Consider the following 71,489-nt stretch of genomic DNA (forward strand, 5'->3'; position numbering starts at 1 on the left):
GGTGGTGACTTACACCATCAGGGCAACAAACCAACCCATTAAGAAGGAACAAGCATGAAATAGTAGGGCCCAAATAAAGCAAAATTTTAGCTTAAATACTTGCTGGAAAAGTCCAATTTTTTCTAATACCATTCTCCCCAGAGTTAGAATGTAGAAGCAGATATATTTGGGTTTAAAAAAACAACAAACAACCAACCCCAAACCAACCAACCAACCAACAAAAAACCCCAAATAACAACCATAAAAATCCCTCAAAACTAGATCTTTCACAGTATTGAAACAGCTAATGACACTTGTTTGTGGAAAATAGCTGAAGTGCCCACAGGGAGGAATTCACTATTGAAAAAGTTGACTAGCAAATGTCAACTGAGCTGTATTTAGTCCTTTCCACACAAAAGCCATGTCAGGCAAAACAAGCCAAGTGGGAGGAGCAGGGACCATGAATTAGTACTGAGCAGAGGTAGAGCCAGATGTATTTATTTTTTCCCAAGAATGCACAGTGATGAAACACAGATTTGGGGTTAAGGGTGGCTTTTTTTTTTTTCCTATTAAAATCCTGTCTATCTGCATCTGTCCCTAAGATGACAAGTGTTTGACCCAGCCACTGGCAGATGCATGCAGAGCCAAACTGCACATAGTGGTTCCATCTAAGAAAAGCAAACCCATTATCCTACTAGGAACAAGATGCCTGGGGAACATTCCTCCAGCACAGCCTGTGTAACGGACTGGGGGAAGAAGCTGGTTGAGCTCATTTCAAAAGCCAGATAAATGCATCATGAGTGGTGGACCAGTCACTAATCCACTCAAGTCCTTCTAAATGCCACAGGTCAATGCCATATGCACTTTTTCTATCAGTTAAAATAAGGGATGCAGGTGAAATAGCACATGAAGTCACAATGGCAAGGAGACTTTTCCTAAACAGGGCATCATTTTGTGGCTTCTGACCTTAGCCAAGGATGCTGAGGTCAATAGAAATTGAGGGCTCTTCCCATTTTGCAGTATGGAGGTTGATCTGGAAAAAGATTCCTGTCCAAGGATAAGGATTTTATTTTCTTTTTAAAGAAAAGGATGGAGGGAGTGGAATACTGGCTAAAGAATGGAGTATGACAGCAATCAGTAGAGAATGTGTTATTTTGTCACATCAGATTTCCTCAGCAAAAGCGGCTCATGATGGTTTTGTGATGGAAGTTAAGTTAGAGAAAAACTGACAGAACTGTGATTTCCCAAAGGAAACAAAGCAAACATAATCTACTTTGAAAAAAATCTGATTTTATTTTTGTATTGAAAAGACCTGTCAATTTAAATAGATGTTTATTTCCATTCATGGTCTCAACCAGTGTTGTGTGTTAACATTATTCAGAACTGTATAAAAAGCCATCTGTGTTACATTGGTTAACATCCTAGAACACTGGGGGAGGGGAGGGTTTGAAGCAGCTTAACATTAAAAATAGGATGTTCCCAAAAAACTTACAACTGATGCGGCATCTTCTATTCTAATTTTATAGGAGCTGAAGCATTTTGCAAATACAATTCAAGTTATTTGGTCTTCAAAAAGACTTTAAAACCAGATTGCTTTCATAGCAGTATTGAAGCTGTCAGCTGAGAGAACACACACACAACACTCTTGTGTGTGCAAACACATACATGGAGAACCACACTGAGCACAACTGGAACACCCCATTCAGTATCTGGATTACGAATGTGTTCCTCTGAATCCATGGTCACAGTTAATATAAAATGCTAGTTGCTTTTTTTAATATATACATGGTTTCCATGGAAACCCAAGATTCTGCACAATCAACTGACATTTATTACTCATGGTGCTGTGAAGTTCTCTAGTGAAGGGGCCAAATTCCAAAACCTTTACTCAAACATGCACATACCTCACTGAAGCCAGTGGACAGGGGAGAAGATGGTTTAGAAAAGGGGTTGCAGGATCAAGGTCTAGATTTGAAAAATCACATGACAGATTGTCATTTAAAAAAGTTTTTAAGTCATTCTTTGGTTTATTTCCATGATTCCCAACACTGCCTGAAAAGCCCAGAGACAGTCACATGAGAAATCATAGCTCTAAAGCAAGCCCACAGCATTTTTAAGTCTTGTGTATTAAATGTTTAGAAGACTACAGGAATTCGGAGTACCCCTTACATTCATGTCCCCAAAAATCTAGTAACTGCTTAAGTGCATGCACTGAGGCATGACCGGCATGCCTGTAAATTCATATTGTTCAAGTTAAGAGTAAATATAGCTGCAAAAAACCCCACCCACCTATAATTAAATGGTCATTACTAGCAATACTACAGTGACTTGTCTTGTTATTAAAGAAATGCAGACATGGTTTCTGCCCCTTTGGCTCGCTCAGCCAAAGGAAGCTGTCTGCTCAATTTAGAAAGGAAGCACATTTTAAGAATCCAAGGGAGTTTAATATTTCCATGTTCCTGGGGTCAATTATTAATGTAAAGATGTAGACAAATGGCAAGTATATGAAAGCATCTCTCATACATTCCAAGGTTTGGAAGTCAAGAGCAGATCTTGACTTCCTTATGCTTAAATGTTATGGTAGGCTTTGAAAACCAGTCTATTTCTATGGAAAGCAAAGTAGAACTAAGTCTAGCTAGCATTTGTATGCAAGCAGTTTTTGCTATGCTTAATGTAAGGCAGATTTTATTGCAAAGAGTTACCAGTCTGCTAGTAGGAAAAAAATACAGGCAACTATACTCAGAAAAGGTGGCTGATACTTACTAGTGACAACTTCCATTTTTTTAGAACAACTCAGCTTTAATGTACTTTCTGGAAACAGCATTTTCATCACTGGTTTTCACTTCCTTTCCCATCGCATGTTAAGTATCAAAAATCAAGACTGGATAAAATGAATTGTGGCTATTTACCAACCAACATCTTGTATTTCAATATTATTCTTAACTGGAACAAATATAAGTAATTCTTTAAAACCTACTGCCACTGGTTGTTTATAAATATCAGCTTGCTGCAATAAACACTGGTCATTGAAATATTCATTTGCAGTAACTACTTGGCACTAGGTTAATATACCTGTAAAGTTTAATGGAAGTGCTTCTGATGTACATACAAGCACTTAAAACATCAGACTTTTTAAAACTTAGTTCTGGGGGTTTTAATCTCTATAGTTACAGTTTTCACAAGCATTTCTGAAAGTATTAAATCTCTTCAATAAGTTTAGAGGCTCCTGTCTCAGCATATCTAAATTTCTTCAACAATTACAGAATAGCTAATTTAACCTTCTTGCTTCCTATGCCAAGACAACACAATACCAAAATTTAGTTATGAAAAGAGGCATTTTTGGTCAGGCTGACCCCCCAGCTGTCCCTTAACAAAAAAGAAAAACAGCTCAAACCTGTCTCCTCTCTCCAGAAAAAAGACACCTAAGGCCACAAATGTACGTTTGCCAGAACATCAGGTGTTTCTCCATTTGTGGCAACTGTACATTCCCACTTAGAGAAATACAGTCTGAAGGCCCCACCACCACCTTTAAGGATGAACCACCTCAGAAGCCAGTTTAGGCAGCAGTGCATACGAAACCACATTACATCGAAACAGTGTGTTAAAGTCATTCCAGCTACTTCAACTAGTTTTTAACAATGTTTAATCAAAATTCCTAATTGCAGGAAAGAAAAAAGCAAACTTAATGTAGAGAGAGGCATAAAGATGCAAAGATAACCACCACAATGATCCAATAGCAAAAACTCTTGTTTAAAGGTTTTCTTATGCTAAAAAAGGCACACAACCCCTTGTGAACTAGAGACAAAAGCTAGCAGGACTACAGCAATAAACCCAGAAGAAAAAGCCTACCAGAATTACCCAATTGCCTACTGGGAGGGAACAATGAAGTAGACAGGCTGCTCTTGCTCCGTTTTGTTTGCAGGGAAGTGGTCAGATTTAATAGTCAAATTTAGCCACATTAAGAAACATTTAACAAAAGCTACCCCAAGAAACCAGAACAAAACCTGACGTTTGGGTCAAAAGGCCACAGACAGGCCCTTCCATAGCATGTAGCTGAGTGAGTTCAGAGATTGGCAATGAAAGAAAAAAGCTTTAGACATGTGACGGGAACGAGCTTTGGGATTTATCGAACAGTCACACCAAGCTTCTCCAGCACACGCACTCCCTTTTCCTGGTACTCTTGTCGGGTCATCCAGAAGTTGTCTTTGTCTTTCATGATGTCTGCTAGAACGGCGCCCCCCAGAAACACCATGTGCTTCCGACGAGGGGGATCTTCGATTCGGATCTTAAATTTCTGAGAAAAAGAACAGAAACTGTTACTAGGATTCTTGAAACAAAGCCTTGCAAAATAAAATTGGGCTTTCCACCAGAACAATGAAGTGGAAACTGTCTTGTGAGAAAAATGCAACTAAAACACTGAAATGTTAGCATAGGGCACTCTGTGCGAGCTTCCAGCTTGCGCAACCAAAGTAAAATAACGACTTTGCACTGGAAATTAGACACAACTACTGACACTTGCCCAAAAATTGTACTTTCAGTATATTGACAAAAAGCCCAGGCATCAGAATACTGACAAAAAATTAAAGACCCAATTTTTGCATTTCAGGAACACTGTAAAGAGTGAAATAATTCCTAATCTTTGATGGCTAAAATTATCAGAAGTTGCCAGATCATCAAATCATGAATATTTTAGAATTATACCAATCTACACAATCTAAACCAGCTTAACTAATTAATATTCCCTTAAGTTCTTCAGTGCTAAAGCTCTAATTTCAAGAGCAAAAATGAGTACAAAGCTATGACTGAAATACTGTCTCAGATGTAAAACATTCTGTACAACTGACTCATTCCACAGAAGATCTTCAGAGAACACTGTATTAAGAATGAGGGAAGTTCAATTCAGTTCACCATTAGAAACTCCACTCAAAGGAATTTTCAGTACAACACGCTGTTACCTCTGTAAAGTGTGCAGCTGTTGCCTGCTTATCACAGTAACCAATGGAAAAGGGAAACTTACTCCACCTGAAAGCGTGTTAGAACTCTAGCCTCTCACTTTTGAAAAAAAAATTTTTTTTTTTCTCTATGACAACTTTAAGGCACAGAAATTCCTTAGCTCTGTTTAACCAACACTACAATTTGTGTCCTGGCATTTATCAGCCTGTTTTACATTCGAACGAACCCAAGACTTCAGGAATTATTTGCTACTAGCAGGGTCTAGAAGGTAACTTCATTGCAAGTATGTACAAAGCAAACGCAGGGTGTGAGGAAGGAGAGGCAGCGATTTTGCAAGTTGCAGAGGGCCACCCGCAGCCTCTGTCATTTCTGACCACTTGGTTCCCTCTAGTGGGGATTCAGGGGAAGCCTCTGCACCCTCCGGATGCAGCAGCCACCCGATACCCACCGAGAGTTTTTCCACATCTCCTTTCAGAACTCGTTCCAGGTAGAGCTGTTTCAGTTCCCGCTCCAGTCGTGAAGGCAGCCCGGGATACATGGTAGACCCTCCAGACAGCACAATGTGCTTGTAGAATTCAGACCTGACCCAAAAAAAAAAAGTCTTTGTAGTGTTGTAATAGTGTACTCAGTACTACTGTAGGTACCTTACAGACAGGGGAGTAAATACAAATCTAAAAAACAGTCACTACACAAAGACAGACTGCACAAGCTCAGGAGACTTGCTCGTGCTTTCCCAGAAAGCAGAAATAAAAAAATATTGTGCTTTCAAGATTTTATCTTTGCTCGTTCTTACCCAAATAGTTTCCAGACAACCTGTTAAGCTTCAAAAGCTCAGCCTGAGCCCCACTCCCAGCATACACCCTCCCTAAGGAGCACACATTAGAGTGTCTAAAGCAAAAGGTGTTACTTTGAAGACATTAGTTCTTGCATCAGCCCTGCACCCAGACCGAGAATTTTAAACGTTCTGCTCTTACCTGGTATCAATGTCAGCAGCCTGGATGGTGTTGAACAGCAATTCAGCCACACCAACCCCTTCGACATTGATTAAGTGAGGCTGGAAGAGAGCCTCTGGTGCCTCAAACCGTTCTCCACCAACTTTGATAATCCTGCCATCTGGGAGCTAGGGAAGAAACAACACCATTGTAAAGACTACTTTTAGCCACTTGAATACTAAAAAAAACCAAGAGGAAATGACCTACATTGCTCCCAAATGTTTTAACACAGGAAATTGTTGATAATTCTCAGCACTGCAAGAAGTCATTCAGTAGTACTGAAAGAATATACAAATTCTTTAATCACTCTGCAATTCACTTTGAGACATCAGGAACCAGATACATCGATATTGACCTACCGAATATTTCCTTGCAACACCAACTCCTAATATCAATTTAAAAAATTATCTTACAGCAAGAATAATGCTTTTCTGCAAATTTTTCCAACTGTGATCACAAAGCATCCACTAGGAGCAAGTCTACCTTTCCTGACACCAGATATCATTCTCATGTCTCACTGCTGGATGGATGAAGATGAAACAATTTCATATGCTAGAATAAGTCCATTTTCTCTACAAATTCCTGAACATTCAAATTTCAAAGATCTACAATGACAAAAATGAGTACAAAGTCTTACAGAAAATCTGAAAAAAGCCTGTAGAAGATTTCCGCAGAACCAATTAATCTGATTCTACAGGCTGAGAAGTGAGCTATTGCCAAGAAAAATTGTAAAGGAATCAAAGCTAAATGCTACCTGAATTTTAACCTAGAAGTCTAGGACAAGAAAAGCTGTCCTGAGACACTTACCGTGTAGGATTCAACTAGAACTGTGGTCTCTAGTGCCAGCTTCTGCTCCTGTTCAATGTTGTATCCCACGTAACACAGCTTCTCCTTGATCATGCGAACTGTCTCGAAATCAGCAGAATGGTTGAAAGCGTAACCTCGCAGCAAGAGGAGCTGGAGGGAGCACAGCAGGTTAGCAGGAAATGAGAAGAACAGTCCAGATCTCTCAGTAGAGGGGTATTTAAACACGTATCTCTGTTCATCTCCCTTTTTTAGCTGCAAATGTGGGTATTAAAACAAATCCATCCCAGCGTATCCATTATCCCCAGAAAGGCAGCAGCATTACTCCAAATGGGAGATTCTCTTCATCATTACAACTTTCAGCATAACCAGCACAAAGACAAATGAAAAAAACCTAAAATAATTCTTATCTTTAGAACTTCACTTCAGAACATTCCCGCGTTCCAGTTTAACCATAAAGTTTGTCAGTCCAGGATGTTGCTTATATTTAAAACACCCAAACAAATGAATTGTCTATCAAACATGCTCTCTTATTTAATAATCGGGGAAGAATCACTACACCATTTTCCACACTAAGAAAGCCTTTCTGAAAATAGATGAGTAGAACTGAAAGAACACAATTTAGCTTTCACTTTAGGTATCGAGAAAGCCAACTTTCAAGTTTTTCCTTCCCAAATATGGAATAAATTCCCTTCCTACAAGACTGCCACTAAGAAAATGTGATGTCTGTGAATAACATCAATATCTTCACATGTGATTTAGATGAGGAAACACAGTAAGAATAGACTGAAGCAATACAGAGAATACAGGAGTTCTTTATGTAATTAACATATGAATAATAAAGGGAAAACACAGAGTGGTTTCTTGCTGTCAAGGGATTTTGACTTGAACCAACATACCATAGATACCAGCCACAACCTTAAACCCTCTTCCCAGCTTACCTTAATGAGGTACCTAGTGATATCCCTGCCAGCGATATCTAACCGTCTCGTGAGGTGAGGGAGAGAGAAACCTTCATAAACTGGGCAAATGTGAGTCACACCATCTCCAGAGTCCACAACAACACCAGTCAACAAACCTAAAAGAATGGGGGGGCAGTACAACTTTTATTAGCACTTTCATAAATAGAGCAGAACAGTAGTGAGTTTAAGATAGGATTTTTCACTGTAACCTGACACAACCCCTCTTCCCTCAGTCATCAGTGGATTTTAAACTTTAGGATGTCATAGTAACAAATGTTTTCATATATTTTTTTTAGAAGCATTACTTTTACTTTTACCTAGATGTTTAGAACTCTACCGCTCACAATTATATCTGGTGTTTTGACATTTTAAATTCCACTCTAATTAAAGGGAATATCTATGCTCATTAAATGCTTATTGGGGCACAAATTCCTCCACAGATTCAGTTGTGCAGCCTTATATTAATTTCTGAAATATGAAGAAACCTAGAGATGTTCAAGCCACAAGTTTACCTTGTTAAATTCTTAGGACTTGTTGATTTTTACTGATATTCAGAAAACCAAATACTTTTTTAAGGTAGAGAATATTTGGACTATACAGCACACACCCAGTATTTCCTCACAGAGGTGGCATTAGGCTGAATGAGATCCACCTTCACAGAATAAAAAAAAATCAACTCTCACGAAAAAAGTTTACCACAAACTATTAAATCCTAAGGTATACAAAACAGGTATCATGAATGTGTAGAAACCGAAGTTTCTATAGTTAAGAGGCAAAAATCAATGGTGAAAGTTGATCAGAAAACAGTTTTATAGTTTCTCACAAGCCACCTAAAGCAAGAAAACATATTTTAAGGAGATACCTTAAAAGTGCAGTACACTGAAATGAGGCACATCTCTATATAACTTTAGCCACTACTTCAATCTTTGAAATAACATAAATACGTAGGATGTTTTAAAGGAGGTTTTTTTATTTTCAAAATCAAATGTTTGATTTATGTGCCCCTGGATTTTTACATCTTAGAAGGTCTTCAGCTTTGTTTTAGATGATGGTTTGTAGAAACACTGCAGGCTGCTCTAAGTTGTCTCACATTCTGTTATTCACAAAGTAATTGAGTACTACACAGTAAGGTACATGTACAATTACAGCAGAATTTAAGATTGTAAATGTCAGTTAATTAAATATTTATAAGGAATCAAACCAAAGAAAACCAAGGGGAAAAATGTAATAGCACACATTGCAGCAAATAAAATTAATATTCAGGTCTGAAAAAGTGGTTTTGGTTCAAGTGGTTATAATGACTTGCATGGCAGAACCACCCTTCCAGAACCCCACTGCTTTTGGTCTTGGACATAGGCACTACAGTGACGTGTTAATGGACTCAGATATTTATGTCCTGTCATGTGACAGGTAAATACACCAAATCACTGACAAACAGATGCCAGGAGTCATGGTATTAGAACTGATGTGCTTGAGTAACTTCCTAAAATCCTAGATGGACTGAAGTTGATGGTAGAATTTCCACTGAATTCAGACAATCCATAATTGTCTGCTCAGGCTGAGGACCATTTCAATCTAGTTTATCTACAGCAGAAGACTCAACATTTAATTATTTTTTCCCCTGAAAACAGTACAGAAGTCACATGATCATCTTGAAATTACTCTCTTACTCATGGTAAAAAGTTCTTCGTTTTCCAGAAAATCCAAAGCAAGCCATTAAGACTTGATGCCAAAGGCAAAATGATTGCACCCTGGAACAGTAACAGTTTTGAGGAACCAGGTTTTTGCATTTATCCATGCAAAATCCAAGTAACACCGACAGTGGTACCTAAAAATAGTTCCTCAAAACAAAAAGCAAGCGTGCCAGTCAGAAACAAATTTCCTTAGAAAACAGCATAGAATTAAGCCCAAGACTCCAAGACCCAGTGATGCCATATTAGTTCTTCGGCTCAGCAACACATTTGTAAACTAAAGAAATTTTAGGTTAATTTTGCCTACCTTGAGCATACAGAGTAAGAACAGCCTGGATGGCTACATACACCCCAGAAAACTGGTACGTCTCAAACATAACCTGTAAGATGAAGGCAAAAATCAGCTTCCAAAATAGACCAAATACCTCAAAGAAATTTCATCGGTGTTTGAAAACTGTATTTCTAGAATTTCGTATTTTTACTAATCAAAAACGCTTCCCAAGAAATTTCATCACACAGATTCTACACAAACATTAGAGCCCTATGTGCTTTAGGACACTATGGAGTACATTCAGTTCTGTACCTTGCCTGTTCACACCAGACAAGCCAGATGAAATATTCCACATCCATTTAGCAACAAAAGAAACCCACACACCAATTTCTGCAGCTTTACACAAATTTTCACTTTTCCAAAGTGCCTAATGAGTGGGAGGCAGTACTTGTAGACCAGCTGAACAATTCATTACTGAAGTGTGACTCGGGAATAAAATGTTTGTTTAAGGTGTATGCTTTAAAACAAAGTTCAGGCATTTTTCATTCTTCATATTAAGCCATACGGACTTTGTACTACTGCAGACTATGTCAAATAAAGACTAGACTCCTGCATATCTTAGTCTAGAATAAGCCCAGGATTACAGGTGGTTCTCTGGATCTGAACCACCTTCTTCCCTTCTTTAAAGGGCAATCAATGACAAACTTTTAAAATTAGTGCAAAATCCACTACAGAGAGAAAACTGCAGGTTTGCAGAATTCACACTGAAACAGGAAAAGTAACTGCTTGTCTTGTACACTAGGTTTCCCTAATCACTGAACTAGTTTCAGTTAAGAAACAGGCCAAGATTAAAGGATTTATAGTTTATAAGATCTTGTCTTCTTTCTAAACACACAAGAAAAGGCCAAGTAGATAAATCATGCTGTACAGCAGTTTTCTCCTCTAAAAGCTTTACCAGGAAAAATGGATGAATTCTGATTATTCCAACACATACAGAGGTTTTGCTTTTGCTACTCTGCAGCCTTGTGAACCCTTCTGCAACTTCTAGGATTAGAAACTGATTGAATCCTAAGTACTCCCACAGCCCAAGTAAAAGATATCTAAATATTTTTGAAGCAAAAAGCTGATGCCTGACAATTTTAGAATTCTGAACTATTTAAAGAACCTCCTCCGTTAGAACAGTGTGAAAAGGAACAGAAAGGGAACAGCTGAAAGGGCAGCAACTCAAAATAGAACCACTTTCAGCAGTCGTTGTCTAAACCCAAGACTATTCCAATGGATATTTTCAAGCAACCTGAGTGCTTATTAAATGAAAAAATAATATAAGAAAAATCTAGATTATCACCTTCATACAACAAAATCAATATTCAAATGGCATTAGTTACTGCCTTCACATGTACCAAACCCTAAAAGCCTCTACAAAACCTTTTATAACCTTTGGGGGTGTTGTCATTCATTCTTCCAAGATATACTTGACATGGAAATCGCCTTGACACTGGACACGTATGTGAACGAATCTTAAGATGTAAATACTGAGCAAGATGTTTCCCTGAAAAGATTCTTTTTCACATGACAGCAGATATTTGATTACCTACCGAGTGATGTTCTAACTGGGTATAGAAAGGAAGAATAATTAAAAACTGAGGAAAAATATAAGGAATCATAGGTTGGATTAGATGAAGTGACTGTGCTCAAGCGTCTCTACAGTTTCTTGATTTGCCACTACAGTCTGGCTGCTTCTGAGGGTGTTACACAATGGGAGTGCAGCAGATAGAGACAAACAACAAACACGCTGTCAAGCTGAGGAGCAACCAGGGTCTTGTACATGCTATGGAAGGAAAAGCACTTTTCTAATATATATTTTACAAAATAGCTGACATGTGAACACTTGCTGCCTTACTATTGCAGGTGGGTCTGATAAAGCAATGAAGTGAGGAAAGAAAATTACTGGAAACAGAATGAAGGATAGCATATATAATTATCTATCATTTTTATATGGTCCAGATGACTAAGCTTTTCTTCTCAAATGCTCTGCACTGTATCCCAAAATACAGAGACATTATTATATTTACTGCAGGCTTTAGGAATTATCTTCATTCAGTCCTCTGCCTCACACTGGGCTTGCCTCCCTGGAAAGGAGGAGGCTATGTCAAAAATGGAAGGAGTATAAATATGTTGCAGTTAAACTAAATATTGTAAGTTCTCATAACATTGTGCTCCATTAAAAACATTAATAGAAACAATGAGCTTCTGTGTACTCAAATTTAAATTTACAAAAATGGATTCTAGTTCTCACTAATCTGCATCATGATTAAGTATCTATGATCTCTGGGGTGGTGTTAAAGAGGCAAATGGAGCAATGCAAATATTCTACCAGAATTCAGAGGCCACACTAGACTCTTGAATTTCTGGTATAAAATTACTTGGCACCAGATCAACTAAAATCCATCCTTTTGTATTTATCAGGAAAACAGAAACAAGAACACTATTGTTGACAACTGAAAAGCAAAGAAGCCTGGACAGGAAGTGGAGCCATTCCTGCTATGAGGAGGCCACCGAGAATAATCTGCTCTGCCTATCACACCACAGCTGGCTGATACACAGTACATGATATTACTAGTGTTGCACTACCTGATACTCAGGTTATAGATCCCTAATTTCCACAATTGCTTAAAAAATGCAATTTTTTAGATTTTAAATTTTAAAAATTTAGATTGCAGAGTCTGATTTTTTTCACTTAAGTTTTCCCAACTTTGCCAGACTTCATTTGCTCCCTGGTCACTGAAAGAAAGGATTAGTGCAAATGTATTCACTGCCACACTGCAGAAAGCACTACTGCAGCTGTGACATCAAAAGGATTTTAAAGAAAAGGCAAGGATAAATGTAAATTCTTAACAGACTAAGCAATGAATTTGTGGAAATATATATACCAGCTTTGATATTCAAACTTGCATTAATTGAAAATATGTATGATGCTTATGAGAAAAAAAAATGCAACAAACAGAAAACGAAACATTTTGTTCTCATCAAACATTACTGCTCTTCAAAACTGAGTCTTCATCACATAGTACAGGAGCTAAACAATATATATCTGACAACCTACACTGAACACAACATTCAGCTGGAGCTTAGATCATCAGGGCAGCACTCTGAGATTGAGGATGCAAGAACCAGGCTTTCCTTCTTAGAAGGCTTTCATTGATGATCCCTAGCACTAATTAAAGATTAGTGCACTGGTTGTCATCACACTTTCCTCTCAACTACCTCCAACAACACTGCTCTGTCTGCTAAGCATCATCTAACTCCAATCTCCTCTGCATTACTGGCTTATACAAGTCCAAGTCGTTTAAAGTAATTAACATTCATCCAACAGCTAGTAATCAACGTATCCTGGGTATGTGAAGACAGACATGTATTTCCAATTCTGTGTTTTAATGCTGCTGCTAATGCTTGAGACAAGATGCCTGCTTACAGCTTGTGAATGAGATCAGCTGGTTTGAATTCAAGCACAGTAGCATTCATGCCTATGGCTGAGAATGAGTTTTGGTTAGAGAACAGAACTGCTTTGCTTCAGACAGTCACTGCGTGTTGCTGGAACAAGGAATCTCTTAGCAATGCTCCAATGACTGTATATCAGCTTCTACTAGACAGACATACCTCCACAATCTTCTCCCTATTTTTAGTCGGATTCATGGGAGGCTCTGTGAGTAGTATTTTACAATTTTTTGTGTCAATATTTAGTTTTTCTGGTCCAAACGTGTAATCCCAAAGGTGCTTCATATCATCCCAGTTTCGAACTATGCCATTCTCCATCGGATAATTCACTTCCAGCATTGATCGTAATTCACTGGCTTCATCACCAACCATGAGATCCTGTAAAATTTTAATACAAAAACATGTCAGTGTTTACAAAGTTTGCTAAACACCAAACTCCTCAAAAATGACAGTGAACTGCTTCAGCCTGTGTCCAGATGTGTTCTTAAACAATGCCCACATTTTTGAACCATTTGCAGGTACTTAGGAGAGAAGTAAAGGATATTTCATGTAATATTTAAATTTGGCTGTTACCCATCCTAAATCTTTTCCAAAATAAGTATTATTGATTTGATTTTTTCAATTAACCTTAAAGAAACCAATAACCCCTGTTAGAGCTAGAGACTACAAAGACCTTTGTAAGTACGGATGTTTCTCCAGTGGCACCTCCCAAATTATTTTATCAAATACTAATTTCTAAGAGCCAAGATGCAAAACAGCACATAAGGGTAGTAGGTGGGATTGGCAGAATATTTTTCCATGCATGTTGCAAATTTCTGTGCACAATACCAAAAAAGGAATAATGAGTGGTGAATAAGCGTACCGAACAGGAGCAAAAGCAAATAAGAGATTATAAGTTCCACACCAGACATTAAAAGAAACAATGGTTTACATATTGCCTGTGTCAATAGGGTGTGAAGAGACATATCTAAATATACAATATAACCTCGTCTGTTCCTTGCCAAAAGTCCCATGCCAGAAACCCCAGTAATGTGTTCTTGCACAAACACAACCAACTAATGCAATTTGTATAGTCATTTCACACTGATTAAGCAATCTGTTTATTAACGTTAGTTATGCAAACATTGCACATTCAAATTAGTAGCATTGCATCTTCTCCTTTCCCACGTATTTCCCACAGGAAGTATGCACAGTAACATCTTATCTTTGCTCCTCATTATATCCCATACTTTTCTAAAGAACCCCAAACTGACTCACTTGTACTTAGGCTGTAAGAACATATTTCTAGGTATCATTAGCTCTGTGCCCACAATAATATTAATTGGGGGGAAAAAAAAAAAAAAAAAAAAAAGCCAGCTGCTTCATCCAAACCTATGCCACGACAGCTCGCAGTTACTGTGGCACAGCAAACTTGGAAGTGAGGGTTACTCAACCTACTATTCAGTGCCAGAGAAAAAAAGATGCACAAGAAAAAATCCAGCATCCGGTTTTATAATGCATGTTTTAGAAGTAACCTAAGCAGTTATTGTTAACTATATAAAAAGGAAGTGAATTGGAAATAGTTTAAGTGAAACCACTCCTCTTTCACCTTCTCTCCCTGACAAGGTGTTTTACTTGTTTTCCTTGCACAGCAGATCTTCACTTGCACTTTTCTTGCACTTCAGCTCTTGACTGTACAGAAGACAAAAGTCAAGACTCCAACACTTTCAATCAAAAGCACTCTAGTGAAACCATACTCTGAGAACTCCACCATGCAGCCACATTACTCATGAGAATTTAAGACGACACAAACTCCACCAGTTAGAAGAATTGGAAGATCAGAAGCCTTTTTTGTGCACTGCTCTGTGAGGCTCTAAGCTGCCCAACAGGACATAGCCCAGGAAAAACCGCTATTCAAAGGTGCAAAGTGAAAGTTGTACAGAACTTTCACATCCTTTTAAAACAAAGCTAAAGGGAAGAACAATTGTTCTCTCTTGAGAACATCAGCACTAGCACACTAACAAACACGTACACTTGGCAGTTGAAGAAGGACAACACAACCAAATTTGCAGAGACGAATCAGTATTGTGGCATCCAATGTTTCCACCACTTCAGTACTCAGTAATATCTGTCTACTGAAAATCTGAATGTTTCTTCAAACTCTTGGTTTGTAATGTTAAGTAATTTCTACTGTTAAAGATGCTGAGTTCACACTGATCTTTCAATGTTATTCTTGCATCTTGCAAAACTACAGGTTATGTAGCATTTAAAAGCAATACATAAAATATTCCCATTAATTAGTTGCCAGTAAACCAAAGCAATGAACAATGTCCAAAATAAGTATGTATTCAAATGTAAAATGTAAGACAAGACAAAACAATGAATAGCATTTAAAAAATAACATAACAGCTACTAGGTCTCATCAAGCAAAAATGGTGAACAAAAAGCACAGGGGCACCTCACTTACCATCATTTTGTTATTCTACTTCAACAGGTCAAGAAAGGTGAAGAAAAGGTAGAAGCAAGAAAGTCAGAAAACGCCTAAATGAAATTCTCAAATTATTTTAAGTACACAGTAGAATTAGGCTGAAAAGAGATGCATGTACAGCAGGAAATGATCTGAGTTAGTTTAGTTAGGGCCAAACTAACATTATCAGGACACCAGATTAAATTGTCTCTTTAAAGGAAGCTATTGCTACATGTAAGTGGCAAGTCATGTTTAGGCTTCTTAGGCTGCAAACAAGATTGGTGTATCTGCCTATCTGTCATAAATAGGATTCTGTGCATAAATATTCTATAACAGTGGAGTTTTGCCCTGGGCAAGGTGTATATCTGAACTAGACAAGACTCTGCACAAGACAATTGATCATAACTAGCTCTGACAATTGCTAAATCTAAATTTTTTTTTAAAAATCACTTAATATATCCAAGAACTGAAAACTACTCCTTAGTACTGACTTACTAATACCCCCAAACCTGCTGCAAAGACTTGTAGGTCAGTAAAAACCAAGAGCAGCATCTATGCTTCTGGTTTTACTTGCAATTTTAAGCAAAATAATCCCAGTAATAACTGAACTCCTGAGTAAGAGAAAAAACTATATCCCTGCTGCTAGCTGAAATGAGAATCCATAAGGAAAATATGGCCAAAGCAACTTGAAAGTGGTAACTCAATGGATGATAACCACTGTTTTGATCAGCTTCCAGGCTCCTTTCACAGAGTTTCTGAATTTCACAGGAGTGCAGCTTTCCTGAATAGTTTTGAAAAGTTAAACTGATAATCTTCTTGCCAGCTTCCTTTATTCGGTTTTAAACTTATCCTGTAAGAACTCACAGTGTATGCCCAGAATTAAATTTTGGCATAAAACTCATCCACTAAAATACATTTTTTTAGGAAATCTGCAAGATTCTCACAAAGAAAAACAGCACTCATGCTTAACAAGTCTTTCTACTGTATTATCCTACTGGGATATCCAAAGTATCTGTGGCAGGGATTTCTTCTCTTGATACACTGCTTCCTTAAGAAAGGGTGACAAGCTGTTATAGGCAGATGATATAAAACTTCTAGAAAGACTCTAGACACAGTTTGTACTCTTTGAAACACACCCACATGACCCATGCTCAAGCAGAAGACCAGCAATGCATGCAAAATGATAGTTTACAGGTTCTTTTGCTGATATCATAGCAATAACCCACTTCTACCTCCTATCTTTTCAACCTAACACTGTTATTTGTAACAATATTAAATTAAGGTATCAGATAATCAGAGGATACCAAAACTGGCAGGACAGGCTGTATTGAATCAGCTGGAAATAAAACATTACTTCAACAATGAGATTTCATGCAAGAAAGTTTGGGGGGGGGGAGTTCAGACTCATAAATCACTGCATAATTTCATAAAACTTTACCAGGACCTCCTTTAAGGAGGCTTCTCACATTAAGTTCAAAGAAATACCTCTCCCCAAGTCTTACTAGAGAAAGGATCATGTTTTCCTTCTCCTTACAAAAAAATCCTCTCTACTGTGAAAGGGAAAGATTTCTATCCTCTCAACCAAATTGTCCTAGCTGACACAAAGTAAAGCATTACTGAGATAGCAACAAGACAAACCCACAACCATATCTTGGGAAGCTCTAGTGTCTTTCAGCCTTTTGACTTCTTTGTATGGCCTGCTGACGCTACAACCATTTTACAGGCAGAAGCAGAAACCCAACAACTCAAGTTCTCCTTGTCAGCTACAGGGTTCTGAAAATAAGGAACAAGACTGGACTGATTTTTTTCTCCTCTTCCTAAACTGCTGCTCCGAAGCAAATAAGGAAAGTAAAATTGAATGCCTGTATATGTGTGGTCCTACTTAACCTTCACTGGCTAAGTGGGCACTTCTACAGTTCTGCATTGCCACCTGCTTCTCCCTCGCTCTCCAACTGGAGTTTGCACGACGGTCTAGTGAGGCAGTCAGAACTTCACCTGACCAAGAAATCCCTCTTTTTCAGCTGAATCAGCTCACTGAAGCGGCTCACAACATGCCTGCACAAGCAGCATGACCAGCACAAGGTGAGAATTGTGTGGTTAGAAGCAAGAAGGGAGGATGTGACCACAGCAGGGCCAAGACATTTACCAAAGCCTGTATTGAAGAAGCAACTAATAACATTTGAAGTATTACTCTAATTACAAAATAAGTGAAAAATTATAGCTCCCTGGACTTCAGAAAATGAATTCTCCAACAGTAGTTCTCCCCCCATGTCTTGGAATAATGTCCCAAGACAAAGCAGCCTGAACAGAGCCTCTCCATCTCTAACTGGTGTGGAGCACCTACATCCATCAACAGCAAAAGGAAAACAAAAACCATAGAAACAATGAAACGCAAACACAACCAAGGTTAAACATCTCATACAAGATCACAGATGATCAACTCTGAGTAGAAAGCAAACCATACAGAAAAACCTGGAAACTCCAGCAGTTCTTCAGCATTGTCTCAAAATCCCACAGTACGGCTCGGTGACAGTCAGTCACTTCTGTCTGAGTGCTGCTTTCTAATCTTGGCATCATTTGCATATTGGCATTTGAAGCCCCTTTTTGCCCAGAACCACTCGAGCCCTACCTGCTGCCTCCTCAGGTGTACTATCTGAAGGCCTCCAGTGCTTTAGATTACCCTCTTCTTAACTTTGTAGTTTGTGACAGGCTAAAATCCAATACAGAAACAAATCAAGAAATACTGAAACAGCATAAAAGGGAGTTAAGGAAAAAAACACTTCCAAACATTACACAACTCAAAAGCTGCCCTAAATATTTTTATATGTCAGAAAGAAATAACAATCAAAACATTTACCTTGATTTCAATGTTTCCTACTTTAGCAGTTGATCTTATAATGGGTCTTCCAACCAAAGCTGGAAAAATGTGCTCTGGAAAATTTGAGCCTGCATAGCCACATTTCACAAACTGAAAAAGAAGAAATAATTTTATTAGAATATGCATTATTTTTTTTTTACCAATACAAACCTGGTTTGGGGTAAAAAATTAGAAGTCGAAATTTAAGCGCCATGTGCCCCACTGGAAACCAATTTGATTTATACTTTCAAATCAATTTTACACATTTTAGACGATGCATAGGTCTTTAAAACTGAAAAAATTATTTTCCAGAATGTTTTCTGAATCAAGACTGTCATATTTTTGAGAAACAGTATTAAAATTAATAAGTACATTGCAAGGTGTAAAAGAGTCCGGTGTCTGAATTTGGATTTCCTGCCACTCTGTTAAAAAGTGCTCTAGCAACCTGAAATCTGTAATTTTGTAATGGATCACTTTACAATGAGTACCAATGAAACCTAGTTAAATCACGTCTCCAATTAGAGCACACAGCAGCGTAATAAACTATGCACCAGAAAAAAAAAAACCAAAACCTTGCAAATTCAAGTTTTATGCCCTTATAAAAAGTGCTCAAATGTGAACTAGCAATTCAGATGGATTTCTCAAAGTGTCATAATTTTTAGGGTTTCCTTTAAGGATAAAGTTTGCAGCAAGCACTTCTAAAACCAACAGCACAACTAAAACCTCAGATGATGGCAGTTCACACCAAACAGGATGCTCTGAAAGACTGTTTGTTACCCCAATATATACAAAAGGAAGCTTTATACCACTGGGTTCCAAGATAGTATATACACTAAGAAAACAATGACAATTTACTGAACAATAAAAAAATAGTTACTAGAGGAAGTTCAGGTGTAAAATATAAACTTTAAATGTGCCAGCAAGAAGTTACAAGTTTAGTACATGGGAATCAGCAAATTCTGCTCTTCAGCTATACTACTTTGATAGGATATTTCCATGTATCATACTCTGAGGTTCTGCCTGCAGCTCATACAGAGCAGACTCCTCTTTTATTCTGATGCACAGTTCACCTACTGGACTATATCAACATGCCAGAACAAAAACATTTTCATCTGCAAAATTACCCAACCACTGAGGTGCAGCAGCGGTAACCCAGCACCATGGGACCCCTCAGGTTGGAGGGAACCTCAGGAGCTGTCTCATCCAACCCTGGGCTCAAACCAGTCACCGCTGAATTCTGAGCAGGTTGCTCAGGGCTGGGACCAGCTGGGTGCTGGGAGCCTCCAAGAACAGGCAATTCACAGTCTCCTCGGCACCCTGTCCCAAAACGTTATTATCCACTGCAGGTTGTATTAAAAGCCATCTGCTAGAATTTTCCAAACGTTCACTGAGCTTTCTGAAGCAAGGTCTGAAGACTGCCACTGGAACAATTATCCAAGCAAAGAGTACAGTTAATTGCAGCTGACACGAATTCTGTCATTACACTAACGGTAACATGAAAAGTCACTTGTGCTGTTGCTCGTAATTATTCACCTTACTGCAGTAAAAAAGGGCACCTGTTGTGGAAAGAAATTTAGACAGCCAATTACAGAAAGAGCCAAGAGATATTTTAATTATAGCTGGGGTAATAGAGGGGAGAAAGGATTTTTATTTTGCTCTTTTGCGACCCTAGTTTCTTTCACTCCTTCAGTGTTTGCTCTCCAAAGGCAGAACTGTTTGGAACACCTGAAGAACGACATTGTGTACACAACTCATTTCACTCATTCTACTTCAAACCCAGAGTACTCTAAAAAAGGCAAGTATTTACCAATTCTTTCGGTTACACTAAGGCCAGGCGTACCTAGGAGTTATACAGATCTTATCTGTGTATTCAAGAATTCAGGGCTGCTATGAGAAAGCAAAGAGCAGCCACAAGCACTTCTGGATCACATACCTGAACACACCAGAAGGCTTTAACAGAAGTTTTAAATTTGAGGAAACGTATGTGATATTTTGAAGAGCTGAGCTCAGTCCAAACAACAGTGTCCATATTAAAAATAAATAAATAAATAAAAGCTCCCTTTCAGGCTTAGCGAATTACTGCATTAAAGGCAATCACACAGTTTTTGTTGCTGCTACAGTGTGCACGTATGCTTGTTATAAAATTCATTGTGCAGGACCTGGTCAAGAAGGTTTCCTAAGAAGGAAGTTCTATGAAACAGCCCATACAATCCCATCCTCCAGCTTAGGGTTTCCTAAATTGTTCTAAGCACGACCATAAGCACCTCCATGCATCTTTACAACCGTGTATTTGTGTACAGCTTTTTCCTCCTTTTCTGTTCCCCAGCATGAAGCAACTTCCCTAACAGTCACCACCAGCCATGCTGGCCAACAGAAGTAACAGGATAAGTAATATTTAAATAAATCCTTAGAACTTACACTCCTGAAACGCTCCCCTCAAGAAGCTCCACTACTCAAACTTTTAAACCCTGCTAAACCCCCAGTATTTATATAGCAACCCTGATGTATGCAACCAAAACAACTACTGCACAAAAATCAGTGCCCCTTGGCCAACCTTTAAAACACCTCTCAAAATCACATACAACTATACTGACCTAAAAACTGGTGACCTACAAAACCACAAAAATTCTTACTATTTGATATGAATAGCAACTTCCAGCCTCTTTTTGCATTAAGACCTTGATGCATCTTCCCAGGAAATTAACTATGTTGGCAATTAACAAATCCTAGATTTTAAAAACAGACTGTCATTTCTCCAACCAGCCTAAAACACAATCAAAACCAGATTTAATCAATGCGAACTACAATGAGTGAGATTAAGCTTGGACATTCAGTCTGTTTCCCACTTCTTTCTGGCCAGAACAGAGAGGCTTAAAAATGACATTTTACAAATTTTGATAGACTCAGCCATAGACAGAAAGGACAGAATTTTAATTTGCCTTCAAATTTGAAATTTCCCCCTCCAGTCTACATAAAAATTTGGTGAAGATAAGGACAAGTGAGCCTTGTTTGTCAGCTTCCCTATCAATGGGAGCATCCCCACTGTAGTACTCTCCCTGATACAATCCTGAGTATTCAGCTGGTTCAGTAGGTTTATGATGGCCTAACACTGGCTATTATGGCTGAAGAACCAGACTTGGTAAAACTACCAACAGGTAAATGCACAGATCTGTATAACAATAGATTTTGGACTGGTTTAGATTTTTTGAAGGGGTACAGGAAACATAAGATACCTCTCCCTCCTGTCCCTTATAGGAAATCCTCCAAAATCTTCAAGTAAATGTCATGAAGTGCAGTAATCTGGAACAGCTTCTCTTTCCAAAGCCCACTTTCCAAATGCTCACTGTTCCTGCCACTCTCAATTTGAAACTCTCTAATTTAAGTACACTGCACTTGCTTCTCTTCCACCTCTTGCTGTGCACACCCCTCACAATAATTATTGAACAATTTCAGTATAATGCTCATGTCTCCAACAGTAACATGAGCACTCCATGAATTTACCCATTTCTGCAAGGACTTCATCATCATTTGTTTTTGCACACATTTGCTATACATTCTGCATGTTTTAAGAATAGCTACTTAGCTTGCCTGTGTGCAAGCCTATGTATGTAAGAATTTTTACCATATATAGTTTCTTCTCCATTTCACTGTGGTTTATACTGAGTCTTTCACTTCCTACTGAGTCATCAAACACTAAGAACTTGCATGTATAAGTGTTCTTTCAAACTAAAAGAATGAGGAAGCTTGCAAACAGGTCACGTGACTGGTTTTAAAATGAATACTAATACTCTTATCAGATCTCTGAGCTTGATCCTTTCCACTGATGCAACTCTCAAACAAAAACCCTAAATACAGTTACAGCAATTTTACAGGCCAAGAAGCAACTTTCTGTTTGGCCTCTAACAATAAGAACATCCACCTCTAATGCTTTAGACCTTTGAGGTGCCACTGCCTGCCTCCCACACTACATGTTGCAATAACTTCCTTCTAGTCCCTCACCTCTTCCTCAAAGATAAGCTGCAGCCTGATACATCAGAAGTCCTACTGCAGCCTAACAAGAACAGTAAATTTCAAAGACAAGCCTAATGTTAAAAATTCACCTGATTTTTCCAAAGATATTCTCCATTTTTTATCTAAGATTTCTGACGCCTGGCAGGAGATTTCATTTCAATCATGCTTTTATAAGTATGAGGTATCTTAAATCACTCTGACCTAAAACATCTCTTGTCACATAGGAAAAATATTATTATCAAAATACTGGTTTGATGATATAGAACTACTTGATATCTTCACATGCAGTTGAGACTCAAAAGTTTTACTGAATGGAATTTTCTTCCAGCTTAGTTATCCCAATCCTTGTTCAATTATCCCAATTCAATCTAAATATTTCGAGTTGACTGATTTAACAACTACTTCTGATACTCTGCTCTCCCACCCAAGGAGGTCCGTAGCCAGGGTACTTCCAGACACGTTGTTCTGCCCAAAGGCCAAGCACAGCCCAAAGCCACACCAGCTGAAGTGACACAGGCCCCTCCTCTTGCACCATAAAGGCACTTTCCACTCCTGCGGTTATTTATATCCTGCTGGTACAACTCACAAAGGGAAAAAATGTATTGATCCAAGATGTCTCTGGAATTAACAGCAGGCACAGATGCCTTAGGTTGTAAAGAAATCTGTGTGGCACACCCAGTTTGTGAAATTTGATTGGAACAACTGCTTCTACCCCATGTGTCACACCTGAGACCAGCCAAGGCACAACACTGCTGTCACCACCAATACACTAAACATTTTACTACCCAGTGATTATTGCCATATAAAGGATCGCACCAATGGATGAAGCTCCAAATTATTTTTTTTAAATCTGGGCCTCACAGTAGGAATATTAAAGAAAAAGAAAACAAAAACAAACCCACAGAACCCCAACAAGCAAACAAACAAAAATTTAAAGCAGCTTCCATATGCCTTTGTAAGAAGAAAATGCTAAATGCTATCTTTTCTTCTTTCCTTTTTCTAAATGATAGTGTAAAAAATGCCCAAAGGCTAAGAACCCTAGCCCTATTAAAGATAATTTTTGCTATATGAGGGTAAATGAAGACATCAAAACTGTCAAATCCCTGAACTGTCAAATATGTTCTTCCTCCTGAACCATTCCAACAATTTCAGATGCTAACTGGAAAACCTTCTAATTTAAGATGCTAAATCTCTAGTAACATCATCCTTTGTCTCAACTATTCTTTCCTAGGCTTATCAAAAAAAACCCCTCTTCTTTATTGCAAATGTCCACATAAAAAAACCCCAACAACCTGCTTTTTTTGCCATTCAGAAGATCTTAATGTACCACCAGCTATGTTAACTCTTCACACAATACTGATTTACTAGGGGAAACCCTAGATTGCTAAAAAAAATTACCAAGGGGAAATATCAACCGACAGCATCTGATTTCTTCTTGCTTTAAAATGGTATCTTTTTCACTTCCTGCCAGGGTGCCTCACAGCCTGACAAAAGGATGGATCTCCAGCGGGTGCCTGCACGCTCATGGAGGCAGGAAAAGGTGAAAAGGATGGGAAGAAAACCTTTCGTTTAAAAAATGCCGATTTGGAGGCACGTGGCAGATCAGAGAGGTATTAAGGAAAGGATGATGCTCTGTTTTGAACAGCAGCTGCCAAAAAAAAAAAAAAAATCGAACAAATCCCCCCCCAAAACCCCAACAACAAAACCCCCAAACATTTTTCTAAAGTAATTATCCTGCAGAGAGAGGACATATCCTGATTGCTCGATGTATAATGCGCTCATTCAGAATTTTTGAAAATCGGTATTTTTGTCTAAACGCTCGTTGCTACAGAGAGACTCGCTCAGATCACGTAGAGAAATCACGATACTGACGGTAAAAGCAGAGCGCCGAGGAGATGGGGGCGGGCACGGCAGACGCAGCACCGCAGACCCCCGGCGGCTCCCCCCTGGTTTGGGGACACGGGGACACCCGGCCGAGGGCCGGCAGCCCCCCCCGCCCATTCATTCCGCGGGCCCGCGCCAGCGCCGGGATGGCGGCCGGGCCCGGTGGCGGCAGCAGGGCCGGGCGGGCGCGGCCCGCGGGCGGTGCCGGCAGGAAGCCGGGCCGGCTCCGGGGGGAGTCGCCCGGCTTCCCCTTCCCCTCCGCCCCGGCAGCAGGGCGGGTCCCAGCGCCGCCCGGAGAGACTCACCCCGGTGCCGTTGTCGCACACCACCACCTTCCTGCCCAGCGTGTCCATCGCTGCGACACCGACACGGCTCCGCACCGGGACCGACACCGACGGCCGCACCGACACCGCCCCGACCTCCGCCGGGCCCCCCGAGCGCGCCGCCCGCCGCGCGCGCACGCCGGAAGCCGTCAGCGCGCGCCACCGCCCCGCCCACCGCCGGCCCCGCCCCCGTTGCCATGGCGGCGGCGGCGGCGGCGGCGGAGGCCGGACCCGGGCGGCAAAGCGGCCCCGAAACCGAGTCCCCGAGGCGCCCCAAGCGTCCCCGAGTTACCCCAAGTTACCAGGTCGGCTCTTTATTTTCGTCTCCTACCGATGCCGAGGCGGGGACGGGTCTCCTGAGGGGCTGCTCGCCTTCCCCCCTCAGGCCTTCCCCTCCCCGCGGGGGTCTGTCTGCCCGCTATCCTCGCACTGAGCCAAATCAGGCAGCTCTTAAAAGATTCTGTTTGCCATGAATATTGTGTTATTCCATAGCTAGACATCCTGGAAGAACTTTTACTCCTTCCAGGAGGCCTTGCCCAGGTCTGCTTGGTGAACAGTTTGCATTTGCGGGATGGGCTCTGAATAAAGGAAAAGATAAGTGTGATCTCCTGGCTCCTCTCTGGCAGCCCAATATTTGTAAAGGATAAGTATGACCTCCTGCATTGTCTCGGGCAGCCCAATATATGTAAAGGATAAGTATGACTTCCTCCATTGTCTCAGGCAGCCCAATATTTGTTTATTGTGTTGCCCCAAATTCCACCGACTTCTACGAGAAGCCCAGGTTTTTCCTGTCATGCCATGAGCTATGTCAGTCCGCTGTGAACAGCAGCCTGTTACAATTAGGTATCACCCAAAGAATATTACCACGAGGGGGGTTGGATAGTTAAGAGAGTTACATATTGTGTGGAAAATCATGCTGCAAAAGGCCAGTGTCCACAATGGAGACAGAGGAGTCCTGCAAAAATCAACTTTATTTGAATAAAGGGAGAGAGCCCACTGGGCCATACCCCTGTGGGGTTTCTCTCGACTTTTTGGAGGATGCATATTGCCCTCCTCGTTTCCGAACCACGTACTACATATTCCCCTTTGAACATGTATCCCCCCCTTATCATGCATTGCATGACCATTAAAATTAGCTTTTAGCCCACTCTGGGTGGAGAAGCTAATACTCATGAGTCTATTAAGTCTGTGCATTTTTCCCTGAAGTTCAGAAGTTCAGGCTGTGCTTGGCTCTGCAACAAACTAGCGTGGCTTGATGTTGGTAATGACCCCCACACCCATTCTTCCAGAACCTCACGGGTCCGTTCACATCAAATCTTTTGTAAAGACCTTAAACCCATTTCTCCTATCACATAGGGATAGATGTATAAGTTTATGGCTATAATTTTTTTTCTACCTTTAATTTTACAGAATAGTGGGAACAATCAGAAATTTTAAAAATACCAGAATATAGGCCATAATATTTGACCTTTTTTAAACTTTAATCACATCCAGATGTTGACAATGAGGAAACAACAGGGTTGTCATACCTAGTAGGACAAAGAGGCTATGGAAACAAACATGGACTAATCCAGTGGCACGCAGCTGTGATGGAAGGACATCCTGGTCAGCTGCACAGCTTTTCCTGGGTATGGATTGCTTTCTAACATACATATGATAAATGTTCATATGTTAATCTGCTTTTCAGAGCATGGCATGGTTTACGTTGCTGGTTGAAGACAGAGGCATAAAGCAATTGCCTTAAAAGCAATTGTCCAGAAAAATTAATTGATCTGTATGTTTTAAATCCCTCAGCTTGTTGAACCCAGCACAGAGGGCTCTAGGAAACGACACCCTGTTTCCTACTCTGCTGTTGGACTTGTTGGGTAATTCTGGACACAGCACTTAACCCACCTGTGTCTTAGTCCCACAAAGCTGGATATGGTACCATGCCACATCATACTAATGCTCATGGATAAAGCATCTGCAATCTCTGAGTGAGAAATGTTTTATTTTGGGTTCAAATTATTTGTCAGGCAGAATGCTTCAGCTATGCCTCCTCATGTGATGGCAACATTTACTCTGCTCCAAGGCAAACTTTCTTTTAATATCACAGACATGAAGTAAAAAAAGAGCAAACTTCCTTCACTCACTTTTCTGAGGTTAGATATTCACTAGATCCTTAAATAGGTTATATATAACATGCAACTCCTTTTTAATAACGTTTTGTAACTTTTATCAGATGAGCCTTTTCCTGCCAGGAATTTAGGCTAGCAGTTCAAGAAAACTCTGTATGACAAAGGGTTAGTTTGATATTTGCCATCAGAATTTATAGCGTAATTGAAGTCTCTCAAGAAATACTGATGCTGAAGTCTGCCCAATATAAATGGTTAAGTTGCTGTTTATAGCCCAGCATAAAGATTCCATAACAAAGGGATACAAGTTCTGTACCAGAAGTACCAGAACTTGCATCCTGCATGGTATAGTCAATAAATTCACCACTGTTCTTACTACCAACTGTTGTTGCTGTTAGCTGTTGGATAGCCTTAAAAGATTTTTCTATTTTACTAAATGTCATGTACAGTGCAGGAGATGAAATATAATGTGGTTTGAACAGACATCTCTTTTAAAACTTATTTTACTGATTTAGTTGAACTGAGATTTTTCTTTAACAGGAAAGGAACTTTTATTGTGGTCTGCACTCATCAGTGTTATTTGCTGTGAGCAGGGTAACAGAGAATAAGATTTGTTTTAACTACACCCCAAGTACACAGGAGTTGGTATTTCTTTCTTAGGTCATTCATACAATGCAAAGAAATGGAAAAGCTTAAAAATCAATTAATTGATGGGTGCTATATACGTTTGAATTATCTTCTTTGTGTATATATTGCACATATTTCAGTTAGTGCAATTTGCTTAGAAGGTTGTAAAGAAATAAGCAAACAGAAGAAAAAAAATCCAATTGTTTCCTATCTTCAGAGTCATTTTGTAAATACACTTCATAACTTAGAGTTTTTGCAGTAAGTTGAAAAGTGATCTTTGTATAATATTGTGTAAATAAAAGATTTGTCCTCCAAAAACCTACTGTCTACTAGCTGCTGCTCCTTGTTAAAGCCATGGAGAGAACTATCCACAGTTTTCCTACCAGGAGAAGGTGTTGTGACTTGCTGTGACTTTTGTGAGAGATCAATATGTCGTGATAGAAGATAATAAAAGTATGATGACTAAGCAGAGTGCTGAAGCTTATCAGAGAAAGTACTACCTCTGTCTTATACTGAGTTTGATAGACTTTTATGAAATTGCCAGTTAAGTGCTCTGTGCTTATCCTAATGTGCAGGCATACAAAGAGAGGCAGGAAATACTCAGAATTAAAAGGGAAAATGGGTTATTGGAACAGCTGTCCCGTAGCTCTGCTCAGTATGGAAGAGTAAGGAGGGTCTAGGAGGAACCAGTGATATCTTGCTCACAGCAAAGCAAACAGTGTGTTCCTTAGTCTTACTTCCACTCCCCACAGAGCCCTCTCTCCCAGTGTAGGTGTATGGAATTTGGACCTGCAAACTCTGGCTGGCTGTAGAAACTGAGGCCAGTTCCTATGCTGATGAGGCTGGTTCCAATGTTGTATTGGCAGGGCAGGAGAAAGACACTCTACCTGAAAACTAGCATTGGTCTTTTCTCTTCAATAATCTGTTTGGTTTCTTATTGAGGCATTTTACCTTTGTCTTGGATTTATTTCATTACTTTACCAAAAATAGAAGGCTAGAAATATTCACAGAAAGTGTCCCCTGACTAAACGCTGATTGTTTTCTGGATTTATCACACTGTGGATGAAGTAAGCTAAAAACTGTCTGGATACTTCTGAATAGATCATGGTTTAAAGGGGAGGTGAGCCCTCAGCAGACACACCTTCAACATTGTATGACTACCTCATTAGCATTAAGGGACTCTGACCTTCACCAAATCCTGAATATCTCACTTTCCTTGTTATCAAAGCCAACCGCACTTAGGTGCCAGAGGCGGCGTGGCCATGGGGGCCAAAGCAGGATAATTCTCCTGCTAAGAAAAGACAGCTTGGTTGTCAAAATGCACCAGACCGAGAGTGTTGAGCAGGCCTGGATTTCTGTGAAGGACAAAAGGGTCTGGATTCTCCTCCCTCTAAGCACCACCCATTCTGAGTCATCTGAGCTGGAAGTACTGGCATAATTGCAAAACATCTTCACACAGATGGTATGATCCAGTGAAGGTTACATGAGGATTCTTGAGTGAGATATTTGGCTGTTTAATTAAAATACAATGAGGACAAGTTTTTATTGTTGGGTACTTTTCACAAACATTTCTTTACAAGGCGGAGGAAATGTTTTTCCTTTTTAGCGTCACAGGAGTACAGAGTATGAACTTCTATTTTTGTTAGCTCATTTCCAGATAAACATGAGAACACATTGTAAAGGTCACTTTGTGTTTTAAATTCAACAAAACTTCCATTTCATGTGGTATCTCTAGCATATGTCCCATCTGCCATTCAAAACTTTTAAAACTGCATTTCAAACAAAGTTATCCTATAGAGTTCAGGCACTGCAAATCATCATGAATTTTGACCACTGTAGATGTGATGATACTTTGTCACAAAAGCCCAGATCCGTGCAGGGCATATACTTGTGTTGATTTCACTGAAATTTAGGAGCCACAAATAGTTTTACAGTAAAGAAAATCTGCCTTTACAGCTATGCTTCTTATTTGAAACAGTTTAATTTCTGAGGCCTTAAGATGAAGCAGTGAAATGTGCAGATGAGATTTGTTGGACACTGGACTCATGGGAAACCCCTGGATGCTCTCTCTGGACCCTGTTCTCCATTGCCCTAAATATTTTGTAGTTGCTTAGGCATGTGCAGCAGATGCAAAGTATTAATAAATCTGAATTCTCCACTTACAACACTGGTAACATTTTGAGGCCACTTTCCACAGATATAAATGACAACCAATGGAATGTCAGAGTTTCAGAAACCTGATTTCCAGAGATTTCGAATTCTTTTTATACCAGCTGAAGTGAATTAAACCATTTTCTGAAAACTGGGTTCCAGATATTAAAGTCTGGCAGGCAAAGCTGGGTTATCCAAAATTAGATGCCAATTCTGAAAAGATAATTGTAAGTGATGATCTCATAGGGGAAGTCTGAGACAGAGCCAAGACTAGAATCTAAATCATCTGATACCCAGTCCTGTGCATTAACCACACCACTGATTTTTTAACACTCTGAGCTTGAATACTGAGTTCTTAAATAAATGCAGTTTTCAAAACTCATCCACAGCACATGTAAAATAGCATTTTGATGTAGTTTGCTTAATTCTGGTAGCTGAAGTCAATTTGCATCTCAGATTTTCAAAGAAAGTGGTTTCAAATAAATTCATTCTTTATGGTGGTGAACTTAAGCCCTACATGGATTTTTTTTTTACCATTCTTTATGTGTTTTCTGCACTTGTAAAATCAGTCCTTACCAAATACTTTTACCTGAGTGTATCTGTGGTTGCTGTAAAATACTATACATATTAGAAGCTAGAAAGCAGTGAGATTTTCCATTTTTCCTATGAAGACAGGCTGATTGAGCTAGGGTTGTTCAGCCTGGAGAAGAGAAGGTTCTGGGGAGACTTTATTTTGGCTTTTCAGTACTAGAAGAGGGCTTTATAGGAAAAGCAGCAGAAGACTTTTTACCAAGGCCTGCAGTGACAGGACAAGGGACAATGTTTTAAACTGAGAGGGCAGGTTTAGATTGGACATAAGAAAGACATTTTTTATAACAAAGGTGGTTAGACACTGGCACAGACTGCCCAGAGACGCTGTGGATGTCCCGTCTCTGTGAGTGTTAAGGATCAGGTTGGATGAGGCTTGTGGCCACCTGGTCTGGTGGGAGGTGTCCCTGCCCATGGCAGGAGGTTGGACAGGATGATCTTTAAGGTCCCTTCCAACCCAAACCATTCTGTGATTCTGTGATTTTATGAGTTGCAATGACTGAAGCAAGTTGAGGTGCAACAAAAATTTCAGAGCAGAGAGCACCACTGAAGTAGGACATGTGGGCTTAGTAAATAGGCCACGTGCAAGGATATTGGAGAGATTCAATCCCGATGGATTCAATCCTGCGAGTATTCCACATGCAAGAAGTTTGGAGATGGAAACACCTGTTGGTTGGTTCCCTGGTCTGTGGGATGCAGGAAGGCCTATGGTGCCGCTGTTCTGCAGGGGTTTTCAAGCTCTCCTGCTCAGGGTCCTGCAATGCTTGGAGAGCTCTATACAATATTTTGAAGACCAGGGAGGTTTGAATAAATGAGAGAGACATTTTTGAATGAAGTGCAGTGTCTTTCATAAAGTAGTTTTTCCAGAAGGCATACAAATTATCAATATCTGTTAGTGCTGGGAGTTTGAATTGCACCTTTCACTTTTTCTCAAAAGACTTGGTATTTTTAAAGCCTTTTGTTTTTAACCAAGTCCAAAGACTTACTAAGACTGAGAATGAAAATGGGGAAACAGCTCAAATTTGTGGGTGCATCACTACCTTAAAATAAGGAAAACCTCTCTTCTCCTGTCACACTCAATATCACAAATGTTCAACTAGCAATTCTCTAGAGATTATTTGCCCTGAATTTCAAATTGAATAAGACAAACAAGAAGGAAAGGAAATACAGATTTTCTGGCTGTTTTGTTTTGTTTGGGTTTTTTGTATTTTGCGGGTGAACATTGGATGTACGTAAAACTTTTGTATGAGAATTTTTATGCTTCTTGGTTAGGGAGATATTGATGTCTCAGACTAGATAGTAAGAGAGGAATGTGCATTTACTTGGATTCCAGTAGACAGGCTCATGAAGAGAAAGTCTCAGATGCGAATAAAAAACTGTGAGGTTGTTGCCTAATTGATTAGAAGCAGAGAACTGCCAGACATCTGGAGTGTGCAAAGTGTAAGATTGTCCTCTGATTTCTCAGCGTTGGCAGTTTTGATGCCACTTGTACTTTAAATTAGTATTAATACTCGGGGAAAAAATGCAACCTTTCTCTCTTTAATCTTTCTCTCTTTAATCAACAGTTTATAAATGCAGTAGCACATTTCAGATGTGAGTAATGTATTTTTTTCTGGCAATTGATTAATGTGCATAATAAGATGGATAGGCCTGTCTGCTGAGATGCAGAACAGTGACACACAGCACAGTGCTGCTTGAGAAGGAAATAATATTTTATTTTTTCATTAGGTCTCAAAGCTTTGGATATCCATGGAAATCAATAGCTGCTTGTAAGATGAATACGACATATTGCATGGTTGCTCTGGTTCCTGTAACTTATGTAAATATTCGTTTCTGATTATTTTTGAGGAAACATCCTTTCTACACAGAATTAGCTTTACCATCAAAGCCGGTGTTGGGAGAACACCCTGATCAGGTTACTAATCAGCCCGTAAGGGAGTGGAGATTTAAGACAGGAGGTGGCAGCCTTGAGTAGTAATTCATTGCTGTCTCTGCTTAGTTAAGCTTGGATCCAAATGGAGTCAGAGCTGGGCATAAATAACTCAGCATCTCAGCCCTTTTTCTTAAACATCACAACGACAAGCAGCCTGCATAGTGAAGATGGCAACAACTAGTTTTGTCCTTTTTGCCTAGTAATTAAAAATGTAGTTAATTAATTTAATACTTTTAATGTGAAGCTTGTTTGAGTTTTCCTGGATTTTTTTTAACATTTGGATCAGCAGTTGTAGCAGGAAAGACTGCAGCACACTGCAGAGGCTGAATTTAATCTGTCTCATTCTCATCTGGGTATCAGATCATGTTGCAAACAAGAATAACTAACAAAATATGGAGTTGATTTATTCAAATAAAAGTTGTGCCTAATTCTGGTCTCCTTTTTGATATCCTGGAATGTTGGGTGTTTCTTCATCCCCTAACTGTGGTGTACAAGCAGGTCATGAGGTACTTCTATCTCCCTCATGAACTACCACAGAGTAATGGCAAGATAACCTACTTTTATTAGTAACATCACTGAAATTTTCTAATCCATAAATCAGCAGAAGACCTTGCAACTATACAGTCTCAGCAGAGAGGAACTTGATGACATCATTGTTTTTCTCCTGTGAAAATGCTTGGTTGGAAAAAGACAAAAAAAGATTAAATGAATCAGAGTAGCTCCATGCAACCTCCCACTTCTAATCTTCTTGAAGAATGTGAACAGTACCATTCACTGGTAAAAATGTAACCAAGAAGAGTTCTGCAGCGTTGTTCATTTCTGCTGAATATTCACAGTAGGAATTATACTTGTAAATTTTGTGTATCTATTGATCCCTACAGCTCCACATTTTAAAAATATGTATTTTGGGCCACATCTCAATTTACAATTTTTTCATTCAGATGCACGTGAAAAGTCTTCATTTGAAAGTTTGCTAAACAACAAATCCTTCAAAACAAACAGGTTGCAACTCTGCTCTGCCTGGAAAGTACACATGCATGTAAGTCTTGATCCATAACAGAACTAATTTTCTGATCTTCTTTTTTGTCACAGTCTGTAGACAAAAATAGCATTTTCCCCTTTTCCCCCTGTGGCTTGAATCCTGCAGTTAACCTGTGCGTGCATAGATCTGTCTGCTTCACACAGACACCACAGTCTGCCTGGATGGATCTGAATGAGAGCCCGTGCTTTCTGTAAGAGTCCTGTTAGGCACAGTAGACGTTGTCAGGGAACCTTCTGTTTAATCTTTTTATTAAGCAAACATTTCCTTAAGTTTGCATAAGCAGTCGCCCAGCCATGGCTTCCACACAATCCTTTAATAACTGGCAGGGTGTGGTGATCACATTTCCTCGGAGGCTTCTCCTCTATCTGACTACCAAAAGTAATTTATTCCTCAGTTAACATCATTACTTACTTGTTTTGTTTCTTCACTTCCTTTGTCTGTCACAGGCAGATCTGGGAGTTAATAGCTGTCTTTTTAGTGCAAAAAGTGGGTGGGGGATGATTCTTTGAGCCTGATTCCCTAAAGAAATAAGGCTTGTGTGATCATTCTCTGCCTATTCCAACATTCAACATGCTGATAACATGGAACCCCACTGGCCATTTCACTTCATGTGGAAGAGAAACAGGGGACTCCAGTCTTCCATCTTCCTGGCAATTTATGAAAGTGGATGGCTGGGGGGTGGAAAAAGAGCCTACTACTACCTCCTAGTATTAAGGTACTTGTTAATTTAGGAGATACATGCTAAGTTTTGAATATCAAAATACCAAAATATTTCAGATTTATTTGGAGTCAAGAGGAGCACCTCCCTTTTGTGTGTGTTTGGTTTTTAAAAAGGCCACTGAAACTGTGAAAGAATGTGCAAAACTTGCTTGGTACAGATAATCAGTACTGATCACTACTTTTAGGTTGAAGGCTGAGTCATAACAGTTGTTCTGAGCATTAATTTAATTTTCACTCCATCACAGCATTTATGGGATTGGAAAATGTGCCAGACAGTATTTTGCTCTATGAAGGAGCGCAATAAACTTGGGCCTTATAATGTCTGTGTTGCTGGAGAAATATGGCTTTCTTTTTTTGAGTAGGTGGGTTTGGAGTCCTAAAGACTCTCTGATTTTTGCTTTCTTAAAACAACAATAGCTGCAGCCTTGGCTGGGTTAGGACATGGACAGATGTTTTGTTCCAGATACAGCTGTGCAGAGAGGAAAGAGGTTTTCCATCCAGAGCCACAAAGGTGCTTCTAGCTGCTACAAACCGACCTGTCAGGAGAAGTTTTTTATGGGTTCTCCCTAATTCATACTAAGCACAATTAGGTGTATCATTTTAAGCAGTTTAAAATCCTGAGGTATGAAGTATGGCAACTGGCTTTGCCTCATCTGAGTTAGCAGTACTGCTATGGACTCTTCTGTTAGCACCCCTGAAGAGTGGTCAGAAAGTTCTGAGGTGGTTAGTCCCGTCCACTGGCACTGCTAGATGTAGAAGAAATCACCTCTCCACAGCCTGAAGCCCTTCTGATAATTCACAAGCATATGGCATCATGGGCAGGACTTCTGCCTGCACAAAAGGTGAGTGAATACCATTTGGGGATTTGAATACCTGAGCTCAACAAACAGAAAGAAAAAGACTGACTGTAGCGGGTTTGGTTCTGTAACTGGGCAGAAACACCAATTTAGTGTAGTAGTTTGGTCCAAGATACTCATTACTGTTTACCTTCTGTGAGATAAGAATTAGGAGAAACGCAAAGCAGGCACCAAACTTGAAAGAACAGAAAGAAGTTTATTAACAGACCTAAAAGAAGGAAAAAAAAATTATACCATACCTTCAGAACTGTTCTCCCCCCCGCCCCTTCCTCCCTTCTCCCACTGACAATGTAAAAAGACAACCCTTGAGATGTTCAGTCTGTTTACCACTTCCATAATAACCTTGTTCAGTCCATTTAGGAAGAGGAGTCTCTCTGCTCGCTTTCGAGGGTCCACTCTTGAAGGTTTTTGGGGTATAATTTTAAGGTTGAGCCGTTCAGTAACAAAAGTTCTCTTCACCCATCTCTGGGAGCATTTCATCTCAAGAACAGAGGCCCTTCTCCTTCCCTGGGAGCAAAGGGTCTTCCTCATCATCTTTAGGACTATCTCTGGGAGCATCTCTAGGAACTGAGGTTTCTCCTTTCCCATTTGGAGCAAAAGTCCTCATCTGGTCCATCTCTCCCTGTCCAAACTTCTCATGAAATTACAGCTGTGTCAGCATCTGCCTATCTCAGTGCAGGTGCTTTTGCTTGCAAGTTGAACACTCCACCCCCGATGCCTTCATGAAATTACAACGGGATACTCTGCTATATCATAGCTTCACAACAGAATTTCAGCTTTAAGCATCTCCTCTTTCTCTTCCCTCAGGTTTTCAGCTCTTCACAGCACTAAAAGGGTGAATCTCACCCAGGCCTTGCAGCTGGAATGTGGCTTATCGAAATGGAGAGGGGTGAGAGCCAAGCTGCTCCCGCTGCCCACAGCAGGGATATGGGGGGGGGGGGGGGGGAGGGGGGGGGGGAGGGGTCCATGGCTGGAACAGGTCCATCGGCTCCAGGATGGCCGTGGCCCGGCCCGGCCTGGCCCGAGCAGGGCCTGGCTGGGCCCACTGGCCCCAACACGGGCCCCGCAGCCACCTGTGCCAGCGCCGGAAACGAGAGAGAGCTTGGAGGGGAGTTTCCTATTCTTAAGTGTGAATCACAGAGGTGGTCACAACTTTAAGTGGCTTAGAGAATTGTCCGTATTCAAACTGGCCAGCTGATAGGTCCTGTCAGGTCACAGAGGAAGCTGTAAGCACTCCTTAGCAAGGACATCCCTTCCGGGACTATGCTTGCTAACCTATGACACTGATTCATATGTTTTTACAAACCAGTGCCAGTGAGCAGAATCACATTTTAAATAGGGCCACATGTGAAAATGGTTTCTTATGCTGAGAAAAATTGTAGATATGTGGAAATGGTATTTGAAGAACTATTTAGTGGGGCACTAAGGAGATCTATTCTGAGAGCATATCTTGGACTGTGAATGGCATGAGCAGGCATTTGGGGAACCTGAGCTCTGTGTGTGGTAGAAAAGTCTAACAGAAATGAGCAAGAAGTCCATGAGTAATGGAATCAGTGAAACCTGGTTTCCAGTGGATTTGTGCTTCATGCAAGTTTTCCCCCTGGCCTGTATGGTCTTTGTCTTAGATGGATCATCTGATGCCTAGTAAGAATTAGGCTTTTGCTACATTCTTTTCCATGGCTGGAGACACCATCTGGATCTCCTCTTCCTCCCAGCTGGCTGCCTACTTTCACTAAACTTAGGATGATTTTTTGTCTTGAAACCTGTGATTCATTTTCAAATTTAGTTGAAAATCAGCACTGGATTCAAAAGTTACTCCAAGAGGAAGTGAAGACAGCAGAATAGGCACTCATACACGAAACATGATGACAAAGGCCTTTTTTTCCTTAGGAAATCAGAAGAGTTGGGGAAGGCACTTCCTTCATATTTGGTGATTTCCAGCACTGGCAAGGTCACCTCATTGGGACATAGAAAGGGCAAATGGAAGCAGCTCTCTAAACTTAAACCTGCTTTCATCTTGCAGCCCTGTTTTATAGAGAACTGAGGGACAGGTTTACAATATTGTATTCTTGTGGAGGTTTATTGGCATTTATTTGGAACTTGGTTATTTATTAGGTGAAAATATACTATAATTTCAGGAGTTGGTCTATATCTATATGTGGATTACATTTTTTTAACTGTTTCTTACGTCAGTATTACTGATACTATTAATTTTGCTTAACCTGCTAATCATTCCAAAATTATATATATTTGTCTAGTGGAGATGAATGAGAAAACAAAATCCAGTAACAGGTGCACAAAGCAATCTACCTGAACATATAAGTAAAGTTTAATAGGCACATTTTGTGAACCAGAACAATTTTCTGTAGGTCTTATCAACACCCTTATCTTTGATCTTCAACTCAGTAGGTAAGAACACCATTGTTTTGCTAGTGCTTTGGTTGACTTGAAAAATAATCCTCCTTTGACTATTTGAGAACACATAGCTGAAATATCTGGTAGTGGCAAGCTATGCTTTTGTCCCAGGGAAAAAACCACAAAAGCTTAAATGGAAAATGAAGGAGGAACCTATCAGAAGAACTGTTCAGAATAAACAGCTCTGCACATGTCCTCTCTGAAAATTTCATTTAGCTCCAGGCATGGGCTTGAATAACCTACCTCATGTTTACTAGCACCAGCTAAAAATTTATTCAACACAGAGAATATACACCTTTTTATTCTACACAGGGAATGTGTACTTTGTATCAGACTTGGTAAGAAAGAAAGGTGGGTTTCACGTAGATTATGTCATTGTCTGTAAAAAGAGATACATCTTGACTGCTGAAAACAAAAGTGCTTTATCTAGGTGCTTAGCCTAGTGCAAACGTTTTTCCACCAAATACAAAATATCTGTTGACATATCTAGGATGGAAGAATCTGTATAGATAGGTGTGATAAAAAGCCTTCTTTGCCTCACTGAAATTCTCAGTAAGAATGTACCCTTCAGTAGGGCTTGTAACAAAATAATATTTCAATTAAACAAGCTGTAATTTATGGTTCTAGAAAGTAATAAAGCTTCTGCAAGAACTATATGTACAGTAGACCCTAGGATGTGTTGTCTAACAGCACAGCTCCTATCCAGGGATAAGTACTTCTTAAATCTGAGGAAGTTAAATCCTATTTTTTTTAATGTTATTTCTTACATTATTCTATGTGATAACAGACTTCTACATTTAATTCCTGCCTTCTTGGCCTTACTTCTCCAATTTTAAGGCAATCAGGGCATGAGCCCTTCTTTCAACAGTCCCAGTGTATAATATTGAACACCAAGGTAGGGAGATCAGTATTCCCCTCTGTAAGGAATTCAGGGTGGTGTCAAACCTGCCAAGTGACTTTCACAACACTCTGATACAGGTGGTGTGGCCGGGGTGTTTGAGTGACTCCTGCCTGAGCAGTCCTGGCCTTGTAAACTAGCACAGGTATCTTGACTGCTCAGATCTGTGCTTGCATAACCTTAGCCAAATCTGAATCAGCTCTAGGGCCAAGAAAGGCAGTAGTGCTGGGTTTTCAAGGCTCCTTGTGCCATTTTCCTGCACACAGTGTTTGCCAGCAAGTTAGAACTGAACCTTGTGTATCAGCTACAAATGCCAGGTATGTATGGGAAACAAGAGCTATCTTCCAACACAAGGCCTCCTCTAGATACCATGAAGCTTAAGTGCCTTCTTTCTGTTAATACCAACCATTTACCTACTACTTCTGCCTGAATCTAAATGAGTAGTTTGAAGTGATCTTTGTACTTATCACAGTATGCAAATAAACTGGTTCTTTTGATTCTGTGAGGGGAAGGGGTTTGTTTGTGTGACCTTGGGAGCAGACATGGGTATTTGTTCCTGGCTGCAGGAGGAACACATGGTTGTGGAATTTGGAGACTGGGAGACTGCTTATGAGAAGTATTACCACATGTTCATCTTATCCTGAATAACCTTTCTTTGACACTGTATATTGGAAGTGTCTGTATCATGGAAAACAAGTTTTAACCTCAAAGGCTGTGTGGAGTGTGACCCTGGTGCCTGAGAGCATTAGGCCATACCCAAAGCAGCCGTGGTCTTCCCCTTAACATGCTCAGTGTAAGTCACAGCACTCGGGTCACATTTTCCAGTACTATTTTCAGTGTTCCTTGGGTAGTATTTTTAATATTATCAGCTTAAAAATCAACTGTTGCTCAAGAATATTTCACTGATTTCACTGGTGAATATCTAAGAAAATCTGAAGGGTACAGGACAGTCTTGCATTTAATTTTTTTTTCTTTCCTCCTCGCCACATTTTTTTTCTCCTTGAAGCTGGCAAAGCCCTGAGTATAGAGATTTTACACTCTGATCTCGTGCCCTGAATTATGACCTCACCATTCCAGACCAATTTCTGGTAGCCATTTAGCAGTACCTCTGCTAGATGTGGATATGTAAGTTAACTATGGGGATAGTAAAATTAACAAAAATCATATAGTTTAACTTCTAGAACCCAGGCTAAAACTTTAGTGCCAAGGTATGGAAACTCTGGGTTTTTCCTAATGAAAATGAACAGACCAAATTATTGAGACAATAAAGATGGAGTCTCGCAATGGTATTGTACACAGCTTTGCTGTTTCTTATGACACAGATTCACTTTTCTTATTGAACAGAAGTAATTGAGAAAGTAAAATGAACCACCCTCTAAACACCAGCTAGCTTCTCTCACCAAATGGTCAGTAGGCAATAAAGAGAAACAGGCAATTCAGAAGATAATTCGTTCTCATCATCTTTGATACCCATTTCAGGAGAGAGGAACTCATCCCTCAGAAGGAGGAAGGGATACAGTCTTGTATGTGCAGCTGTCATTGCTTAGCTTTCAAATTACCACTAACAACCTTATCCAACCTGTTTTTGTGACTGGAACCTAATGAAAATGCAGCCAATATTTGCAAATGCAAAGCTCTACAGCAATATAAGTCTTTCTAATATATTTCACCCTGCTCCACAGAGCAGCAGAAGAGATTTTTAATTTACCCACTAAGAACAAAGTGCTGATTTGGCTCTGTGCTTCTTGGAAACTGTCTTTGCTCTGCTATTTCCTGTTATTTTCTCAAGTTTTGTATTTCAGAAGAGAACGGGGACCTCCTCAAAATCTCTTTATGTTTGTGGCAGCGTGAGGTGATTCCTTGGACAGACGTAGATGGGTGTTATTTGCAGGTAGAAAGGGAAAGAAGAGCGAAAGCACGGCAGAAAGTTTTCTCCTTTTAGCTGTGAGGCTTTGATGCCTGACGGCCAGCACGCCACGGCGAGCAGCCGCCCGCAGCGCTGACCTTGCTTGACACATTCAGCAGACGCTGCTAAATCTCGCTTCCTCAGACTTTCAGCATTTTTCATGACTGTTCCTCCTTCCATCCCGAGACACGAGCCATGAGCCGGGTCGTGCTCGCTCTGGCAGCTCCTGTGACACAGCTCTGCTGGGCTGTCTGCGGGCCAGCGGCCACTTTGGAACAACCCTTCTGGCTGCATTAGCAGATGATTGCATTTAAAGATGAGGCTTTGCCACTGCGTGCGTTTGAATGATTGTGGTGCTGCAGTGTCTGCTGGTGTTTGTTGACATTGAAATTTATAGAATTTTGTTTGTGTGTCTTGTGAGAGGGGAATATATCACTGCAGTCGTCTGACACCTCACCTATGTTGGTGGCCTTATTTCAAACCTTTTTGGCAGCCAAGTTGAATAAATTGCTTTCAGAATCTGTGGATGACCTGGCAGGAACTGAGTGATTGTCCTTAAAACCATTTGTAGTTTCTGTTTTGTGCCCTTGACAGATCAGTGGTTGGGAAATTTGTTCACATGCCATCTGCACCTGCTAGCTTTGCCGTGCAGGAATAGGTCATTTCCTTTCCAAACATGACTGGCTTCTGATATCAGCGGGAAATTGGCAGCTCTTTTATGAAAGCAGTAGATTCCAGTTTCCTTTTTTCGATTTTCACTGAGATAAGAAAGGAGTTGTTATTGTTACGGTCTCAGTGTTCTGTCCAAGTTCTCTTCCCCACAGAACTGCTTTTTCAGTCATTCAAAACCAGTTTTTCAGTAGCACACAGCATTATCTTCTACTGTGTCTGAGATTGTCCCAAGGTAATTTTTTCCCCAATATCACATGCTTAATTCTAAACAGAACTGCACAACCTAGAGTGAAAATATGTCCTTCTTCTTTTGTCTCTTGGTCTTTCTTCGTCATTTTTGTGAAAGACTAAGAGAATCCAGAATAAAGTGTCTGTCTGGTGTTGGTGGTAGGGCTTAAGAAACAACATAATGGAATTGAAGTATACTTTTCTCCCTATTTCTTTGTCATATCAAAGTGTTGATGCCAAGTGTCACTCATAGTACTTTCAGTTCTCTTCTCAAATGGCAGAAAGCTGTTGCAATGACTTCTTTGTAAGGAGTGTTTAAACCAGCAGCTAGGGAATCAGTGATGTTGGGCAGGGTGCAGGCAATTGCCTCATCTCCAGCCTGAAGTATCACCTTTGCAGAGAGCTGCAAAGGAGTTTTGTTGCTGACAATAAGACGGTGAATTTTGTTCCTGTTCTAAACAGCATAAAGCAGCTGCATTGGCTTTACAAGTGATTCAAAGGTTTGCTCTCCCTGAAAGTTAGGGTAAATTGTTTGTGCTTCCAATGTGTGCTGTGTGTCTTTTTCCTCCTGTCAGTTACTGGAGATGGAGATAGAATTGTGGGTTTGTCTGTGCTTTCATGTAGCATTATTAATGAAACAGGTAATCCTATTTGTCTTAAAATCAAGGCAAAGATCTCTTGTGTTCCATCTGTTCCAGACACCAACAGCATGCTCATCACCATGGTATTAGAACAGCCTGGTACACAAATAGCAATCAGCAGTTATTAACCTAATATTGTTACTTGGTCCATAAAGCTAATATTGGCAGAGATACAAGACATCACTCACTGTGAGACAGTTGCTCAAGTGATGTACTTTGTTCTGCCAGAATATGATAATATTCTGTATAAAAGTCAGTAAAAGGATGCTTTTTTGTTGTTTGTTTCATGCAAGCAGCAAAAAATTGCCAGTATAATACATCAAAATTTTCTCTTTATATCCAGTAATTTACAATCCATTGTTATCTAGTTGTAGAACAGCATTCTTCAGAAAACAAAAGGGCTTTTTATTTTAATATATATTAGATCAAATCAAACCACTGAAAGTTCCCCTTTCCTTCCTTTCTTCCCCAGCTGCTGATATAGACTGATACAGGAGTGGCTTTTTGCATGCAGACCACCATTTATCTCAAACTGGACCTAGATGAGTTCAGGTCTATTCAGCAGGTGATCTGTAGTGCTGAAGGGGTGGCATGTGATTGCAGCCCACCAGGAAACTCTAAGTCTCTCAAAACATCCCGAAAACCCACAAAATTTGGACGTTCCTTATTTGTTCTTACTCCCATTCATACATCTCATTTATACATGTTCAAAAGTCCAACTTCAAATGCCTCCTTTTTGCTTGGTCACTTTTCCCTCTGATACAACGTAAGGATTTTTTTCAGAGTTGAACAGACACACCTTTAAAATCTCTGGTATTTAAATTTCTGGTTAAAAGGAATATATTCCTCTGGAGTGGTATATTTGTGCCAATCCAGTTAAATTAATAGCCCATCTGTATATCGTTTTTCTTCCCTTCTTAATCAGAATATACTCCTGGGAGACCTATTTTGTAAGCTTGTCTACAGAGACTTCTTTATTGCAGCAAGATGGAGCCTTTTCATCCTGCAGCTTCACAGTTGCAGGGTTCAACTGTGAAACAAAAGTGAAACCAAGTCATTACAGTTCCTAGGTTCTATACACAATGAATTTTGCTTGCTTTAGAAGGCAAACTGCTGCCAAATTAACATTTCTGTCAGCATTATAGTGCCTATACAGGTGCTGCTCTAATGAAAGGAAACATCTTTATCTGAGCTGGTTGTGTCAGCAATTACTACTCTTTCAGTGAACGTGAAACTTAAATAGTCATGATGTTGGTTCAGTCTCCATTTTTATATGAATAGCTTCTTTTTTTTTTTAAAGTTAACTAGAATAATTAACTAATATCTAATAATTATTAACTATCACAATAAACTAATTTAAAAATGTAAGTGGATTCTTAAGAACACTGTTGCCAAATGGAGCCATCCATTTGTTTGGAAAGGCCAACAGGATCTTTTTATAAAAAAGAGGATCATTTTCTGCAGGTCAGCTCTGTCTTGAACACTTTTTGTGTTTAAAATTAATAAAATAAATTAATAAAAACTAGCTTTTGGCTCAGCTAAGGGAAGGAGTCTAAAGTACTGAGTGACTCTCATACATGTCTAGATGCAATGAAGGGCAAAGTGCAGCATTTTTATCCTGTCATTCCCTGTTATCACCCTCAGTTATTAAGCATGTGGTGGGTATTAACATCAACCTTGCCTCAAACATTTAACAGACGTTACTTACTAGACAAACTGCATGTGCCCTGTGTTATTTCTCTCAGGGCCTGTCTCTCACTGGATGCATGCCAGACTGTCCTTTGGGATGTAGCCCAGTGAGCAGGAGAAAAGGGTTTGGACTTGGCAAAATGGCAATAAGCATAAAGGTATAGTTGGAACTTTCTTGGAATACTCTCTCCTATCTCATTATCCTAGGCCAGTATCTTGGTCCTCTGCAGCCCAATGCTTTGGAGCAATGTTGTGGAGAAGAATGAGTAATTTCTGACTCAGTTTAGTAGGTTTATCAGGACTGAAAAAGCTATAGCTGGACTAAATGCCGTGTCCACAGCTTGTTTCATGTAGCTCTTTTTGTCATGTACAGTGACTGCCCACCAAAAAAAAATGAAGATGCATCGCTTCAGCTTTTATAAGAAAGATCTCAAGCAGGTTGTGTTGTATCCCTGAATAAAAAGGGTTTCCAGGGGTTGTTAGTTCTCTCTGCTCCTGTGTTGCAATATACATTACAACAGTACATGTTGCCACTGCACAGTCTCCCCTTGTCCTCTTATTTTAGATAGGCTGCATCCTCCTCGGTTATCTTTGAGATTTATGACTTAGAGCATAAAATGTAACCACTAAAATAGGGCAGATGATTTTTCTGCACAATTTTGAATGACTAGTCAAAGCAGGATTTTGGGGAGAATGTGTCATAGTTTTGTAGAACTGGGTGCCTTTCAAAATAGCTGCTCAGAGTGGGGTGCTCATTCAATTCACCACGTTACACTGGGCACACTCTAGAAAAGATCAGACACTGTTTTGAATTAACGAGGAGGGCTGGGATCTCTGATATTGTTAATTATGTGTTGGTGGAAAGCACAGTAGTCCATTGTTCTTCCTGAACCAGAGTATCAGAACAAAAAAAAGCAGCGAAAGGTCATCACTGCAGAAGCTGCCACCCTTGTTCCCTTGTGTGCTCTATCTCTTCCATGGGGAGGTCCAATGGATATCAAAAAGCAAAGCAAATGTAGTTGTCCTGATTTTTTGTTTGTCTTCAAACACCATCACACATAATAATCCTCTGTGGCTTTCTGCCCCACACGACGTTTTGATGCCCTTGATTTAGGCATGATATTGCTGTGTCTTTTGAACCACACATTTTAGCAGTTTGTATTTGGACATAAGAGCCTGGATATGGAATGCATATTACATGGGGCAATACTGTGCTATAAAACACATATATAACATATATAGTTAATCTCATGTACTCAAAATGTCACCCATTTTGCATGGTGCAAAAAGAATCTCATTAGTTAATATAGGCAATGCATGCAATGTAGGGAGTGACTGCATTTAACTATGACTTGCATTCAACTATGAATTAGTTGATCTTTGAAAAGCTTTTTTTCTTAAGGTAAAAGGAACAAATAATTTCAGTACCTTATTTTAAATAGTATTATTTGTAATTATTTTTCACAATAGCAAATGGAATGTAAATAGGTAATGGTGAATTTATAGCTCCTGAAATTATACCTGTTCTCTCTCCTTTTGCTTGCTTTTAGGAAGAAACTGGAGAGCTGCTTCATCAGTGCAAATCCATGCTGTGGTTGGTCTCATGATAGGATCATATTGATGAATTAGTGTAGCTACCCTTCCAGCTGTGGAAGAATACCTCATACAGAAAAAATCCATAGGTGACTAATAGGTGTGGTAAGGAGCCTTTGAAATTTGGGAGAAACATTTGGTATGCCTGGAAATCAACCTAGATCTAAATTACCTGCCACTGTGGCTATTTTAATCTTAATTCATGCTTTTCCACCACATTTCAGAATGCGCCCTTTATCTGAACAGCTTTGCTTTCCTGTTTGTTTGTTTGTTTTTTATGTTTGTCAGTCATTACACAGTGCTATTTAGAATCAATTTAGCACCTTTCCATGTGTTGAGTGGTTGTGGTGAGTGATGATTGCAGGATTAGCCTGCTAGTAATTAAATATTGCTGCCTCTTAGCTTGAAAATGAAACATCTCTATGGAATTTAAGAGTTTCCTGCTTTATTCAGGTTGTGCGTGTCTAAATAGTATGGATAGGTGTACCAAGACAGTGCAGGCACAGTGCAATCTTTAAAAAAAATAAATTAAAAAAGAAAAAAGAAAAAGGGGGAGGGGTAGAGAGAGAGGAAGAAGAGAAAAAGAAATTGAGAGAAGGAAAACAAACTCAACCAATCATTAAAACTTTGAATTATATGGGAAATCTTCCACACTTTGCTGAATCCTGGGTGTAATTTCCTAATTTTGGCTTTGTGCAATCCAGGTAAGGTTTCCTGTCTGGACTCATTTTTACTCACAGATGGGTCTTCAAAATTTGCAAGTGTTAAGTTGTGTAAAATAGGATGTGTTGCCTGTCTGTTGAAGCTGAGGGGTACCTGTCTTAGTAAAGCAGAGGCTGGGTTCCTCACCATTTGTGGACCCAATGGATGCTTGTTTTTCATATTGGCTCTACCACTACGAAGAGTTTTACCTCTTGAATTCACTGATTAATGGTTTAAGCAGAATGAAGCCTTTTTTTATTTTTTTCCAAAACTGCTACCAAAAATCGCATTATTTCACCATTCAAAGACAGTTCTTTGATCCGTACCATGCTCCTCACAGGACTGCAGCAGTGTAACCTCGTATGATACAAATGATGAGCTTCTGTTTGAAATAATAGGGATGATGCCTAATCCTGAACAGACATCAGACGGATTTTAAATAAAGGTTGTCATTGAGAGGCCTGTAAGTTAACCTCACTTAGTTCTGTCTGGCCTATGTTAGGGTGAAGATGAAGGCGTTTGAGTCTCTTAATTCAAGCAGAGCATGAGCTTTTTACCTTGAACTCTTGTTACTTTTAAGGGTTCCTGCTGAATAACAATAATAAAAGATGAATTCCATCTGGTTTTCTGTTGATTGTTAGTTTAATTTAGTGTATGATGACTCAAAAGTTTAGTCTGCCAGCCAACTAAGGTATGCAGTTATCAACATTACTGATAGGATAAACCAATTATGTAAGCTTATTTGCAAATCTTCCCAAATCCCATAATACTTAACAAAGTAAAACTCTTGAGCTGAAATGTACCTGTTTACAGAAAGATACAGCATCAAATAGAGATTTCATTCAGAATTTTGGGTAGACTAAGTGGCCTTGGTGCCTGCTTGTTTTTTTTTTTTTCCTCTGTTGCCATTTTTAGACATTAAATATATCAAGAAAGTGAAAAGAAAGTATGGACAAGAAAAACACAGTCATAAGAAAGAATTCTGAGACTTTTCAGAAAGGAGGCCCAAACCCGGAACAGTATGTTCTGTGTCTTGAGTGTCTAGTGAGTGCTGCATCTTTGAGCTGTAACAGAATTTCCCAAACCCTGTGTCTAACCATTACCTTGGCAGGACTCCAGATTAAGCCTGTGGGGAGAGGAAAGTGCCTGTGGAGCTTGGCAAAAGTTGTTTGTCCTTTCCTCCTGAAGATATGCATTTGTTCCTGGGTAGTGTGGGAGGTGGCTCCTCCTTCCTGCATTTGTAGCCACCATGGAAACAGATAATTCCAGAAGACGGTCTAATAATGGAACTGCAGACCCAAATGTCATTACAGAGGTCTGAGACTCTCTCTCCTGACACTAAATTGTATGTGCATCTCCTGACAGCTAAACTACATGTGCACGTGCAAGCAGTTCCACAGGCCTGCTCATGAACGCCCCAAACCAACTTAGATGGAGATTCCAAGGGATGAATAGGGTGAGAACAAAATGTCGAGGGCCAAGAAAGTCAAAAAACCACAAAGAGATTCAAAATTTAGATTATGGAAAGTGTGAAATGATATTGTCAATGTCAGGCCATGAGACAAGGGAGGCATTCTGTTGTTGAATTGCACATTGCAGGCCTCTGTAAGCATGCAATAGAGAAAGTATGGAAGATGCTGTGCAAGGCAGGTGTGTAAACAGGATGAGCAAACAGAGGAGGATTATGAGCAAAGAAAAATTAAGAAGAAAGTTTTTGAAAGAGGAAGAGGTCAGAAGAGAGCCTGGTGGCACAGAAGCTGACAGGGAAAAAAAGGGGTGTGACAGTAGAATGGAAGCCGAAAGAAAGTACAGCCATTGATTTAATTTGCTGCTTTTCTTTAGAAATGTATCCTTTTGCCACTTCTGGATGCCATGCACATGCATAAGAACATACAAGCTTTTCAGCTTACCAGGGTGAAACTGCCTTCCAGAACTCTGGCATCAAAGGCACCTACAAAACCCAATAAAACAACCTTCAGTATTAGATCAATGACAGTGTTCAATAACATCCGGTGCCAGGCAGGGAGATGCCAGCCCAGCTGGGTGAGTAGGAGCCAGAGCATTTGGATGGTAATTGGTTGATGAATCGAACTCTTAAGCAAACAGACACCTAGGCAAAGAGCAGAGCGGCCGAATTCCAGGGAGCACTACCCTGCTATCTCGGCGGTGTTGCAAAATGAGTGAGTCAGAGGGAGAAGATAGCCCTGGGCAGCACCTGCAGGGAGTACTCTGACCCCCACTTCAGCAAACCTTATGCTTCTGGGCCCTGTTCAAGTGTGCTGTCTAGCAGGACTCTGCCCCGATGTCTGTGGGGAGGTGAACCAAGGTCTGCAGCAGGAACAAAGGGTTCATTTGCTAGCAGGAGATGAGTGCCGCGAGCAGGACATCAGGAGACAGCACCCTCAAAGTCCGGCCTCCTGTTGCAGAGCTGTGGTCCAGAGTCTGAGCTGCCATTATAAAAACAAGCAGGCCACATCCTCAGCTGGCACAGAGCCGCAGAAACTCAGCATATTAGCTCAAGCTGTGTCTTCTTTATCGCTTGTGGCACTGAAGATTATGATTGAAAAGATGCCCAGGGTGTAACAGATGAACTAAAGTGTACTGAATTTACCAGCAACCTTAAGTAAAAGCCTAAGTTGCTTAATTTATCCATGGAATCATTTTAGCAGTGAGCTTTTTTTACCTTTCTTGTGGGTGCTGTCATAAATGGCCTGTGGGAACAGTGGAATTGTCATATCTGGACGTTTTCAAGAATATCGCTATTGAGATTCAAATAGGTGCAGCTGAAGCAGAGAAACTGACTAGATCATCTCTTGGAGTCTCTTCCAACCTTCTTTTTTCCATTATTTTAGCAAATCTGTTCAGTTGCTGTCCTAAGCTGGCAGTATTACCCTGCTTCCAGAGACTTGTGTCCCAGAAACTCCAACTCCCAAACCCCTCTGCTTCCTCTTTGTATTGTATGGCTACTCATACAATACAAAATGTGGTATTGTCAGTTTTCCAAAATGTTGTGAAATCAAGATCTGAACCATGGCAACAGTGTAAAGTAAAAAAGGATATCAAAGTTAATACGTAACCTGCTTATTACAGTGTTTCATGTCCTGCTCAACTCAACATAATTTTCTACTTCAAATTTGGGTGACAGTTGCCCTAAAAACACAGGTGTGCTCACAACAATACTGAAGCAACTAGGCTTGAAGAAAAGAACCAGAACAAGGTGCTGATCTCCTTCTAGGAGTTTCCCAAAAGAGATTTAGCTCACCAGGGTTGGACATCTGCTCTCCGAGCATCCTGCTATCACTTCACATCCAAGTGCTCTTGACACTCCACCCTCCCTGTATCTCTTGTCTCCTGCCTGTGATTGGGACCAATGTGAAGCCTTGGGCTCCATTCCCCTCACTATGGGATGTGAAAGCACAGCCAGGTGTCCAGCCAAAGTGAGAGGCAGAGTCAGACATCAGCCAGTTCCTGGTGATTCACGGACCCATAAATTCCCTTAAGCAATGTGTGATAGTGGACCAGCTCTGTTAAACAGTTCCAGAATACCATTTTCCTCTCCACAGTTATTCTTCTGACATCTTACTACATCTGAATATGGGTACCTTTGTACTTTCCCTCCCAGGGGCACCACAGGTCCATCAGCAACTTACTTCTCCCTTGCCTTTTACTTCCTAAATCAAGAATTAATAGGAGGAATTTGTTGACACCAAGTTAGGTGTGCTGCCAACACATCTGAAATGGCCTGGTTGTATTGTCTAAAAACACTGGTAGCTGACAAGTCCTGCAGAGAAATTATGCACATGGGAGGACTGTGAGCGAGGCCAGAGAGACACGCTGCTGTGGATAAGCTAAAATCAGTGTTTGTTCCCCCGCACTCCCAGTATCCAAACAGCCATTGCAATGTTGTGTGTTCCTGGTGCCTGACCTTCTTCCGAGGCTGCCGTGCATCTATCAGCCTGCCAGCTTCCCACTCCAGACCAGACACTGAGAAGGGGGAGGGGAAAGGAAGGGCAGAGGAAGGCAGGAGGGCAAATAAATACCTGTGGTTTTTTTCATTTTACACATAGTCCAGGGAAAAGGACCCAGCAGGGGGCAAATGATTTCTGAACACTGCTGTGCTAACATGACAGCTTTATGGGGAGGCAGTTCTGGGTCAGGAGTCCAATTCCTCCTACCTTTGGTTCAAGAACTGTTATGCAGGGGAAGAAAAGACATTTCCAGGGTAAAATTGTGGTAGAGTGTCAAATAGCACACCTGAAGCCCTCCTTTGCCCTGCGACTGTGTGGTGTGGTTATATAGCTTAAAAATATGGACAATTTCATAAAAAATAAGGGCAGAAGAGAAGGGCAGAATGGATCCTGTGCAGGTCTCTGCTCTCTGCAAGGTGGTCCCGTCCCAGTCCCACTGACAGCCCCACAGCAGGGGGGAAGGGGGGCTCTGTACTGCAATGCAAAACCTGAGCTCATGCAGTTCTAACATTCCTCCTCCATCATCTGTGCTGGTTTTCCTCCTTCCTTTCCCTTCTTACACCTGACTGCAGACACTGCAGCTTGCTTTCTCTCTCCCTCCCATTCTATGTCCTCTTGTCCCCCCACTCCCCAGAGATCCTCTGGCATGGGGCTTTTGTGGCCTGGGGAGGAGAGACATGCAAGCAGGGGAGGGCAGATCACCTGAGTGGAACCAGGAACCAGCAGAGTTCAACCTCAAAAACATGAGTTAGTGGGTCAGGATGCTGCCCCAGGGTGGACAGGACTGAGGAAGTTTGTTACAGGTCGAGCCAGTCTGTGCTCGTGGCTTTTCCTTGGCTGCTCTGGTAGAGCACTATAGCCCAAGCTGAAGGAAATTCTGCAGCTGATTTCACTAACAGGATAATATAAACCTCTCTTTTCACAGGCAGAATTCAGCCCTGAAGGTACATAAATAATGTCCCCCTAACTGGCATCTGAGACTGCTCCTTGCATTGCACTCCTGTTAGCGAGAGACAAGCAAGGCCCCTCTAACCATCCAGAGGTTCGTGGTGTTCAAGACAAACCATGAAAAACCCCTGAAGGCAGGAGGAGGGACAGGACAGAATGCGATAGGGGGTTATAAATCATCGCTGCGATCCCAGATAGGAACCAGGCAGGGGTCCTGAGCCTGCTTATCCAGTCAGACGGGTACACGTGCAGACACTCGGCTGCAGATGGTGACACCACAGCAGCAGTGACCTCAGCCCGCCACACGGGAAGCAGAGAGTCCCCTCTGCACCTCCTGCAGAGCTGGAGCAGACCCACTTCTTCCCTCTGCCCTTACACCCTGAAGCCATGGGTTGCTGCGGCTGCCACACTGCCCGGACAGTCACACAGATTAAATATGCTTTCAGACATGGAAGCTGTTATTTCTCTGAGATGAAACAGCTTCCCAAACTCTTATTAACCTGTGCCCTACTTCAGAAGTACATCTAATTTGCAATTTCATAGTTAGCTGGTGCTGGTGTTGGTTTGTCCCTGTGTCTACTCTGACTTGGCTGGGTACATTTATGCAGCGCCATATGTGGCAGAGTCCTATTTATTGTGGCTTGTGAGCATTATTCCTCACAACAGAGTAAGGAACTGGGGTGGTTGGAGGTTTTTGTTTCACTGGAGTAGGGAAAAGTAAAAGCACAAATGTTAAAAATGTTAAGAAATCAATTTTTGTATTCAGCAGAGAATTAATTGCTGTCTGCTAAATGAAGTTTGTCATCTGGGGTATTCCTGCACATCTGGTCACCTTCTGTGAAGTGCCTAAAGAGAACGACTGCACCAGAGAGGAGAGCACATTTCAAAGGATTCACTGGATTTCTGATGGCAAACATCAAACAGAACGGGCATTGTTTCACAGATATACAAAGTAATAGAGAAAGGGAAGTGGAAACTTCAGCGATGGCCCCCGCAGAAACAACAGTTCGTACAGCAAGTTACGTGGTAGATCCAACTGCAGATTACGTTACCTCACCAGTAGTGTGAGAGAGCAGAGGAAACCCAAACCCTGTGTAACCAGTGCTCAGTACTTCCTATTGCAGCCAGCACAGTTTATCGACTTTTTGTAAGGAACTGAACATAACTAAAACCTCAAAGATGTGTGGAGCATGAATGGCTTTTCTTCATCTTACTGTGGGGAGAAAAGGTGACAAGAGAGCAATTTCAGTTCCTCTGGGGCTTCAGCTCTATTCTGATGCTGTCCAAGTGAAAGACACCCATTCCTGTCAGTTATTCCAGGCACAGAACACATTTAACATTGAGATGTCTGCAGTACCACCTCCCAGCTTGTCCCAAGTCCTGCACACACACAGCCCTGCACAAAATGTTTCAGTGATCTCCGTCCATTTGCAGATTGCTCCTCCTGTCCTTTGAGCTGGTTGGAAGATAAACTTTGGTCAGTGTATTATACTATGCCCTTTGTAATGAAATAATGTCAGATAATATGTGTTTAGTGGGGATTTAAATTCCCGAGCTGATTACAAGGAGCTGTTAAGACTTGTAAGGTTTAGCAGTGCCCTGTGTGCAAGTCTGGAATGATGTGCAGCACTGTAGTGCTTGTACTTTCTCTGATGCTGTTGAAAGGGCCAGGGCTTTGCTCGGAATAAACCTGAGAACATCAACAACTAAAGTGTCAGTAATACAATTTGATATTTAGTGAGACCTTGTTAAAAGTGGTTGACCAGAAAGTAGGCTCCTGTACTGTCAATTTTTCCAGCTTTAACAGGTTGTTTGCTCTGAGATCCCAGGCATGTGGCAGTCTCTCCATGCCTGCTTCCCAGCAGCCAATAGAGCCTAGAAATATTTCCTGTGCCCAAAGTATGTTGTGAAATGTGATTAACGCTCGTAAAGAGGTTTTATAAAAGATGCAACGGCAGTGCAAAAAGGGACAGTGACTTATTAATGCATGTGAAAAACACAGGCCTTAGAGGGGCTGAAGCTGCCCTGTGCTGCTCCAGATGCGGCTGCACCGCCGGCCACCCCTGCGCCTCCCAAAGCCTCCATCGCTACCCCTCACCGGCCCGGAGGGGAGGCTGAACAGGCTCCAGAGCGGGGTGTCCCTTTCCTCCCCGCACCATCCCCTGCACCGCAGGCCTGGCCGCATTCCCCGGGAGCCTTGTCCCGCACCCTGTCCCCTCTGGGGCTGCCTCCCCCGGCCCTCCCGCAGCCCCCGGCCACAGGCCCCGAGAGACAGCGAGAGCCCGACCGGGCCGCGGGTGACAGACCCCGGGCGGGGCTGGGGCTCGCCTTGCCGCCCGCTCGGCGCGGAGCAAAGGGAACCACCGGGAGAAATAACGCCCTGCCCGGGCGGCACCGGGATGGAGCGAGGGCTGTTGGCAGAGATGGGTGGAGGGAGGGAGGGATGCAAGGAGCGACGCCGCCCGGCATGAAGCCCGGCATGAAGCCCGGCATGAAGCCCGGCATGAAGCCCGGGTGCGGCCCCGCCCCGCCCCGCGCGCCGAGGCCCCGCCCCCGCCCCGCCCGCGCGCTGACTCGCCCGGGCTGCCACGTCTGCCCGCAGACGTCACCCCCGGCCGGCGCCTCCCCGCCAATCAGCGCCGCCGGCCGCCGCTGCGAGCCGACGGGGCCGAGAGAAGAAAGGCCGGCTATCGCGCATGCGCTGCTGCCGCCGCAGTGGCCACCGGGAGAGCGAGTCCGCAGGAGGGGGCGCGGCCGGGCGGCGGCGGCGGCGTGGACTCGGTTTCCCGTCGCGCCCCTCGGCCGCCCCCCGGCCATGTAAGCGCTGCTCGGCGAGCGGCCGCCCCGTTTCCTGGTCGGGCTCCGGCGGCCATTTTGGGCTGAGGCGCAGCGCGGAGGCCGCGGAGCGGGCGCGGGCGGACGGGCCGAGCCGAGCGCCGGGTGATCGCGGCTCCCTCGGACCAGCGCACCGCGGAGCGCCTGCCTCGGCGGCGGGAGGTGCCGCCGCACCGCCCCCTCACAGCGCGCTCGCCGTCCCTCGGGCCGCGGGCCCCACGGACATGTCCAGCATGAACCCCGAATAGTGAGTGCGGGACGGGGCGGCCCTGGGGGCGCCACGGGGCGCGGGGGGACCGCGCTGGGCCCGCGGGACCGAGGGCCCGAGCCCCCCCCCAGTCCCTGCGGAGCCGCACCCGGGCCCGAGCGGCGGCGGGGGAGGAGGAGGGGTGGGGGGGCGGGAGGCAGCGCGGCCGCCCGGGGGTGGGTCCCGGCGGGGCTGTGGGGAGGTAGTGGTGTCCCCGCTGGGAACCGGCATCCGCCGCCCCGACAGTGCCGTGGGGCGTAGCCGACGGCGATTTTCCCGAACCTCGGGAACGCACATCGGGGCCTTGACTCCAACAAGTGACCGGGGGGACACCGGCGCCCTGTGAAAGCCGATCCCCCCGGCCGGTGGCGGCTCCGTAGCCAGGGGTCCACCCTTCGCTTTAGCTGCAAGTCATGTGTGTGTCACATGGCTCTTGCAAAACACTTCTTGCCTATGTAGATTTTGCAACGCTGTGACTTGATAATGAAACGCTCTTGGGGCTCTTTCGAGCTGAAATAGCACTTGCCTAGAAAACCTGGTGATGACACAAGGGGTTTTTGGGAGGGTCGTTGTGTGAGTATGGCCTTTTTCTTTAGTTGGCCTGCTCGGGAGTCGGGCTGTCTGAGCTCTCTGCCCAGGGGTTGTCTGTATCCTGGTAGCTCGGGGAGCTGTGTCCTGCCCACCAGGCTGTCGGGAACAATAAACTTTATTTTGCTCAAGGCTTTTTTGAGTGAGTAAGAGGAGGGACTTAGGCTTAGTTTAGAAAGGAGTTCAAAAATTAGCTGCTGTGCTTCCAACCCTTTAGCCTTGTGGGATGTGTTCAGGATCCTTTCACAGATGCTGGCTTTGCTGGCACCCCAGTTTGGGGTGGTGAAGCCTCGGTCCCATCTGATGCCACTGGAGTGGCTCTGGTACTGAAATGCACGTGTGGTGTGACATTGCTGCTCCGGATATCCATGGACTCTGCTCTTGGAAGACACCCACAATTTTGTCCTCACAGCTTGCCCTTCCACACAGCTGAGGCTCCTGACTTGTGTGGCCATGGCTCCTGTGCTCTCCGCTTCTGTCAGTGGGTTGGTTTAATAGACTCTGAGTCCATTAAAATCACCTGAGGAGCAAACAAGTAGTCATTGGCTAGTGAGGGCGTTGGTGGCAACCAGGAGGTACAGCCAGGAACTCGAGTTACATCTTGGCAAGATTACATCACAAACTTGCTCATGTAGCTTTGGAAAACACCAAAACAGTAGCTGGAGGTGGGCAGTGGATGAAAATCCAACAGACTGCTGGTGCCCCATGGTCCTCATGGCTCTCAAGAGTTTAGCTCAAATTTACCTTGCGGACCGTTGAGTTTTGTAGTGGGACACTGCCTGAAGAGTGTTAGGCCACTAAGACAAATGAGGTGGAGGGGGCTTTTTCCATAGATTTTCTTTCTTGCAGTCTCTCAGCCCTCTAGACCAAGAGGCACTGAGTGCTGAGGACAGTGTTTTGAGAGAGACTCCTTCTCAGTGAAGAGTGCTTGTTCCTGGTGGTGAGCACAGCTGAGTTCTTGAAAGTGAAACAAAGAGGAAAAGCTGTAGTTTGAGATTAACTCGTAGTGTTAAATTGCCGCTTCCTGAGAGGCCAGCGTCAGCAGGATGAGGGGAGGAGAGGGAAAGGGTGTGGTGAGATAGGCAGAAAATACCTGTCACTGTAATGTGTGTACTTGGATCCCTGTTAAAACAGGAATAAGATTTAAGGGATTAGGACATTATTCCTTCTAGTTCCCGGTAACAGATCTGTCCATTCATCCTCTCAGAAGTGCCTTGCCTGTAATGTAACACATTCTCACTTCTCTATCACAGCTTCAGATCAGGCTGCAGCCCCAAATCCTCTCTCCTGGGCATGCCAGAACTCCATCAGAAGTCAGTGGGATAGCTAGTTAAAATTTCTCACTCAAGACCTACATCCTTCAGCTTTCCTGATAAAGCTACAGGGTTAGATCCTGCTCGTGCAAAGGTTTGAAGGGGAGTTGTGCTTCTGAGAGCTTCCTTGAAGCCAGGTCTGGGACAGCCTAGTAGACCATTAGTTTTTAGATAAGTGAAGAAGCTGAAGAGGGGTAAATGAGATATTAAAATTAGTGTTTGGAAGCTGAATTCTGAAAACACCTGCCCACCAAGCATTGGGATGTGTTCCCTCTGTTCATTCTTCCCTGCTGGTGTTTAAATGAGCAAAATGTCAATATTGACTCTGTTGTGACTAGGTCATGTCAGGTTCAGCATTTCCTGCCCTTCTGCAACGTGGATGGAGTGTGCTGACCAGCATAAACACACTGGTGGGTGCACAGTCCATAGCAGCCAAGTAGTATCAGGAGTTAGTCTTGATCAGTGTTCTGCCTGGATCTTGTTCTAGATACCTTCAAGCACAAATGAGGAAACTCAGTGGGTTTTGGAGCAAATCTTGGAGGGTACTTTTTGCATTCTTCAGAAGTGTTTGGGAATACCAGTGAGGTGGGTTTCAGTCTGGTGTGATGGTGGTTAGTAGATGACAATTGAGTGACAGCTCCTGGGTTGCTGGAAGAGTCTGAACTTGTTTGTGTTCTAACCGTTCTAAACAGCAATCTGCCATGCAAGGTGGCATCGTGTCTTCTGGATTCTGTTTACTTGCACAAACTGTGTGTAATCAGAGTGACAGTCGTGCTCCTCTTCAAAATTTCTGGGGTGGTAGAACAAAGACTGGGGATTGAGGCTGCTGTGAGTACCTGTTTACAAGTAAACTTGCAGCTGACATCAGTGATTAAAGCCAGCTCCAGCAGTTCTTGTTGGAGACAGATGACTACCTAGCCTTGTCTGTTTTGGCATAAAACCCTCCTGGCATTTAAAAAATCCCCACAGGCCTCCTTATATAAATGATATAAACAGTGGTATCTTAGAGGTCCCTTGTTCCACACAGCTTTGGCCAGGTCTGTCCTCAAGTTGATTTCCTGGTTTTCTGCTGAACTCTCTGACATGGGACACGTGTGTATCAGGAGGATGCTGCACTGCTCAAAACATCAACAGGGCTGTTTTGGTGGTGCCTTTTTTTTTTTTTTTTTTTTTCTTTTTTTGGCAAGAGGCAGTTACATTTAACACCTTTGTCCTTTATCTCTCTGGCAAGAGGAAGTTATGGGGAGGATTTGAAAGCCTCACTCTTACTCACTGTACCCACCTGCCTTGCTGCACATGCTCTTCCACAGTGCTCTTTTAAACGTCCCAAGTATGCCTGGCTTATGTAAATGGTGAGAAATAATTGAATGATTAACCTGAATTCCCACTGTCTCCCAAGGAGTGTGGAGAAGGCTGTGCTGCATAGCTCAGCCAGCTTTATGAAGGCTCCCTGAACTGGAGGAGCTGATGAGTTTGAAGTCTTCAGGTTTAAAGAGCAAAATTCAGTGGCTTCAGAAATATTTGTGTGGCTCTTTGGGAGTAAATACCAAATAACCTGTGTGGTTTGTTGGATGCATTGCTATGGTTGAACCCTTTTACCCAAATATTCTATTGGTGTAGCTCAGTCTAGAAATAGGTTTCTGCAAATTTTTGTAGCTTTTTAAAATTTTACTTGATTTAAACTGCTGCTGTACCCAAGAGCTGTCTCAAGCATCACACTGTCTAACAAACTGCACATTTGGTTCTTATGGCCCTAAACAGGCACCTGCTATATTTTAAAAGGTCTGGAAGCTGTATCTTTTAAAGCTTTAAACTGTACTTGGAAAGGAAGGCACTGTAATACTGGAATATGGAGTGTTTTAAAAAATTAAAATCTTAAGTTCTTAAAGTCTTACTTCTATTTTTCCCAAACTGATGAAAGTCTTACCTGCCAAAAATTAGGTTTTTGTGACACAACACCCATTTCTAAGATCAGAGGCAGAACTAATTCAGTAAAGGCTGTTTCCAGCTGTGCTGCAGCTGGACTGGTGCTGCAGACCACCGTATGACTCCGTGGTTCTGGAAATACTGAAGCCCAAAGTGAGGGGACATCTGAATAGCAAAGATATCAAACCCAGTATTTAAGGCTTCTGAGTTCTTGTTGTGTTAGCTTAACATCAGTTCTGCGTACACACAGTTACTGTTCTTGTTTGCTTCTGAAGAGCAAGAGATTTAATGGGTAGGTTTTGCTGGGAGCTGCTCTTAGCATGAGGAGTAACAGAGGAAGACAAGTTTTCTTCATGTTTGGGGCCTGGGGGAACCTGAATTACTCTTGGAAGCAAGTGGAAGTTTTTAAGTGGATCCCAGACTTACAGCTGAAGCCTTACTTCTATCAGGAAGGAATTACTTTTTTCCCACTAATTTTAGTGAAGACAATACAGTGCTCGTATTCGTCTGTATGTTAATATTCTCAAGGGGATTATAATTTGCTGCAAGCTCTAAGTAATAATTTGACTTCAGGATTGATGAAAACCCTGTGTTTGTAGGGAGCTGAACAGCCCAAACTTCCTGCTGGAGTTGGAAAGATCTGTGTGGAAGCTGAGGCACAGTGGTGGGGAAGAAGGCATAGGTGTGACAGTGGATCAGGTCCTGGAGCCCTCATACTTTACCTTGGTCTCCAGGTTACAGAGTTTCTGCTGCTCTTGGGGACCAAACTATTACTGGGGATGAGAAGTTTTCTGGTCTGTAATAGTGCTTCAGCCATCTTGAATCTACTGCAATGTGTGGGTTGTGGGGTAATGTAACTTGTGTCCCCTGAACAGTTTGGGTTAATTGCCATTCTCCTAAAGCCATCTTGCCTTGTGTTAGTGCATGACTTGACAGATGGAGTGGTGAATTCTGTGACTGCAAACTGCTAGGTATCCTTTGACTTTTTTTTCTTTGATGCCTTTAGTGCTTTTAGCTGTACACTCTGAGGGAAGGTTGCATTTCGAAGGACTGGGTTATTAGCTGGTACATTTAGCACTTCTGACTCCCCTCTAGCCTTGGCATAGGTGCTGCAGACACTGGAGGTTTTATCCGGGTGTGTTCTGCAGCCTGGGCCCAGCCAGGTGAGAGGCACTTGGGCACTTGAGCAGAGAAGTGGTGAAAAGCTGTGGTTGGCCATCTGCTTGGCTGTTACCAGCTGGGGATGGATGCCGTTTCCTGGCTGGATTCCTGCCAGCCAGAGGCAGTGGCGATTCTAGGGAATAATAGGTGGGGACAGTTGACTTCAGGCACTTTACATACCCTTAATCTTTACTCACCTTGCTTAAGTGGGCATAAGAATATGGCTGTTGAACTGTTGTGGTTAAGTGAGAACAGGACTTAATCTTGGCCATTGCAGGGCTGAAGGGTTGTCAACTGACAATGAGGTAGTGTAGTACTTGAGAAGCAAAATAACTTGTGTAAGTGGTGGGTTGTTGTTTCTCTCTGTGACTTGTTCTCTAGCATGAAATTTCCCCATTAGGCTTAGGACTAAGACAAAAACCGGTATTTTGCCAACAGCGAAATCTTCACCACTCTTTGAAGTGTAAATATAGGCTGGTTGGTGACACTGTGCTTATTCTTTAATGTTGGGAAGACTCAACATTAAGCAAAAGATTTGTCAGTTCTTCAGTGTATCTTGAGAATTACTGATACCACACCTGCCATCCCCCAGAGATGTATCCTCATCTGGAAATGACTTGAGCTTTGCTTTAATTCCTGGAAGGCAGGCGTGGTATTGGTCACTGCTCATAGTCTATTGTGGAAGGTGGGTATTCAATTGTGCTGTTGCATTCTGCTGGAACTTAAATGTGAGTAACTTGAACTGAGGAAAGAAACAGCCGGGTTTGGCAGCTCCCTGGTGTTGGTACAGCTGGGCTGTGGAATCAAACCTCTGAGTCTAAAGAAGCAAAGATAATGGCCCTGGAGGGCAGCAGGCTGTTACCACCACCTGTGTGTTATTTGAGTTACTCAGCCAAATAAGGGGGCTTGCACTCAATTGCAAAGCATGATTTTCATCTCAGCTAGACTACAAAGGGCTGGGGTAGGACTGTGGTATTCCTGCTGATAGTCCTGCTATTATCCTCAGAGTAACTTCCCAGGAAAGCACAGTTCCACACAAAAATGCTGTGTTCAGAGCATCTGCCTCACACTTCCCTTAACAAGTAAATTGTGAATTTCTAAACTGAATAGAGGAGCTTGGAGTTGTAGGTGATTTCCCTAGCAGTGAATTAATTTACCCTTCTCAAAAGTCATAATGTACTGACTGTAAGGAACTTCATTCTTGACAGTATTTTTCATTAAGTGACCTAATTTTTTTTTCCTTCTGCAGTGACTATTTATTCAAGCTACTTCTGATTGGAGACTCCGGTGTTGGGAAATCTTGCCTTCTACTTAGGTTTGCAGTAAGTGATCATGCTTGACAACTATGTAAAAGAGGTACTTAGCAAGAACTTCCCTTTCAGGTAGCAGGGCTGATGTCTGACAGGCCTGGTACTACCAAAGAATAATATTGCAGACTCCTCCTGTCTTCTGAATTTGAGCCTAGCTGATGTATTTGTTTGACTAAACTGGAAAAAAATAATATCAATAATATGTCCAGTTAAGATTAATTCTAATTTTCCTGTTACTTGAGAACAAGATACCTTAATTTAACTTCCATCATTACAGTACTGGTAGAGTGCTGAGGATGGAAGGAATTCTGGGGGTGTGCCCTTAGGCATGAGGAGTAAAGACCTTGATCAGTTACTGCTTGGTAAGAACATTTTCAGCCAGATGAAGTTTGATATCTGCAGTGAAAAGGTCTACCAGTTGTTTAGTCAGAGAAGTAATGTAAACAATACTCCAGGAACAATAAGACCTTATGCTTTCTTTAGTGAATGTTAAAATTGCTGGTGAGCTGTTCTGGCTCTGGTTTTCCTGTCAACAAGAAAATTTAAAATGGGTTTGACAGCTCTTAGTAGAAAAAGCTGAAGTCCAGTGAACTTCTTATCTCTGCCTCTGCAAAATGCAGCTTTATGTTGCCACGGGAGGAGAGGAAGGGAAGCAGAATGTGGGACATGAGCTTAGAAACTTGAGTGGGACACTACTGCAAGGTGATGGCTTCATTTTCACAGCCTGAGCAGTTGCTCTGGGCACCTCTGGTAAGAGCCTGGTGTACTCAGTGTTACTATTCTGGAATGGTGATCTGGGGTGTACAGTAGCCTCAGTTAAAGCCATTGTGGCTGCTGTTGGGGCCGGTATGAACAGGAGGAGGAGGAGGAGGAGGTCACCTGCTCTGCTCACAGTATGGAGGCAGCGCACTGGAAGTTACACCACAGCTGGAGCAGCATTCCCAGAGCAGTCTAGCCTGCTTCTCTTGCAGATACTTTTGAATTAATTTTGGCTTCATGTGAATAATCCAACTTTTCTTTTTTGCTAGCCATCTTAAGTTTGTGCTCTGTTATCTGGTGTTTCTTCAACTGAGTAGTTTTTTCCTTTAGAGATATGCTTTTCCAACTAAGCTGTATTTGCCTGACATAAGGAATTACCACAGCATTCACTTACCTGTGTTCTTGCTGCTGTAGGCTGAACTTCTTCAGGCTTTTCAAACATACCCTTTGGAGTATTGAAATCTTAAGGAAATAAATGTCATGTCATTCTGAAAGGTTTAATACTTTATTCTTACTTGGATGTATTACCTAAGATGTCTTCCATTCACAGCCCAGAGAAATCCCTTGTTTTTGTGATACCTACTGGTTGCATAAAGCTTTTTGTGGTACGTTGTACATGAAGTTCTATCCTTTGGGTACTTTAGGAATAGAAACTTCCTTCCTGCTGACAAGCTGACAATCACTAGAAGGTAGCAAAGACTGACCCAGCAGCTTCTGTGTGCCTAAAGGCCTGTTGGAGACTGCAGCCAGGTCCCTGCAGACTGCTGAAGCAGTGTTTTCCCTCCTGTATTGACACAGGCTGCAGAGCAGAGGCCTTAGCACCGGTACTCCAGCTGTAACTCTAACCTGCCTTAGCAACCAGCTGCAGCAGCAGAGGATCTGACATTCATGTGTGACAGGCAGAGCCTCTGACTTGTTCTAGGTAGCTGCTGTGGAACACAGATGAAAAACCATCAAAGGAAAACAAAAATCTGGTGTGTTTTAATAACCTTAGTGGTTATTCTAAGTAGCTCTTCAGTCTGCCAACACGAGCAAAGACTGTATTTTACACTTCGGCTCACAAGGACTTGACACTACAGGATTTCCAGAAAAGAGGCTTTTTTTGACTGGTTTTTCAAACACAAGTTTGGTTGGTGCTTTTAAAAGCTGCAGAATTTTTGAAAAGTAAATACTTGGTGGAAATGCTTGGCCATCTCCTGGACTTTGCCATGAGCGATCAGGCTGGTTTTACAAGGAAACCAAGTCCTCTGTCTGACTGGTGCATAATGAAGTAGGTGAGTGCAGAAGAGGTGCAGCTGGCTTGACTTATGTTCACTCTCTCTCCTAGGATGACACGTACACAGAAAGTTACATCAGCACGATTGGTGTGGACTTCAAAATCAGAACTATAGAACTAGATGGGAAAACAATCAAGCTTCAGATAGTAAGTAGCATTTCTCAACTCCTGGGTGCTTCAGTCTGTTGGAGCAGAGTGTTCTATTCATAGCTATTGGTGGTTACCTTTGTACTTTAAAATACATCAAAATACATGGGATATTTTCCCTGTTATAAGAGGCAAGGCAGTTTTCACAAGACTTCCCTTCCCTGTCCTTAAAGAAGGGTGCTTACTATCAAGGTTGTTTGCCTGGAAGAGGAGATTCTGTGCTGGAGCGCTCTCATATCAAAATTGGTGTAGTTCTGCAGTATTTAGCTGGGATTTGTGTAAGTGCAGCAATACCATTCAGTTGTCCAAGATGCCTGAATTCCACAGCAGCTGTTACTACCAGGCTCTACTGTCTTAAGTGCTGGAAACTCTGCTTTTGTTGACCTGAATGGAAAAACTGACACAAAGGCTTGTAACTGGCCTGGCTGCCTTAGCACTGGGTGGTGTTTTCTGGTTATGCTTTTGGCCTTTCACTTGGAATAAACAGGGGAAGAGACTTGGCAGTTCTTTAATCTTGAAGCACTCTAAAAGGGTGACTGGTGTGATGAAATCTAATATCAGTGCAAGGTCAGACAATCCTTGTCAGCCACTGCCTCCAGCTCAAGCAGAGGCTCTCAGGACTTGAAGGCAATGACTCAGGGATTCAGTGTTGTGGAGCAGAGTCCAACTTACAGCCAGAAGCGTGAGCTTCCAGACTCTAATGTAACTGTCCTGACTACACAGCAGCCCACTAGGAATGCTCCCACTGCTGAAATCTTCTGTGAGTCTGTTTTTAATACACAGCCTGGCCTGTTCTTGACACAGCTCCAGGGAGAGAAATGTTTGGGCGAGTCCTGCTCCCTGTCCTGGGTGGGAGAAGAGGTCAAGCACCTTATGTCCCTTCTTAACTCTCCAAGTTTGGTTTGAGTTGTTGCCTTTAAATACCTTTGCCAGAGCCTGTGTGCCAAGGAAGTTGAAGGGAGTGGTCATGTTGGAGATGTGCAGCTCTCTGACCTTATTCCTAACAGGTTTTCAAGCCCTGGCTTGTGTTTGCTCTTCTGACCACTGAACCGTGGCATCTTCATGGGTCAGAACTGCTTAATGTTTTCCTCAGAGATCTCTTGACTACACTTGGCTGAAACCAAAAAAATGAACACTTTAGAAAAGTACCTACGAGGTGTAACTCTCAGTTAAGATATGTGATCCCCTTGAATCCTGTTTGATGCATTCAGCTTCACAGCCACTGCTGTAGCTGTGGCTTGTATATGGTTGTAGTTGGATGGCTGCTTGGCTGAGCTGTTTCTGGAAGCTGATGTAGAGCACTGGCTCAGCCACGCTGCAGTAGCTGACCCTGTTACTTGTCTTGCAGTGGGACACGGCGGGACAGGAGCGGTTTCGGACTATCACTTCCAGTTACTATAGAGGAGCTCATGGCATCATAGTTGTGTATGATGTTACAGATCAGGTGAGTGTTAAACCTGTGCCTGCAGAGTTTCTCCAGGCTGATGAGTAAATTGGGAATTTAACAACTGGGCACATCTTAAGGAGACAGTGACCACAGTTCTACAGGCTGTGTTAAGGCTTATCAAGCTAAATGTATGTGTTTGCCTCTGGTTTGGCAGAAATAAAGGAAGCAGTAGGATTTGTGGCTCCTGAGCAATTGTATCTTAGGCTTAACCTAAAACTTGGTGAGCAGGTAACTGATTGTTCTGTGTAAATACTTCTCACCCTGCCTTTGGTAGCAGGAAGTCTGAGTTACTGATGGAAGTTGTTGAAAGATGTCTGAATGTATTTAAACTGTGGTCTACAGTAAAGACCAGCATTTGGAACAGAAAATTGTCAGCCTGTGTGCAGGATACAACTGAGCCAGTGTTTTCTGTGAAAGGATCTCTGAAGAACTGGTGCGGTTGTTGAAGGGCACTTGGGAAGTATAGGGCTTCCTGAATTAATAGAAAAAGAATGCTTGTGTTCAGTCACTAACTGGATTATTAGTCCAGCATTTCCGGAGTCAAAGGTTGTTCCAGCATATCTACAACAAGGCAGCTTGCACCTAATACCTGATGCTTTGTAAATATGTGGGATGCGTCTGGTTTCAGCTGTATGCCATGGCTCTTATCTGTGCTACAGGAGGAGGAGGAAGAGTCCCAGATGGTAAAAGATCTTGAATATTCAATATATGGAGCAGGGAAAAATAATAGGGGGAAGAGTGCAGGAAGGGCTGATTGTGTAGGGCTGGGAACAGGAGCTGCATGGGCCCTGTGGTTACTGGCCCAAGGCCGTCCAGGGGAGTTTGGCAGCATTAGAGTCCTCTCCTGTGGTGGTGAATCACATGGATAAGTGCACTGCTTCATACTCTTTCCTGGCCATGACCAAAGGGATAGTGCTGAACTTGCTTCTTTATCAAGGGCCTTGCTTACAGTTCTCTTATCTCATAGGAGTCTTTCAATAATGTCAAGCAGTGGCTGCAGGAGATAGACCGTTATGCCAGTGAAAACGTCAACAAGTTGTTGGTGGGGAACAAGTGTGATCTGACCACAAAGAAAGTAGTAGACTATACAACAGCAAAGGTATGTTGGGGCTCATGTGTTTGCTTGCCTGAGCACCTACTCTGGTTTGTCATGCACGGAGGTTCCAGGGCAGGGAGGTGTCCTGTGTCGCAAATGGGGGCAGTTTAATGACCCCCTGCCCTGCAAGTTGTCTTCAGACTGGAGATGGGGTGTGGGGTGGGATCCAGGAACTTGTGGGTTATCCAGTGGTGGTGCTCCAGGAAATGAGGTGAGGTATGAACTTGTGTATGAGCTTACTGTTCACTGTTTCTCAATTTGCAGGAATTTGCAGATTCTCTTGGAATTCCGTTTTTGGAAACCAGTGCAAAGAATGCCACAAATGTAGAACAGTCTTTCATGACCATGGCTGCCGAGATTAAAAAACGAATGGGTCCGGGAGCGACAGCTGGTGGTGCAGAGAAGTCCAATGTTAAAATTCAGAGCACTCCAGTCAAGCAGTCTAGTGGAGGTTGCTGCTAAAACTTGCCTCTCCCCTTTTGTCTCACAACAATGAATTTGCAATCTGAACCCAAGTGAAAAAAAAAAATTGCCTGAATTGTACTGTATGTAGCTGCACTACAACAGATTCTTACCGTCTCCACAAAGGTCAGAGATTGTAAATGGTCAATACTGACTTTTTTTATTCCCTTGACTCAAGACAGCTAACTTCATTTTCAGAACTGTTTTAAACCTTTGTGTGCTGGTTTATAAACGTGTAATCCTTGTTGCTTTTCCTGATACCAGACTGTTTCCTGTGGTTGGTTAGGATGTATTTTTGTTTTGATGTTTCTATTGGCATGTTTAGATGTCAGGTTTAGTCTTCTGAAGATGAAGTTTAGCCATTTTGTATCAAACAGCACAACAGTGTCTGTCACTTTCCATGCATAAAATTTAGTAAGATATATGTAAGATCTGATTTGCTAGTTCCTTCTTGTAGAATTATAAATGGAGAGATCACACTATCTGATTAATAGTTTCTTCATACTCTGCATATAATTTGTGGCTGCAGAATATTGTAATTTGTTGCACAATATGTAACAAAACTGAAGAAATGTTTAATAAATATTGTACTTATTGGAAGTAATATCAAACTGTATGGTGATAAATATTGTCTTAATTTGTATGGCTAAGGGGGAAATCAGGCTTGCATTGTGCACAAAACAACATATCTGTGTGTGCAGCCATGGCTCTCAGACCCTCCCTGTAACTCACCCAGTGACTGTGGCCCCAAAGCCTGAGCTGTCATGGTGCTTAAGGCACGTGTGCTGTCCCAGAAACACCCAGCCGAGGTTCATGAGGCATAATGCACTCTGAATGTACAACAGTTCCCTAACTTAGTCTTGGAACTTAATTTATTTCTCAAGGACTCGATGTAGGGAATTCCTGTCAGCTTTGCATAGCAGGGGAGAGAACAGTATTTCCCTAACATGAACGATTTCAGCATAACCTTGGGGAGGTAAAACTTTCTACCAGTATATTATGTCTTTTCTATATACTGTTAATTCCATCCTCTTTTAATCAGTATCTTCTGACTTAGTGCAACAGCTTAGCTTCTATTCCCTTCTGCAGCGAGGCACCAGGAGGGTGACATGGGGATAGCAAGGCCCCCACCAAACTGTTGCTCAAAGTAGGCGCTTTCTCAAACAATTTGGAACTAACCAGCAGCCAAGAGGTTTTGGATGGTGTGTGATTCTTTGTACAGAGCTAATCAAATCATTAGTGCCTGATGTCTAGCTAAAAGCCACAGGAAAGCTAGCCTATAACACTTCCTATACATGTAAAATTGTTCAGCTTTATCTAAACTCAAATGTTCAGCCTATTCTGTAAATAGTCTCATGTTTGAAAGACCATGTAACATTCCCCTAGTAGTAAATACACCCTGTGATAGTAAAAATATAGCCTAGGTATGTTGTGAGGTATAAACTAAAACTGGTGCAAATATCCTCTGATTTTTTTTGGGGGGGGGTGACTTTGGCTAACAGCTTTCTTCAACATAGTTGCATAAATCAACAGGCAATTGTAATACATAAAGTATTGTCATGGTTAAGTTGAACTCTTCCACTTGAGACCTTCACAATAAAGTGATGTGCTTTCTAGTAGAGATGTGCTTGTCAGTATAATTCATTATACATGTGATCTCCTGCTCCTCCAGAACAGGAGGAGCAGTGAGTGCTGCTGAGGTCAGGAAGTGAAGCAGAAGGAGGTGTGTTGAGGGTAAAACATCTTCGCTGCAGAGAGTGCACAAATGAACTTCAATGTTGAGATGCCTGCTACATACTATCCAAACCAATGTTAATATATACAGTAATAAAAGCATTACAAAACCAGTTGGGCTACACCAGGTGTTTGGTGGTTCTTTGTTTCCCCCTCAGTCACAAATGGGTCGTTGGGCTGGTGCTGCTCCATGCTGCAGCCTGGGGTTGTCAGGCTGAGCTGTGTGACGAGGGTAGAGCAGGCCTGAAAGTCCTGGAAAAACGCACTGTAGTTTTGTGAGCTGAAATACTGAATATTTGGGACACAATGGGCCAAAAAATTTGCCCTTCAAGCTGAGGCTGTAGAAGATGGGAGAATATCAAAACCCCAATTAATTATTTGCTGTAACTGCTTCAGTTTAACTTTGCTTTCACCTTCTGCTTGTGCAGAACAGAAACTTCTCTGTGTTCTGTTCACAGGAATGGGAGAACTTATGTATTCTGCACAAAAATATGATGATCACCACTCAGGTTAAAGGTTAATTAAAGCCAAGTAGCAACATTCTGTAACTTTTTTTGGCTACTTACCTTATGCTGTTTCAGAGCTGCCCTTTTTCTGTTGGAGAAGGGGTTTGGAAACCCTTGATGAATGTTCTGAGCAGTGGTTTAACTGCAGTAGCTGGAAGGGGGGGAAGGCACGACTCCTTACCCCAGGAAACCAGCACAGCACTAACTCAGCTCCTGCCAGCAGCAGGAACCAGCAGCTTACACAGAACCTTGCTCCTCCCTGCCTGTACTCACTTGTTTATTGCTTTATTGGGATTCAGTATCATGGCTTTTTGTGTTTTTGAATAACAAAATTGAAAGTTAAGTAGGCCCTGCTTCAGCAGGGAGTGGTAATTATAAACAGGCCCTCAGTTTGCTCCCAAGAACCAGAAGGAGTTGCTATTTCTTGGCTTCTCACACCTATTTTTGATGAGCATAAACAAACCATGAGAACAGGGCTATTAAAATCACAAGGCTTTACTTAGCGAGCTCATGGCACACTATGGATTGCTCAGTTAAAAACTCTGTGTTCCTGATGTTTTGCTAACACAGAACAGCCCACTTCAATAAAAAAAGGGAAGCTATGTTAATATAACAAACCAGAAAAGGCCAGCTGTACATTCCTTACACAACTCCAGACATCTCAGCAGCCGCACACCTTCTGTACAGGGCACCTTTCTCAAGCCCTGGCACAAACCCATGCCGAAATCAGCCCTGTGGGCAACTGGACACAGATTTTGGCATCTCTGGAGAGGTGATGGAGGTGGTTTGGTGCTTGCTGCAATTCTTGGCCTTCCTGAGATGGGCTAATGCAGCCTAGGTCTGACTTCGGCAGCACCTGAAATAAAATGAGGTGTTTGGTGCTGTGCTTTGCCTGCAGTCTGACAAAGAAAGAAACCCCCAGCTCTACTGCCCCATCTCACCAGTGTAGAGGGTACAGCTGGGCAAAGGTAGCAATTCAAAAGCCACAACAAACCAAACACTAATTAAACCATTGTTATCCTCTTCTAAGGGGCTGGCACCCCTGAAACACTTGCCTCCAGTTTTCTTTGAAGGGAGATGGTCAAGAAATAAGCAAACAAGTTTTCTAGCCCCTATTTTATACCTGAATTCACTTGCTTGCCTTTCCCACCATTATATAGCAATCAGAATGTTTCTGAGAAAATACAAAGCCAAAAGACACCCCTTTCTCATCTTTCCCGTGCTGTGCAAGGGATTTGGGGAGAGCAGGTGACTATGTTGGACTGCTGCCATCCCTCAGCCCTGAGTGACTGGGACCTGCCTGCCGGGTCCCTGCAGAGCTGCCATCGCTCCCCTCGCGCTCTTGGGTTTCATCAGCTGGCTCACCCGCACTGCTCTTTCCCTGACACGGTTAAACATGACAGGGCAGCTATTTTGAGTTTCCCTGCTGCCTTCTCAGGCTTTCCAAACAGATTCAAAGAAGTAACAATAGACCCTGATGTTTGGTGTTTGCTAGTTCGAGTGTTCCTGTGCTTCCTCCCCTCTTTGCCCACTGCAGCAAGGCTGGTTTGCCCCCTGCTTACCCATGGAGCAGCCGTGTGCTGCACCCCCCTCGTCCTGCAGCGCGTCCTTGCCCCGCACAGCAGCCAGGATGGACTCATACAGGTGCTCTGCGTGGCTCTCGAGCTCTTCTGACTGTTTGGCAATCAGACCCAGCGTGTCTTTCAGAGCTGGAAAGCAAAAACGTCTGAATAGAGGTGACAGGAATGCAATAATTCAGTGTCTGTCAGAGCAGAGTTCTGCTTGCCCAGGCAGACTTTGGAAGGAAATTGAGTGTTAAAAAATCAATAATGTGCTGTTCATCCCATCCCCATTGTGATGCAGCATTTGCAGGGGGTGGGGACTGACCCAGGAGGCTCCAGGTTCATCACGAAGATGCAGAAATAGGGGATCTTAGAGAAAACCTTTGGAACTGTGCAAGAAAGCCCATCCATAATGCAGCACTCAACCTCTAAAGCCCCTTTGGTGACTGCAGCTACAGCCCACCCTTTAGAAATCCCTTCTAAATCACCAGAGCAACCACTCTATGTGTGCTGTGGCACCAGCCAGGCTGGGCCAGGGATTTTGGGGGGGCAGATGCCTTGACCAGCATCACCTATGTCCATGAGCAGCCCCACACAAGTGCTCCTCCTCACCTGGAGAATTTGACGCCATGCAGGCCAGGAGAGCTTCTCCCCTCTCCAGCACGCTCTCAGTCAGGCTCCGGTGGTCAGCCACATCCTTCCTGAACTCCTGGCAAGGCAAGGAGAAGAGCAGCCTTGCTTAGAAGGGTTTTTGAAAGAGACACACCTGTGGCAGGTTGCCCAGGGAGCAGTTTCCTCCAAGCAGGTTCCTGGTGCTCCCGAATTTGGCTTTGCAAACCCAGTGCACCCTGAACCATTCCAGTGATGCCTGGCTTCCCACTGCTTGCTGCCTGCAGCACAGGAGAGGGGGAAGGAAGCAGAGCAAGGGTGACACCCACCAGGTAGCGGTGCAGCGATGCCAGCACGCTCTCGGCATCTGGTGAGGGTGGCACCCAGCTGCCAGTGACATCCACCACGTTGTACAGCCAACAGATCAGCTCTTCCAGCTGGGAGCAAAACATCTGCTCAACAAAGCATAAAAATGGGGTCATCGATCTATTTCTGCAACAGAGATAGGGCAGGGACAGGAAAAGATGAGCCAGTGGTGTTTTGGAAAGCACCTGTTCCCTGTTTGTCTCCAACACCAGCACACAAACATCCCTAAGCTTGGGAAACCAAGGGTCAACAGGAAAAAGGCAAAAATTAACTTGAACTCCTGCACAGCTCCAGCACTCACCGTGTGGCAAGAATTGAGGGTCACCATGAAATCTCTGCACGGAGAGGTGCTGGAGGCTGGTAGCACCCAGACTGAAGGAAGAGGTTGGCCTCCACCACCTCCCAGCCCAAGAGATATCCTCACCCTCCTCCTCCTCACCGGAGCCAGGCAGTTAATTTGCAGTTGCTTTTCCCCAAGGGACTGTCTCATTCAATTAAGTGCTTTCATTTATTTTTAAAGCATCTCAGTAAGGGATTATTTTTGTAAGATGCTGCATGAAACCCAGGAGCCTCTGCTGGCATCAAAATCAGGATCAAGACCCGCTCCTGCTCCTCAGGAGTTTCCCATAAAGCAGTGCTTTTCCCTGGCACTGCAATTTGGCATGACAAATACAGAAAAGACCCTTTCGAATCAACTGAGTTATTTCCATAGCAGAGGAGGGGATGAGTTTGCATCTATGTGCTTGATAACGCTCCTGTGCAAACAGCCCAGCATCGTTTCCAAATTCATCCCAGCACTGGGGTGGGAAGAAGATGGAGAGGAGGGTGGGAGCACAGTGCTGGGACAAATTTAATAATCCACAAAATAATCAGGAAACCCTTCAGAGCTGCTGCAGCTCCTGCCTCCTGCCTGCAGCAGGGGCGGGCTGGGGGACCCAGCTGAGTGCCACATCTCTACTCAGCCTGGCCTGTGACACTGAGCCCCAGGGAAAGCAAGATGGGCTCTTGCTCCATCAGAAGGAATTATCTGCTCTGGTGAGCCCCTCTGCATAAATTACCACCAGCTGCCAGGCGGGGCACATCATGCAGAACAGGAAGCTTAATTAATTGTGCCATAAAGACAGGCATGTTTTATGTGCAATCTTCCCAGAATAAACTTTATTTCTGGTCTCAGCCTACCTTAACACACTGGACAAGGGACTCGCTCTGCTGGCTCTTCTTTGGATGCCCCTTGACCCGTGGTTCATTTAGGTACATCCCATCCAGCGTGTCCCTGAGACCAGATGGTAGATGACGCCCCTGGAGAGGATCCCTATGGATCCAGCCATATGATTCCATGTCTTCCCAGCTGGGCTTTCGGGAGCTGCGGTGTTGCCACAGCCCATCATAACCCTCAATATTCCCTCTGTTGTCCCTGCCTCTCGCTTCTCTGAAAGGAGCCAACCTGGATGAAAGGGGCTGCCTGCTGGTGCTGTCACGTGGAAGGTTATGGTGGTCATGCCTGGGCATCCTTATAGTTAAGGAAAGATTGGACAAAAACTGAGCCAGCCTTTCCAGCTCCTGTAGTCTCGGAGGCAGGGAAAGAAATTCTTCATCACCTTCCCACTCCTTCCTCAGGGGGAACACTCCTGTGGTGGGTAAAAACCTACTGGTGCTTTTTGCCTGCCCTGTGTAGTTTGGGCAGGGGCTCCCTCTGGTAGCCCAGCTTCTCCCATCGCCAGTAGGGCACCCAGGTGAGCTTGGCACAGCTGATTCAACCCTTACATCCTTAGCAAAACCTCTGGA

General features: G+C 42.5%; 3 protein-coding genes across 5 annotated transcripts in view; 1 reads left to right on the forward strand and 2 right to left on the reverse strand.

Annotated features, from left to right (window-relative positions):
• Window positions 1-1,249: 1,249 nt before the first annotated feature.
• On the reverse strand, window positions 1,250-24,794 carry ACTR2 (actin related protein 2). 2 transcript variants are annotated; one of them, XM_082301895.1, is made up of 10 exons: window positions 24,651-24,794; window positions 18,451-18,561; window positions 15,594-15,608; window positions 13,310-13,525; window positions 9,689-9,761; window positions 7,670-7,806; window positions 6,732-6,881; window positions 5,907-6,052; window positions 5,381-5,513; window positions 1,250-4,273 (listed from the first exon to the last, which is right to left on the reverse strand). In XM_082301895.1, the coding sequence occupies exons 1-10, from the start codon at window positions 24,696-24,698 to the stop codon at window positions 4,103-4,105; spliced, it is 1,200 nt and encodes a 399-aa protein (XP_082158021.1). In that variant the 5' UTR covers window positions 24,699-24,794; the 3' UTR covers window positions 1,250-4,102. The 2 variants fall into 2 exon arrangements, with proteins under 2 accessions (XP_082158021.1, XP_082158022.1); XM_082301896.1 differs by lacking the exon at window positions 15,594-15,608.
• Window positions 24,795-53,056: 28,262 nt separating this feature from the next.
• RAB1A (RAB1A, member RAS oncogene family) lies at window positions 53,057-66,548 on the forward strand (the record flags this gene model as incomplete). The annotated part of the gene is made up of 6 exons (XM_082302961.1): window positions 53,057-53,442; window positions 59,680-59,752; window positions 61,827-61,922; window positions 63,271-63,366; window positions 64,337-64,468; window positions 64,730-66,548. 6 exons carry the CDS (start codon window positions 53,057-53,059, stop codon window positions 64,925-64,927), a joined length of 981 nt encoding a protein of 326 aa, XP_082159087.1. The 3' UTR covers window positions 64,928-66,548.
• A 1,096-nt stretch (window positions 66,549-67,644) lies between these two features.
• CEP68 (centrosomal protein 68) overlaps window positions 67,645-71,489 on the reverse strand; it is an 8,546-nt gene continuing 4,701 nt past the window's right edge. For both annotated transcript variants that reach the window (XM_082302540.1, XM_082302541.1), the window contains 5 exons: window positions 70,884-71,489; window positions 69,668-69,790; window positions 69,342-69,438; window positions 68,730-68,876; window positions 67,645-68,023 (listed from right to left, as the gene is read on the reverse strand). The exon at window positions 70,884-71,489 is cut by the window's right edge and continues 849 nt beyond it. In XM_082302540.1, the coding sequence (XP_082158666.1) occupies window positions 67,992-68,023; window positions 68,730-68,876; window positions 69,342-69,438; window positions 69,668-69,790; window positions 70,884-71,489 (1,005 nt within the window). In that variant the 3' untranslated portion in view covers window positions 67,645-67,991. The remainder of the gene's footprint in view (window positions 68,024-68,729; window positions 68,877-69,341; window positions 69,439-69,667; window positions 69,791-70,883) is intronic.

This window comes from Coloeus monedula (assembly GCF_965178545.1).
Source record: "Coloeus monedula genome assembly, chromosome: 2".
In the NCBI taxonomy this organism is placed as follows: Eukaryota; Metazoa; Chordata; class Aves; order Passeriformes; family Corvidae; genus Coloeus; species Coloeus monedula.

Bases quoted from the DNA above. Each gene is read 5' to 3' on its own strand.
- ACTR2 (XM_082301895.1), bottom strand. From the start codon at position 24,698: ATGGACACGCTGGGCAGGAAGGTGGTGGTGTGCGACAACGGCACCGGG. The intron at 6,882-7,669 runs GTAAGCTGGGAA...TGCTCCCTCCAG, and splicing joins TCACTAGGTACCTCATTAAG to CTCCTCTTGCTGCGAGGTTA. The intron at 5,514-5,906 runs GTAAGAGCAGAA...TTTTTGGGTCAG, and splicing joins GCTGCTGACATTGATACCAG to GTCTGAATTCTACAAGCACA.